The sequence below is a fragment of the Typha angustifolia genome, chromosome 12 (genome assembly GCF_048772165.1).
Source record: "Typha angustifolia cultivar Huaian chromosome 12, ASM4877216v1, whole genome shotgun sequence".
Lineage (NCBI taxonomy): Eukaryota > Viridiplantae > Streptophyta > Magnoliopsida > Poales > Typhaceae > Typha > Typha angustifolia.
The window spans coordinates 7,263,296-7,333,620 of record NC_133250.1 but is presented as its reverse complement, the minus strand read 5'-3'; the positions used below and the strand labels follow the sequence as shown (position 1 = coordinate 7,333,620).

The 70,325-nt window shown below is 36.2% G+C and overlaps 9 protein-coding genes across 17 annotated transcripts in view; 3 read left to right on the top strand and 6 right to left on the bottom strand.

Annotated features, from left to right (window-relative positions):
• LOC140772489 (PTI1-like tyrosine-protein kinase 3) overlaps positions 1-5,728 on the top strand; it is a 10,197-nt gene extending 4,469 nt beyond the window's left edge. For 2 of the 5 annotated variants that reach the window (XM_073114578.1, XM_073114582.1), the window contains exons 3-8: positions 442-695; positions 845-971; positions 1,092-1,365; positions 3,663-3,795; positions 4,994-5,080; positions 5,194-5,473. In XM_073114578.1, coding sequence (XP_072970679.1) covers positions 442-695; positions 845-971; positions 1,092-1,365; positions 3,663-3,795; positions 4,994-5,080; positions 5,194-5,340 — 1,022 coding nt within the window. In that variant the 3' untranslated portion in view covers positions 5,341-5,473. Of the gene's footprint in view, positions 1-441; positions 696-844; positions 972-1,091; positions 1,366-3,662; positions 3,796-4,993; positions 5,081-5,193 lie in introns of all 5 variants that reach the window. The other 3 variants (XM_073114581.1, XM_073114579.1, XM_073114580.1) reach the window with 3 other exon arrangements.
• A 1,467-nt stretch (positions 5,729-7,195) lies between these two features.
• Positions 7,196-9,110, top strand: LOC140771915 (small ribosomal subunit protein bS6c alpha-like). Its single transcript, XM_073113744.1, has 2 exons — positions 7,196-7,565; positions 8,634-9,110. The coding sequence occupies exons 1-2, from the start codon at positions 7,233-7,235 to the stop codon at positions 8,871-8,873; spliced, it is 573 nt and encodes a 190-aa protein (XP_072969845.1). The 5' UTR covers positions 7,196-7,232; the 3' UTR covers positions 8,874-9,110.
• Positions 9,111-16,820: 7,710 nt separating this feature from the next.
• On the bottom strand, positions 16,821-17,645 carry LOC140772046 (uncharacterized). Its single transcript, XM_073113933.1, has 2 exons — positions 17,308-17,645; positions 16,821-17,235 (listed from the first exon to the last, which is right to left on the bottom strand). Exons 1-2 carry the CDS (start codon positions 17,643-17,645, stop codon positions 16,821-16,823), a joined length of 753 nt encoding a protein of 250 aa, XP_072970034.1.
• A 1,771-nt stretch (positions 17,646-19,416) lies between these two features.
• LOC140772045 (uncharacterized) lies at positions 19,417-20,114 on the bottom strand. Its single transcript, XM_073113932.1, has 2 exons — positions 20,099-20,114; positions 19,417-20,009 (listed from the first exon to the last, which is right to left on the bottom strand). Exons 1-2 carry the CDS (start codon positions 20,112-20,114, stop codon positions 19,417-19,419), a joined length of 609 nt encoding a protein of 202 aa, XP_072970033.1.
• A 208-nt stretch (positions 20,115-20,322) lies between these two features.
• LOC140772086 (uncharacterized) lies at positions 20,323-21,184 on the top strand. Its single transcript, XM_073113974.1, has one exon. The coding sequence runs from the start codon at positions 20,407-20,409 to the stop codon at positions 20,884-20,886; it is 480 nt and encodes a 159-aa protein (XP_072970075.1). The 5' UTR covers positions 20,323-20,406; the 3' UTR covers positions 20,887-21,184.
• A 3,658-nt stretch (positions 21,185-24,842) lies between these two features.
• Positions 24,843-29,953, bottom strand: LOC140772087 (uncharacterized). 3 transcript variants are annotated; one of them, XM_073113977.1, is made up of 8 exons: positions 29,805-29,953; positions 29,469-29,633; positions 28,308-28,417; positions 27,398-27,547; positions 27,049-27,305; positions 26,580-26,690; positions 26,449-26,493; positions 24,843-25,913 (listed from the first exon to the last, which is right to left on the bottom strand). In XM_073113977.1, exons 2-8 carry the CDS (start codon positions 29,578-29,580, stop codon positions 25,748-25,750), a joined length of 951 nt encoding a protein of 316 aa, XP_072970078.1. In that variant the 5' UTR covers positions 29,581-29,633; positions 29,805-29,953; the 3' UTR covers positions 24,843-25,747. The 3 variants fall into 3 exon arrangements, with proteins under 3 accessions (XP_072970078.1, XP_072970079.1, XP_072970080.1); XM_073113978.1 differs by having other exon boundaries at positions 29,469-29,664; positions 29,805-29,907; XM_073113979.1 differs by having other exon boundaries at positions 29,715-29,809.
• A 3,512-nt stretch (positions 29,954-33,465) lies between these two features.
• On the bottom strand, positions 33,466-42,168 carry LOC140772683 (uncharacterized). Its single transcript, XM_073114865.1, has 7 exons — positions 41,787-42,168; positions 40,065-40,136; positions 38,099-38,166; positions 35,713-35,860; positions 35,545-35,628; positions 34,724-34,810; positions 33,466-33,803 (listed from the first exon to the last, which is right to left on the bottom strand). The coding sequence occupies exons 1-7, from the start codon at positions 42,042-42,044 to the stop codon at positions 33,798-33,800; spliced, it is 723 nt and encodes a 240-aa protein (XP_072970966.1). The 5' UTR covers positions 42,045-42,168; the 3' UTR covers positions 33,466-33,797.
• A 2,561-nt stretch (positions 42,169-44,729) lies between these two features.
• On the bottom strand, positions 44,730-54,181 carry LOC140772557 (membrane-associated protein VIPP1, chloroplastic). Its single transcript, XM_073114682.1, has 11 exons — positions 53,920-54,181; positions 52,462-52,571; positions 52,240-52,350; positions 50,324-50,388; positions 50,163-50,244; positions 48,117-48,191; positions 45,881-45,951; positions 45,709-45,791; positions 45,497-45,561; positions 45,337-45,411; positions 44,730-45,189 (listed from the first exon to the last, which is right to left on the bottom strand). The coding sequence occupies exons 1-11, from the start codon at positions 54,044-54,046 to the stop codon at positions 45,070-45,072; spliced, it is 984 nt and encodes a 327-aa protein (XP_072970783.1). The 5' UTR covers positions 54,047-54,181; the 3' UTR covers positions 44,730-45,069.
• A 1,778-nt stretch (positions 54,182-55,959) lies between these two features.
• LOC140771650 (GTPase-activating protein gyp1) lies at positions 55,960-67,639 on the bottom strand. Of its 3 annotated transcripts, none has more exons than XM_073113223.1 (10): positions 67,412-67,639; positions 66,265-66,421; positions 65,998-66,181; positions 63,592-63,662; positions 61,887-62,024; positions 61,695-61,786; positions 59,794-60,065; positions 58,044-58,129; positions 57,875-57,976; positions 55,960-56,374 (listed from the first exon to the last, which is right to left on the bottom strand). In XM_073113223.1, the coding sequence occupies exons 1-10, from the start codon at positions 67,543-67,545 to the stop codon at positions 56,213-56,215; spliced, it is 1,398 nt and encodes a 465-aa protein (XP_072969324.1). In that variant the 5' UTR covers positions 67,546-67,639; the 3' UTR covers positions 55,960-56,212. The 3 variants fall into 3 exon arrangements, with proteins under 3 accessions (XP_072969324.1, XP_072969325.1, XP_072969326.1); XM_073113224.1 differs by having other exon boundaries at positions 65,998-66,196; positions 66,276-66,421; positions 67,412-67,550; XM_073113225.1 differs by having other exon boundaries at positions 66,276-66,421; positions 67,412-67,550.
• Between the last annotated feature and the right edge of the window lie 2,686 nt (positions 67,640-70,325).

Below are 70,325 nucleotides of genomic sequence, written 5' to 3'. Positions count from 1 at the left end.
ACTACCTGGGGCTTTATTTTTTTGCAGTTAAAAGAAAAGTTCCCACTTCAACGGACCTATTAGACTATTTGTTGCTTCAGTATTTACTTTCTGCAAGTGCCTTACAAGCAAGCTGAACCACTGCAGTTCATTGAAAAAGATCTATTGGTTGTTGGGCCTGTGAAGACTTTAGCTTGAAAGACAGATACCTTCTATTTTATGATTTTCTATTATTTGATGTTTTTGACCTTAAATGGCAGCTCTATTTTTCACTGGAGATTAGGGTCAGCCAAGATTATATTCCTAGGCAGGCACCTGAAAGCTTCAATCCATACTAGATTTTCTTCTGAAGTGATTCCATTTGATTTATGGCTACACTCTTGCTCCTTTACCTGTTATTTGTTTTTTGGTGTTTCTTCTTCTGTTGATGCTTCTACAGACTAATCATTGTTTATTTTGCAGGAACTCAAAAGAGTTCAAAGCTTTCTTCTGCTCCCACAAATGAACCCCAAAAGGCACCTCCTCCCATTGAAGTGCCTTCATTATCTTTGGATGAACTAAAAGAAAAGACTGAGAATTTTGGGTCAAAGGCTTTGGTTGGTGAAGGATCGTATGGAAGAGTATATTTTGCAGTTTTTAATAATGGGAAAAAAGCAGCAGTTAAAAAACTGGATGCTTCACTGGAGCCAGAGTCCAACATTGAGTTTTTGACTCAGGTATGACTGTTTATATTATATCAGTTGTTCTTGTTCTGTTTAAACATTCCCTATTTAACTTTATAGGGGAGTATAATTTCAGTTAAACTTGGACACTGTTTGCTTCTTTATTCCTTAAGAATTCATGGTTGGTTACTTTCTGACATTAGGTCTCAGTGGCATCAAAATTGAAGCATGAAAATGTTGTTGAGATGTTAGGCTATTGCATGGAAGAAAATCTCCGTTTTGTGGCCTATGAATTTGCAACCATGGGATCTCTGCATGATATTTTGCATGGTATGACATTGGCGTGCCATATAATTTAATAATACAGTATTTAGTATTCATAACTATTTGCAGATTTTAGTCTTTGGTCTTAAATGTAAAACTGACAGTAATCCATATCTGGAAAAACAGGAAGAAAAGGAGTTCAGGGTGCACAACCTGGCCCTCTACTTGACTGGATGCAACGGGTGAGAATTGCTATTGATGCAGCAAAAGGATTAGAATATCTCCATGAGAAGGTTCAGCCTTCTATAATTCATCGAGACATCAGATCAAGCAATGTCCTTTTATTTGAGGACATAAAAGCAAAAATAGCCGACTTCAATCTCTCAAATCAGGCTCCAGATATGGCCGCTCGCCTTCATTCAACTCGTGTCTTGGGAACCTTTGGATATCATGCACCAGAGTAACAACTCAACTAGTATATTGAATTATTTACATATGGCCACATAATAAGTTCAACTACTAGGTTACTCCACAATTTTTGGTTTCTGCCTTACAGTTCAATTAAGCTTCTGTTCTTCATTATGGAAAAAAAAGCGTTGTCAGGTTATACAAAATTACTCATAATTAACCTATCACAGATTAAGTCTTAGAAGTTTAGCCTTCATCTTGATGGTTATAAATTATTTGTGTGTGATATTTGGAGGATAGAATAGTAAAATACAATAATAGAAATAAGGTAATGCAAGTCTTTTGGTGTATGAAGAAATAAAAATGTCAAAATAATGATGTATTAGGTGCATTTTTTTATTCTCTTTTACTGTTTATACTTTCAATATAGAATTTCTGCTTTTCTACTTTTGTTTTTGAACTTGCTTTTTTATATTCTAGATAATTTCTGAATCTTCAGAAGTAAGAAAAGAATCATTTTGTGACTTTTTGGGGCCCTTTTGCTGTATGGATTGTAGTATTGGCCGATCTCAAGATGGATCAGCCGATATGGATTGGGATTGGCCAAAGTTGATCCTAACCCAAGACATAGCATGATAGAGAGCTTCTCTCTTTCACTTCTTTCCCTCCCAAGCCATTTGATGCAGATCCAGCCTCGGTTGACATCCAACGAGCTCCTCTGAGGAGGATATAGCTCCCTCAACCTTCAACAAGTTCGAATATTTTTTTTTTCTTTCTATTTTCTATTTTTTCCTTTCTTCTCTCTTTTTTATCTAGCTCCTCGATCCCCTCCCTTTCTCTCTCTCTAGCCTCTCCTCTCTCTTTCTTCCCCTCTCTTTCTCCTGTTCTCATCCTTCCTCTCTCTCACTCTAAGTCTATTATTGCAGTAATCTTTTTGCTACAGTAACAAAGAGGGATAGAGGGGAGGAAGAGAGAGAGAGAGAGAGAGAGAGAGAGAGAGAGAGGATGGGGAAGGCTAGAGGAGAATAGAGAGAGGGTGTGATTGAGAGAGAAAAAAGAAAATATGGGAGAGAGACGTGGAAGTAGGGAGTGTGGGAGAAAGAATTATTTTATTTGTGATAGGGAAAGAGTGAGTGAGAGAGATGGAGAGATTAGTATTTTTAATTTTTAGATCTTATATGAAAGTTATTTATATTTATCTATTATTATTTTCTAAAATTTAAAAATTTTATATTTTACAATAATTTTTAGAATTTTTATGTAATTAAAAAAATAGTTTAGCGGCCGATACAATCAATATGGTCAATATGTATCGTTTTATAATCCAGATCTCAATATTTTGAACTATGTTTTACTGCCACACCTCTTCTCTCTTAAATTATATTGCTCATCACATTATGATGGCACCCTTCACACCAAACATGTTTCTTAAATATATATTTATTGTGATGAAAGTAGATAAAAAAAAGGGTTTAATATATTTAACTCTGTATTTATACTCAAAATCACTTTATCCTTATTCTTCAAAAAGTCTCAAATCAGTCCATATACTTATGATTAAAGTGAAACCATAAATTTTTTGTTAAAGTTAATCAAGCGTGCTCAAATGATCAAAATACCCCATCGTATTTATTAGGCAAAATATATGAGTTTTTAATCTGATTTTCTTTTAACTTATATTTGTCTTGTTCCTAGATATGATATAACTATTAAATTTCATATTGAAATTTTAGTAACATGGATATTTTCCGTTTTGATTGATTTGATTTATCTATATTTTCATACCCAAATTGATGGAGGACAAAGAAGAAACATCCTCCAATGTGCCAATGTGCCTAAAAGGCTTAAGAAATGTAGGGTTTAGAGAATGATAAGAAAGAAAGCTTCGTAGAGTTTGTCGTTACAACTGGAGAGAGGAAAGGAATAGAACACTGTAAGAAGGGAGCATAGAGAAAAATAATGAGTAAGAGACTTCAAGCCTTTTTTCCTCAAATAATGATTGTATATACCTAGGTACTGGCTAATTCAGCCCTTTATACAGAGAAAACAACCCCTAAGTGTAGACCTGTAGATTTTTATATGAACTGTTCTTCATAGCAATCCTTGTTGAGAAGTTTTAAAGACTATAGAGTTGAACTCTGGGTGATCTTTTAATCACTGAATGAATACAGAAAGATAACTTTCATCCTTTATATCATAGCTGTGATTCTAGATACTGCAGTCAAATGCAAGGTGCCTCTATCTTTCTGTTGCCTATACAAATGTTTGCATTTTTGTGTAAATTTAATGCAGAATGCTGTTTTTGTCTTCTTAGAAATTAGAATGGTCATGATACGCAACTTCGTGCAGGTATGCTATGACTGGCCAGCTGACCCAGAAAAGTGATGTGTATAGTTTTGGAGTGGTACTTTTGGAGCTTCTTACAGGAAGGAAACCGGTGGATCATACCATGCCTAGGGGGCAGCAGAGTCTAGTTACTTGGGTAAGCTTTTGATTTGAATAATTACAATCCTCAATTGATTGTTGATTGTTGATTGTTGATTGTTGTTGATTTGAATAATTACAATCCTCAATTGACATCTGATGATACTATACAAATCAAAGATTAGCGGTTCATATAGTAAGAAACTAAGAATCATTCGTCTAACCATCAAATAAAGAAAAATGTGAAGTGTAGACAATAAGAAGGATAAAAGAAAATCAAGAATCAGTTTAGTGTAAATTAGAAAAGAATTATCATCCTTTCTCTCTTGATGCATACATTAAAATGATGCCGCTAAATCCTTCTCTTAGGAGTTGGTTGGCTGACATAAGTTTGGCTTCCAGAAGCTGTAATTATCTCAATGTGTTTTTCAATAGTCAATAAGTTTGTGGATGACATTTAAGATCTTCCGGATTGTTAGAAGCTCCACAAGAAAATTCATGCATATGTGTTTTCTTGTGGCATGTGAAATCTTCCCTCATACTCAATTGGACATATTACCATTTCTCTAATCTTGAATTGTTTGATGATAGGCTATGATTGTGCAGATAGTTGATTCTCGTGAAAGGTCTATGACTCTCACAAGAATATTTTGCAGACCCTTTAGCCATCTGACAACACTATTCCCCTTGCATAGTAACTGATAAGACTCTGATACTGTACAAGTGATGTTGTTATTGCTTCTCTAACATCTGAAGGAAGAATCAATGTTCATGTAATTGTACATATAACTTGATTCATATTTCTCCTAGATCAACTAAAATAGTGCGTCTGGTTTTTGCATATTATGCAATAGTTCAGAAATTCTGAAACTCTGAAATTTACAGGAACCCGTATTGTTGGGTGATACCTACTAAAGAAGTATTTGCATGTGGTTTATGCAAAAAGAGCCTCTAAAATGAATAAAAATATCATGTTGGAATACAATTCTTATAATATCTCTAGGTGTTCTTTTGGTTTGTCCTAAGCCTTGAATTTAGATAATAAAACTTTACATGCTTTCTGTTTCTTTACTGTAATTTTATGTATTTTCTTACATCTAGAATATCATATTGTAAGAAACACTAAATCATAGTTTGTCCATTATATGTTTGGTAGATACATGGCAAAGTCAAAGAATTTAATATTTAGCTACATATCCTTCAGTCCTTGCTTAACCTGCATTGGGATGATACTGCTTTTTTCACCCCTCATGCAGGCAACTCCAAGATTGAGCGAGGACAAGGTAAATCAATGTGTAGATCCAAGGTTGAAGGGGGAATATCCACCAAAAGGAGTTGCTAAGGTCTCTCTCTCTCTCTCTAAATCATCTCATTTGACATAGAAAATGATAAACAGTATCTAAAATGTCACTGCATTCTCTAAAGATTGACCATTAGGTTCTTTCTATGGCTGCAGCTTGCTGCAGTGGCAGCTCTATGCGTTCAATATGAAGCTGAGTTCAGACCCAATATGACCATAGTAGTGAAGGCACTTTCTCCCCTTCTCATAAACAGGCAGGCTCTGCTAACTGCCACCGCTCCAGCCATGACTCCACTTACTTGAAATCTGTGGTTAATATGTAAGAAACAACATTCTTCATTGGTATGGATATGTTTTACAATCAACTTTCTGTTTACTCTGATATTCTCTTACTTCAGAACACGAGCATACATCTATTGAAATATTGAAATCCACTCTGCAGATTGCAAATTTATTTTGTTGCTTGAGGTGATTCATTTTCGGCAAGAGGCTTTGTTTTTCATCAACAGAATCCATATCATGAGGAGAAATGTATATTGATAGTAGTCTGCTATTACTAATGTCTCAGCTCTGCCATATGAGATAGTATGTGCTGATGAATGTCCTTAAATTGTTTAATAACTCTAATTCCTTGTACCCTCCAATTAATAAATGTTGGTTTGATGCATGGTTTCATTCTATAATTCTCTTGTTCGGAGACTTTTTGGTGTTTTAGCAAAGATTATATGCAAAAATAGAATACATAGAACCTTTCTTTTTCTTTTTCTTTTCTTCTTTATTCCTTTTATATTTGAATGTAATATTTGATCTAATCAGGATCTGGTTATCAAAATTAATCATGCCAACTCGTGCTGGGCTTGAACATAATTTCAAGCTAAGCTTTACCATGAACTCACTCCATCAAATAGGCTCAACAAGACTCGAGAAATTATATTATATTATATTATATTATATATATATATATATATATGAGTAATATTTTGATGTGATCCAAGCCTGGTCAGATTACCTCATAAAAGAGATTGGATTCGCTGGGACGAAACTAGTTATCATCGGAATTTTCTTTTCAGTAGTAGCAGTCTCAGGCTATGGCATTCGAATGCCACAACCTCGTCAAAGATTAAGGCTCTCAATTTTGGCATTCAAACAACCATAGCTCGGCATTTGAATGCTATAGTCACTATCTACACTCAGGTTTTGGCATTCAAACGCCGTTAGCTCAGCATTCAAACACCATAGTTGCTAACCGCTCTCGGTTTTGGCTTTCAAACACTGTCTAGTGGCATTCAAACTCTTGAACCCGGGTGTAGCTCATCCAACAACATTTGAACGTCGTCATGAGGTCATTGTGGTAGGGTTAGTTTGATTTATTTTAAATTTTGGTTAGCATCTAAATATATAGAAGACAGCCATTTAAGATTAGATAAGAATATTGACATTTCTATCATCTCCTACCTCATCTTTCTCAACCTTCTCCTTTGATCCAAAGTTAACGTTATTTCCTTCCTTCTCGACTATTGATTCTCCTAGTCTAGTAAGATTGGCCATTTTCTCCCTCCTCCCTCAAATTCTAGTCGTCAATTTGCTCCCTCCTCATCCTTCAATCCCCCTTCTTCTTCTTCAGGACCAACCATCTTTTCATCCTTCCTTTCTAAATCACAAATCTATCCTTTGTCATCATCATCACTATTATATCTTTCACTCCCATCCTATATATCTCACAATCTCTATTAAATCCACTGCCTAATTGCTATCACTATATCTATAAATAAACTAACCTTAGCTTGGTTCACAACATAATATCATATTATAATTTAGTTATGTTCTAAGATTTACTTAAGTGAATTATTATATAATTTGATCTTATTGAGTTTAGTTCTAAATTTTAATCATATCATCTCTTTTCTAAATACAGAAATACTTTTTATAAAGCTTGATTCAAATCTAAATTAAGCTTAATTTATTAGCTTGAATTGATGAAGTAAGGCTTAAATTTGTTCTATTAATTTGCTCGTTTAGGCTAAAAAGCTTGAGCTCGAAATTAGCTCCAATTAAAATAATTTCAATTTAAGCTTAGATCAGATATAGGCTCAAAAGTCAAAGTCATCTCGGTCAACTCGTCTCGGTTACACCCCTACTTCTGCCTCCTTATCCGATTTAAAAGCCCACTCCCTTTCTCTTAGACGACGAGAGCCATGGCTTTGTTCCTCCCGTCCTCGTCTTCTACGCTCTTCCTCTCGCTTCCTCCCCATCGACCGCTACCCAAATCGACGTACGCCTTCTCCCACTCCTCCTCCGCCGCCGCCGCCGCCGCCGCCGCATCCTCATCCTCCCGTCCTCTCTACGTCCAAGCCCTTCCCTTGAATTTTGCGGGCTCCGTCGTCGAGTCGGGCGCCGGGGCGGGCGCCGTCGAGGAGAAGAAGGAGCCGCATTGCCCAGCGGGGCTCCGCCAGTACGAGACGATGGCCGTGCTCCGGCCCGACATATCCGAGGACGAGCGCCTCGCCCTCGTCCAGAGATACGAGGAGGTGATGTCCATTGTTTTTCCTCCATGCTCTTCTCATCCCTCTCTATCTCTTCTGAATTCGCCCTAATTACGAGAAAGGGCTCTTCTTTGTTTATGATATGCTGCTTAGGTTGGATCCGGAATTGGAGCCTATTAGGTTGGCCAGAACATAGGATTAAAGAAAACCGAGAATTTGGATCTTGAACGTTAGTAATGCACAACATATGCATGATGTGGTTCATCAATTTATTATAAGCAGTTGGAAGAGAGATGCCTGTTAGTCTCAGTTATGCCACCCACCCCTTTCACCAAGTTAGAAGCACTAGACGCCTGTTTGTATTTCTAGTTTTGCTTCCAAATTCTTATCACTTATGCACTGTTATTAATGTTACATTGGTGTGACTGAGGCTTTGTTGTTGCTCCCAAATTCACTTACTCTTTGGTAGCACAGCCATCCTTAATAAAAGAACCTTGCCCACATATCATTTGTTTAGACATTTGAGTTTAGACATTATTGGTCAGAAGATATAACATCGAAAATTAAAGAAGATATTGGCTAACTTAGTATGATAATCCAAAATGTGCTAATTTATATCTGAACTTATACTTTTCTTAATTGTATTATTGTCATATTTGTACATAGTTTTCTCAAAATGCAAGAGGAAAAAGTAACACAATTCCATTTCTTCTTTGAAGCACGCATATTTATCCAAGCATATTTTGAAGAAACTCAAGTGTAGATTTACAATTTTGATTGTTTGTGGCTACAGTATCTCTTGTTAGTTGAGCTGCAAAAGTGGTGAAATTGTTCATCCTATTTTAAAAACAATAACTGAGTCATAAGTTTTTTTCTGTTGTAGCCTAGCATGTTTGGCTTCAAAGTAGATATAAAGATATATCAGTGGATATTATATAGGTGTAATTTGTAGAGAAAGGAAAAAGCCTTGGAGTATTGAGAGAGTGCCATGTAGAGGAAACTTAGCTTACCAGGATATCCATTGCACCTTCTTTCGCCGTTTTCAAAGTTTATTGAAGATTTAGATTTCATCAGCTCTTTTGTCATGTCAGTTAATTCTGCTGCTTGTTGCAGTTGCTCGTTGCCGGGGGCGGGATGTACATTGAAGTGTTCAACCGAGGAGTCATCCCGCTAGCATATAGCATCAAGAAAAAGAACAAGGCAGGAGAAACCAACACATACTTAGATGGAATATACCTCCTCTTTACATACTTCACCAGACCAGAATCTATTGATGTCCTTGAATCCAGGCTCAGTGCTGATGATGATGTTGTCCGGTCATCCAGTCTGAAGATTCGAAAGCGGAAATACTAGAATCTTTTCGCATGCATGCAAACTCTTTTTCTTTTTCCTTAAATTGCAAATTTTTATTATTATGAAGTTGTAAGAACATAGTCTTGAGGTTATGCAGAATCTGTTCATTAAAATAGTCTTGGAGGCAGCTTTACGAGTTCCTGTTTGTTATGCTTTTGTAAGTATGTATAATATCTGTAATAAACATAGGAAGTGAGCCTGTACCTATATTGTGTATATATAAAGTTCCATGATCAATTGACCATGCTATTTGCTTCTTTTGATATTATGAAAGAGCAAATTAATACTCTATTTATATGGAGAGAAGAGGAGAAAATAAGATAAGAAAAATATTTTCTCTCATTTGGAGAGAAATTTTAGGAGAGAAACAGAGCTCTCCATAAGTGGAGAAAAATAAAGAAAGGAATAGAAAAACAAAATTTTTGTATCCCTTTTAACTGTTCTCTTTGTATATCCGAATAAGATGAAAGAAAATTATTTTCTCTTATCTTCTCTATCTTACCTTCTTTTTTTCTCCTATTTTGGTCATAAAAGAACGAAAAAGAAATATAAAAAAGCAAGAGTTATGCATTAAGCTTATGATTTAGCATTTACCTCATGAAACCATCACTTTGTTTTTATGGCATATTTGCAAATTGATATATATATATATATATATATTTTTTTTTTTTTGTTACTTTTGTAATAGTACATCTTGTTAATTCATAAAACTCTTAGTTTTCTTCAATAAATTCACTTGGTCTCATCTCCCATAAGCTTCTCTTAGACTTGCTTGTATGGCTTAAACCTCACAGTAATAGCTAAATCCCCTATTGTTAGTTTAGCTGCCACTTAAAGAAGGTGATCATTCTCATCTTGAATGTTGAATCTAGCTCCGCCTGGTAGTCTCCTTCCTTGAAGGACCCATCAACATTAATTTTAACCTACCTAGATGGCTGTTTTCAACTCACTTTTATAGTAAAATTCTCATGTCGCACCAAATCCACATGGTCCTTCATATAATCTCAAGCTAACATAACTACCTTCCTAGCCATAGCTTTTGTTGTCGAGTGTTTGCTATGAAATATTCTTAAATTTCATTCCTTCCAAATCCCGCAAATCATGGCCGTTATAGTTAATTTAATCGTGGTGTTAGTCCACTGGTTAGAATCTCACTTTTGAGTCAATCGATCTGGTTCAACCAAAATACTTTGGCCCCTAATTGTCTTGATCAGCTCTATAGGAGCAAGCCCAAATATCTAATATAAACTGGCAAACATAAAAGAGATGCACACTCTTTTTGCAAAAAGCCCATGTATTTTGCAATTGTCATTTAGCCCACAATTCAGTCCAAAGAGGTGTGTGGTCATGTCATGACCTAGTTTCAGAAAAGCTTTCACACAAATGCTTTAATGCGAGGCGCAATAGTCATTTTTAGAGCTTAGCTCATCCAGCCTAAGCCTAGGTTTTGTTTTCTTTTAAGAGTTTTGTAGATGGACTTTGTTGTTGCCTCGCCATTTAACTCTAAGGCCCACACCCACAGATCTTTTCTAATTGTGGTGATATTTTTATGTTCTTTTTGAAGCCTGTGCACCGCATTTCAAGGTTCCATGTGCCATTTGTTAGAAGAGTTGCAACTAGGGAGCATTTCGTGAAGTTATTCATATTCATCATGCATGGATGGCAACTAAATGGGATTGCTAACACCTTAGCCTCCTCTAACACCCATGTTCCACATATGTCAATGCTCTTACAAAACCCTCCCTCAAGTTGGTGGCGACTTGGCAAAGAACCCTCCAAAGCCAAGAAGACTTTGACGCATGCTTGGCATCCCATAGGTTGAGATATCTATATTTTTTTCCTTACAATGCTTCCCCACAGTATTGCTTGACCATGTAAAATATTGAGAATGTGTTTACCTAGGAGAGCTCTCTTTGCTGTCTAGAGGTAACAAAAATCCATCTCTTTTTCCTTTTTGGGTCTAACTAAAGTTTCCTAGCTAAGAAAGTGTATTCCTTATCGGTTCTCACCCTTCTCCCAGATGAATGACTATACAACCTGCATGACGTCGTCGATGATTGAGTCCATCCAGTAATATGGGATGACAGTAAGCATGAATTGAACTAGGGTGATTCTCCCAGCTAAAGATGGAGTATTACGCTTCCAACCGGCAAGTTTTTGATGTACTATGTCCAGTAGCTTGTGCTGTCCAACCATCGATATGCGATGTTTCGAGATCTTCACTCTAAGGTACATAAAAAGCATTGTGACTTGCTTAAGATGTAATTGATCATAGAGCTCTTTCTTGTCATCTTCATACAGTCATGGTAGGAGAAAAAGATTCAACTTCTCAATGTTTACTTTCTACTTTATCAGCTTAGAATATTAGTTCAAGGCTTCGACAACACCTCTACATTCTCCCTAGTAGTCCTTACCACTAGTAGTAGATTGTTGGTGTAAAGAAGATGGACAATTGACTCCATATTTTTTTGATAGCCCTCTAGCACTCTAGCTTCTACCTTGGAATTCAAGATGGAAGTTAAAACTTGAGAGCATCGTATAAACAAGTAAGGTGACAATATGTCACCTTACTGAAGGCCTTGGTATGACAAAATCAATCCGTCGGTGTGACGTTGATGATGATCCTAAATTGAGGTGATTCAATATATGCACAGATCTAGCTGATTGAATCAGCTGAGAGGTTCAAAGCTTCAAACATCCGCATCACCGCCTCCCAAGAGAGGCGATCATATGCCTTCTTTATGTCCATCTTAGCCAACATCATTGAGGCAGCGGTCCAATCGTTCATTAGCGAGTGTGCAAGCTCTTAAGCAATGAAGGTGTTATCCTGATGGATTTGCCCACCATGAACACTAATTGCTCTTGCTTGATGAGTTTGCTAGGGAGTGGTTTCAACCTTGTTATAAGAACCTTTGCAATCACATTATAAGTCGTGTTACACAGCGTTATAGGTCTAAAATCTTTGATTGCAGTTGGGTTCTCTTTTTGTGATATTAGGGTAATGAAAGTCTCCTACCATGCTAAAAAAATGCAAGCACAATCTTATAGAGATGTGTTCTACTGGACTCCCAATAGATTATGTAGACTTCCACGTACAAGTCGTCTGAGCCTAGAGTCTTCCCACAAGGTAAGCTCCAGACAGCCACACGAACTTCCTCAATTGTGATAGGGATGGTTAGATTAAGAGCTTTACTATCAGTTAACGCCAAGAGTGTAGGAAGAAGGTGCCAATTTCTATGCATCGTGTGTTTAAAATCTAGCAGGCCCCACAGCTCTTGGTTATGTTTTTGGAAGCAGCTTCTTATCACCTCATGGTCAGCCACCCAGTATCCTTCCGCGCTCATCACGCTAGTAATATTTCTATGTCTTCTTATAGTCGCTATCGGGTGGTAGAATTTGTTGTTCATATCATTTTCTTTGACCCATTAAATCTAAGACTAATGTAAGCATTTTAAATTTATCAGCCTACTCAAGGCATGCTTCTTATTCTAAAGGCTACAGAGGAGAATCTCATCTTCTCAGCTTAACCCAGCCACCACATCTTTCTTCTTCGAGACCTCAACTACCTAATGCATCACCTTCAGCTTCCTTTTCACCGACCCAACATAATTTTTGCTCCACTCCCGTAATGCCTTTCTGCATTACCTTAACCTTGTGTGTAAAGGCAGCCATTGGTCCTGTGACTGCCTACACTCCAAATTTGCTTTAAAATTTTTTTGCACTGTTCATAATCTATCCACAACCATTTGAAGTAGAATGTAGCTCACCTAGCCGTAACTGCACCAAACAATGGTAATGGTACATGATCTGAGTTGGAGCGATCCAAATATATTACCCTGTTGTGGTAATAGGTGCTGAGCACCGAGTGTTCGCCAAATCTCTATCTAACCTAACCTAGATGTGATCTTCGTCCGACCTATTATTGCACCACGTGAAGAGAATTTGGTTAAACCCTAAATCACAAAGGTCAATCTGCTCCAAAAAATCTCGAAGGGCTTTGGCCTTAGGCCCAAGAGTTACCCCACAACATTTCTTGTCGTGGATAGTGAGGTAAGAGTAAAAATTCCCCACCACCAATCATGGAAGATAAGTCAAGGCTATTTTTGTTAACTCCCTCCAGAGTTTGCATTATTCCAAAAGATTGTTACTGGCATAGACTACTGCCATCATCTACTTTGGCACATCTGGTGGATAGATGAACATATAAATTGCATATATGGATCTAGCAACAACATCCACCCAACCTACTTTGGCACACCACATAAGCAAGACACCTCCCAAGCTCTAATAGCAGGAATACAAAATTAGGGCAACTAGCATCCCATAGTATTAGCCATCATGTAACCTCTATCCTAGATTGCATATATAGATTGTTACTGGCATAGACTACTGCCATCATCTACTTTGGCACATCTGGTGGATAGATGAACATATAAATTGCATATATGGATCTAGCAACAACATCCACCCAACCTACTTTGGCACACCACATAAGCAAGACACCTCCCAAGCTCTAATAGCAGGAATACAAAATTAGGGCAACTAGCATCCCATAGTATTAGCCATCATGTAACCTCTATCCTAGATTGCATATATAGATTGTTACTGGCATAGACTACTGCCATCATCTACTTTGGCACATCTGGTGGATAGATGAACATATAAATTACATATATGGATCTAGCAACAACATCCACCCAACCTACTTTGGCACACCACATAAGCAAGACACCTCCCAAGCTCTAATAGCAGGAATACAAAATTAGGGCAACTAGCATCTCATAGTATTAGCCATCATGTAACCTCTATCCTAGTCCATGTGGGTCTCTACTAGAAGATCTAGCTTGTGTTTTTTTGTGAAGGTCATGACAACGGTTTAGATTCTCTTTCTTCAAAGCTCCTTGACAATTCCATATGACGCTCTTGATCATTAATAATATGTAGATGGAAATGGAGGACTTTGCTATTCCTTCCCCCCCCCCCCCTCTTCAGGGATGGCTAGTCTTTTTCTTAGATAACATCCTCCTCCATCTTCTCTAGCTCTGATGTCAGTATTATAACCGCTAGAGTGAGGTCCTTAGATTAGTCGTGCACCAACTGCTCCACACGACTCCTTTGTGTCTCTATTTGGATATTGCATTTAAGTAATACCATGTTTGAGTGTGTTCCTTCATAGGCTCTAGCTATACCCTAGAAGGAGGGCCAATCCTGATGGATGCAAAACCTTCAATGACCATTTCTTTTAGGTAAACTTTTGTAATGGAAAGGGTCATCATTTTAAAGTTTTTTTTATAGCTTTAGCATAAGCTCAGTTCCCTCCTCAACTACTTCCTTCCCTGTAGTGAAAGGTGAATCCACTTATCGAGGTAGTCGTCGTCTAGGAGGTTGACACATTGCCTCTTAGGCCTAGAATGGCCTTTTCCCCATCTTGTCGGGCATATTATTCATTTTTGTCATTCCTAACATTAGTGTTAGCCATAGAATTTAATGCTGCTCGTAAAGAGTTTTGGTCTTGGTCAACTTCTTTACCCTTTGTTTGGTTACCTTTCTAGTGTAAAGGAATGTTACAATTACCCTCGAGAAAAATGATTTTGATCCGAGTTGTAGCACTCGATAAAAATTATCGTGAAACTTTTAAAAACAATAGAAATCGATTTAACCGTTGCAATGATATGAGATTCATATATGTTATTCCTCTGAAAATTATAAATCCAACGCCTTTAGAATCTTATCGATTGAATTGGTATATCAAAATATATAATAGAAATACTGACCAAAGGGTCAGAGGTGGCGGAATGGACGTAGATGATGAAAATTGGTGATGTGTGTAAGGTTAGAGTTATAAAAGTGGAAGATGGCTATGATGGATGAGTTGGTATCTTGAACAAGTTGAAGGGGTAGAAGAGGGCTTTCAAGTGGACTTGGTCATCGGAGTGAGGTGGGAGAAGCAACGGAGGTATAAACTTGACTGTGAGTTGAATCTCAGAATGGGTATCAAGGGCGAGATAAGAGGAATGAGAAAGTTGGCTCAAGCCTAGATGTAAAACAAATGCCAAATATTCAATAATTCCAAAGTGATACAAACTTGGTCGGATTGGATCCATTCATGGCATATTGGACTCAATAGATTGAGTCTATTTATCTTATTTGCTTTTATAGTGTAGCGAGAGCACAAATAGATTAAAAATTATTAGTTAGCTAAATCTATTCTGCACAGTTATGAAAAAATATTCACAGAATATTCATTAGATATCCAAATAATATAAAACCACCAGGATAGAATCAAACGTCCTAATCTAGAATTTTCATATTCAGAGCTTTCTTAGGTTCGAACTCTACGACAAAATGAAGAACTGTTTCGAGCTAGATAAGGAAAACTAATTTAACTAAGTTATATTTATCTTTAATGTAAGCCCTTAAAGTCAAATCCTAGTTTATAAGTTTGCACTGTGGTATAATATAGGGTTATAAGCCTGCATTGTTGTATAATATGAGGTTATAAGCCATTATTGTGGAAAAAAAAATATGGGCTTAATATATTTTTTTATTTTTACAGTATTTACTAGTTCGAAAAAAAATAAAATCTCTAACAGTAGGTGAGATAACTACTATTTAAAAGAAGTGAGATGAGGAAAAAAAAAAACTAAACTATAGCTGAGACGATCGATATTTAATAGAAGAGATAGTGGAGATAGAGAATCTCAACGAAATAATGTATAATTAAATATTGTCCAATCTAAGGGTAAAATAATAATGGTAGATTGTTATTAAGTTATTTTTAAAAGTTGTATGGAATAAGATGAAAGAGAATGATGAATTACTATACTAGAATAATGTAAGATGTTGTTTAATTATTACACCAAAATAAAGAGGCTTATTCTAGAATAAGCTTACTCTTATTAATTTTTCTTTTATCATTCATGATCCCGAAGGTTAGATATGGGCTGGATAAAAGGCCAATCATTCCTAGTTACAGAGATACTTAGGCCCCATCGAGTTTTTAGCTACCTAATCTAGACTTCAAACCATATGTGTCACCGAACAATTGTTCTGAACCAAATGCTGCCGAGACCTGCTCTAAGCCGTTGTGCTGCCGAGCTATTCCTCCAGGTTAACCGTACTGTCAAGCCATCAATCGAATCGAGCCAAGACACTAAATAATTTCTCCATAATATTATATAGGGTTGGAGAGTTGAACCTATGACCTCATCGGTTATGGGGAAGTACTTATCAACTCTACTAAAATTAGTTTAATAGTTTATAGATTAAAAGAGGAGCAACAAAGCTGCTGCTTGGATGAGTATATATGGGAGGATGTCAACTGTGTAAGATGGGTAGCAAAACCTCCCTGCCGGATTATTTTGAAATTAATCTCCGACAGCATTGGGATATTTATATCAGAAAAAGGAAACATATGTGACGATTTTTTTTTTTTTGATGTCAAGGAGCTGTTTCCAGCTATGTATTATTATGCTACCGACCCATTAGCTGCGTCGGAAGCAATGAGATTACGGAACTCTTGGGGGGCAAGTCCTAATCGGTTGTAACAACTAGAACCGGAGGACACACTGGCCCTAGCCGCTGCCCAGTCAGCAACAACATTACATTCTCTCCCTACGTGTACAAACCTAGCTTCCAAACATTCCTTTCCTAGCCTAAGGCATTCATGCACCATGTTCTTGATGCGCCAAGGACTGTTCTCCACGCTTTGCAGGCATTTGATAGCCTCCTGGCAGTCTGACTCTATGACCACTCTCCATTCTCTACAGGCCACCCTCAAACCCAGCCGTATCGCCCATTATCTGTTTCCAGCACCGAGCTGCCCGGGCACGGTTCCAACACTGCCTGAATAAAGTCACCATTATCGTCTCGGAAGATCGTCGCTGCACCACCTTGGCTCGCTCCCGTCGAAAACGCCCCATCTGTGTTAACTTTTATCCACCCTTGCTAAGGTGGTTCCCACCTCTTACTGCTTCTTTTCCTCTTCAGCTGCCCTTCCTTTCTGGTCTGACTGTGCTCTTTAGCTAAAGCTACTGCTCTTCTCACCACTACTTGCTCTGGCATCTTCTTCTCTCCGAAAGCAGCCGCATTCCTCTGTCTCCAAATTGACCACAGGGTGCAAGCAATCAGTCCTTTAATCTTCAAGTCTTCCTCCTTGTTCATATCCCATCCTCTCACTATCCAGTCCTGGTCCATCAAAGCGCTCTCGATCCCTTCGCTGTCACTTAGTAACTGCCACACCTCCAGGCTGTATCTGCATGCAAATAATAGATGGACTGCTGTCTCTCGAAACAGCCTGCACATGACACATCTATTGTCGTTTCCAACGTGGATGTACTGGAGGTAGGCTTTCATTGGAAGCCTGCCTCAGAGCAATTTCCAGCAGAAGATTCTGATTCTCGGGGCCACCGGTAGCTGCCAGAGAGTCTTCCACCCTTCCCATTGGTGCTCTCGCTTAGGCTGCATGGAGGTGTAGATAGCCTTAACTGAAGGTATACCCCTTGGGTGCGGCCACCAGATCCACCTATCCTCAATGGTGGCTACACCCATGGGGAAGGTAGATATCTCATAGGCCATGTTCGAACCCACCTCCCTGTAGAGTCTCTCTGTGGTCCAGTGATGATTGCCAATGATGTCCGCCACCATCAGATTGTCCACCAGTAGGGACTCGGCTATCTCCCTGGGCTGTCTACTCCACGGGACCTCATGAGTCCAGGGGTCATAGGCAGCTCTCGTGTTTCTGCCATAACCAACCAACACCCGACATCCCATCTTTAGTTGGTTAGCTGTGCGATTTAGAGCCTTCCACACCCAAGATGTATTGGAAGAGGCCTTAGTCTCCCACGGGTGTAGGCTTCCGTATTTAGCATGCATGAGTTTAACCCAGGGCACCTGTTCCTTGTTGAGAACCTTGAAGACCAGCTTACCGAGATGTGCTATTCTTGTATCTGTAAGCCTTCTAACCCCAAGTCCCCCCTGCCACTTAGTAGTTGTGACCTGATCCCAGTTTATCAGGTGCTACCCGCGGCCGTTGCTGTTTTTCCAAAGGAAGGCACGTGCTTTTTTGTTCATCTCCTCCAGAACAGCGTCCGGTAGCCAGGTACTACCCATCCAATATGCCGGTATCGCCATTAACATTGCATTGATCAAGGTTAGCTTGCCGGCTTGGGAGAGTAGTTTCCTTTTCCAGCCTGCTAGTCTCTTGTCGATGCGCTCCACCATGGTTTGGTGCTCCTTCACCTTCAACCTCTTACTCGAGATTAGTACTCCGAGGTATTTGAATGGCATGGCAGCCACCTTCAATCCAAGCCTATCGCTGAGTTGTTTGCTGGCGTCTACTCCACATCTGGGTGGCAGGTAAATCTCCGACTTGCCAAAGTTAACTCTTTGGTTGGTGATCTTCCCATATTGGTTTAGGCTTTCCGGGATGCTCTGGGCGTTACCAACGGAGGCCTTGGTCATCAGAAGTAGATCATCTACGTACAGCAGGTGAGACAACTGGACATCTCCCACCCTGTATCCCTACAGCTGCCCTGTGTCCACTTTCTCGTTTAGTATCCTCGATAGTATTTGGGTGACTATAATGAAGAGGTAGGGTGATAGTGGATCCCCTTGTCGAAGTCCACTATATGGTGTAATCCAGTTTGTTAGGTTCCCGTTGATGAGCAGCGCAAAGCGAGGAGACGAGATGCACACATACACCCATCTGCACCACTTCGGCGGGAAACTCATCCGTTGGAGCGACCCTACGACCGCCGACCAACTGACTCAATCGTATGCCTTTTCGATGTCCATCTTGATCATCATGGTAGCCTGCCCACCTTTTTCAGAAGCCATGGAATGAGCCACTTATTGCGTCGCTAGGGTGTTGTCGGCGATGCTTCTCCCGGCGACAAACGTCGCTTGTTCTGGGCCTATGAGTTTGGGAAGCACTGCTTTGAGTCGGCTAACCATGACCTTGGCAAGGATCTTATACACCACATTGCACAATGCAATGGGTCTATAGTCAGCCACCATGGTAGGGTGCTCCTTCTTTGGTATAAGCGTTATGAAAGTTTCTCCCCAAGATCTCGTCATGGTCGTAGAGGTAAAGAAATGGCTAATGGCCTGTCATAGGCTCTCCCCTATAGTTTCCCAATACTTGATGTATACTTCCGCCTGCATCCCATCCAAGCTAGGCGCCTTGCCCCTCGATAGTTTCCACACAGCCTCTTTGATTTCCTCCGGCGTGACTGGCCTAACCAGCTCTTCAGCTTCTGCAGCTGTGATGCATGGTAGCATGGGCCACTCTTGACTATTATGGCTATGCTCGTCCTCCGTGCCCCATAGCTTTTGGTAAAAGGCAGTAAATGCTTGACAGACTTTCTACTGGGTCCTGCATCCATCTTTCACCCTCACCCATTATTCCCGGTATCTAGTTGCGCTGCCTTCTAATGGTTGCAGATATGTGGAAAAATTTTATGTTACAATCCCCTTCAATCGCCCACCTGAGGCGAGATCGCTGCAACCACTTGATGTTGAGCTGCCGGTTGAGAGCAGCTTGTTAGTTGTAAGCGCTTCTCAGCATCTGTAGTCCTTCCTCTGACAGTTGCCCATTAGCGTCTAGTTCTTCCAAGTCAGCCAGCTGTGCGTTGGTATCCTTCAGTCTTCTTTCCACACACCCTACAGCCGTACGGCTCCACCTCCGCAGGCTTCGCCGCATATCACTGATGTGGTGCATGAAGGCGTGCATAGGGTTGCCACCTGCCCACCTCTTCCATATGTCTTCAACAATTTTTTGACATTCCACGTACTCCATCCAGTAGAGTTCAAACCTGAAAGGCCTTCTCACTTTTGCTTCGGTTAGCGGCACGTTGAGGAGCGGCGCATGATCCGAAGCAGCTCTATCCAAGTGCTGGACTTTGCAAGCCGGGTTAGCGCTTACCCACTCCGTGTTCCCCAGGGCCCTGTCAAGGCGTATCCACATTCGGCGTTCGCCCGTTTGGTTGTTGCACCAGGTGTAGGGGATTCCTTCATAGCCCAAGTCGCACAACCCCGCGTCATCCACGAACTTCACAAAAGCTTTGCACTTAGGCCCTAGCTCCACCCCACCACTGCATCTCTTCTCTTGTGGAAAAAGAAATGCATTGAAGTCTCCTGTCAGCACCCACGGCGTTTATCGTAGCCATGGATAGTAGCTCCTCCCACAGCTCCTTCTGTGTGTCGAGGTGGGTACTGGCATATACCATTGTCCGGATCCATGTTTGCCCGGTCTGTAGGGTGACGGTGAGATGCACCGCGTATCTAGAAATATGTGGCGAAGGAACAGAAAAATATGTGACGAAGAGCTGATCTGGAAATATGTAACAGACTTTCCTCACGCAGGATTGTATGCCGTACCGAAAGCAGGAATTCATTACTACCTCTACTCGGCAAATAGTGATACGTTAATCCTTTTCACATTCCAATATCCCAATTTTCTGTTCTAACCTCCTCTCTCCTTTTTCCCCCCTTCCCCAATCTCCAAGGACCTCGACCCCCCGAAACCCTAGCAATGGCGGTCGCGTCTCTCCGTCGAATCCCCCTTCTCCGATCTCATCCTTCCCTTTCCCTGCTCTCCAAGCATTTCTCCACCTCCTCTTCCCCTTCCCCCGCCACTTCCTCCTCCAAGAAGGTCGCCGATCGCATCGTCAAGTTCTCCGCCATCGACTTCGACGGAAAGCTGCACGAAGTCGTCGGCCTCTCTGGTCAAACCCTTCTCCGAGCTCTCGCCAACACTGGCCTCATCGATCCGGCCTCTCACCGCTTGGAGGAGATCGACGCCTGCTCCGCCACGTGCGAGGTACATATCGCGCAGGAGTGGCTCGACAAGCTTCCACCTCCGTCCTACGACGAGCAGTACATGCTCACGCGCAGCTCACGGAATCGGATTCTCAATAAGCACGCGAGGCTCGGGTGCCAGGTCGTGCTCGAGCAGGATCACCAAGGTATGGTTGTTGCACTTCCAGAGCCCAAGCCCTGGGATACCCCGTGAGATTTGCGGGGTTGGTAGTATGGATCTGTGATCTCGAGGAAAACGGGATCTTGTTAAGGGGAAAGTTGGGATTTTTACGTGTTTTGAAACTGAGAATAATGATGGATAATACTTGATTAAATTATCCTCTCTTTTCTTTCTTTTTTGTTCTGGTACATGCTTTCTATTGACTAGAATTTATGGAAATGACAATTTGCGATTCAAGTTGTGTATAAGCTCCCTTTGGTGGGATTGATTAGACTAGACGAGTTGTTTCTCGTGATAATGGGAAGAGATATGTGATCTTGATGCTTGTTTACTTGAGAATTGCGTTATTATCTTATGCTTATTAGATCTTGGGAAAAGAAAGTTTGGCGTGAGCTTATTACTTTATACTGTGGCTCTCTGGGATGACATTTCCTCTTTGTTCATATCTCAATATGTCATTGTGAGATCTTGTAGTTGCAAATATTATAGGTTAAGCCTGCGGGGCTGCATTCTAATTTTAACATAGTATATAGTTTTATTTCTAATTAGCTTTCTAGCAGGTATCTATATAGATGATCTTTTCTTGGTGTTGATGGTCATCCAATCTGTAAACATGTGTTTGTTTGTAGACTAGTTAGAGATTTAATGTTTTTCTGGGCATAATCAAGCAAAACAGTATATATATATATATATATATATATATTGTGAAGCTTGAAATGGTCAAGCATATGAAGAATAAATTTAGGAATGGTGAATGGTCAGCCAATCGGATCTCTAGATTTTTAATTTTAGTAAATGATTAACTTGGAGAAGCGGCTGTGATTCGTCAGTAATGCAATGGGAACAGCTGCTGATGTTGAGGAGGTTTATATTAAAAGAGATCAAGGGAAAAAGCATGACACATTGTGTGATCTCGCAAGAAGGGCTTCCTATCGATTGAAGTGATGATGATGTACAGATTGACATGATTGCTTGCTTCATAGGATTTCATATTTGTGTGTATTTATAGACATGCGGATGCTTATAACTAGATTATATACTGTTAGAGATCAATGGATCAATATATGTGTAGGTCCAAGAACTAAGGTGAGAGTACTTCACTACTTTTAATCTGAGATAGGAAAGTTTCACATGCACATAAAATTACTAGTTACAAGCATCTTTTATTCATAGTTATTTTATATAAGACTTAGGGAAAAAGCTTTTACAAATCCTAAGAAACAAACCAACTGAAGGTAGCATTTTGAGTATTTGACACATCATGCTAGGAATTAGAAGAAAAGGTATCGGAAAGAAAATCTAGAAAGAGGGAAACAACATAATTGCCCCTAAGTTTTGGGTTTCCTTTTCCATCTGTAGGCAGTGATATTTCTTTAAAAGATCCTGTAGTGTTAAACATTCCCACGAATCACTTTCCTCCCCATCTTTGAGGATTTGATGGAGTGCCAACTGCCTTATTCAAAAGTAGAGCAGATTTGGGGACCTAATGTAACTAGGAATCTTTGGGATCACCTTTTTCTTGCTTTAATGGTGAAAATAGATTTACTTAGTGATGTAGGAATATAAACAGTGACCGAGCTTTTTCAAATTTTTAGTCTGATTATTTCTGTGGGGAACTTTGGGAGTTGTCTAGATTATTGGAAAATTTTCAGTAGTGTTATAAACTTGAAGTTGGAATATTTTAAGTGAAATATTAGGATTGTAAACTTGCTTTAGTTTTTGAGCAATTTTATTAGGAAGTTGTTTCAAGCTAGGTTTCTGAGATTCTGAAAACTGGCTTCTCAGGATTGAGTTGACAGTCACTTACCTAGTTACCTATCTTGTCAGCCTCCTTGTGTTTTGGTAGTTGTAAGGATCTCCAGTACTAATGGAATATTCATTGATACAATTCGGTGTTTTTAATGTCTCTGTTGCATATCTTCTTTATTATTGCTGATTTATAAGGCTAACTACAAATTAATGGTCGAGTGTACATGTAAATTGTGACTTTAGGCACTTATTTAATTCTTAATGTATATGGATCTGTAGTTAATAATAGTTGTATCCATTGTGGTGCAGATGTGCTTAATACATGCTTTACGTATAATGAGAAGTAAATAACCCTTCATGAAGATTATGTTTTCTTTTTTGGGAGGCAAATGAACTGACTATCCAAGGTAGTTATGCTGAATGTGACCTGTAACAAATCATGCAACATAATATATGAAGATTTTGTGATGATGCATTCTATGCTCTATCCTTTTCATTCTTTTCCTCGTCAGTAAGTGGGTTGGCCAACCTTCTAATTTGGCATAGCTAAGATGTTGGTGTTCTTGACATTGAATAATTTAGCCATTAGCTTAGTTATTTTGTGGTATTTGTGTTATGGATTTATATTACCACTGTTCTAGTAGTCAGCCAATATTTCCTTCCCGACAGGGTTTGAGAGGCTTCAATTCAAAGTCTTTAAGTCATAGGAGTCCAACCTTCCTGTAGTAGTATATCACTGTGACTCTTGCAAGTGATCCTTGAGTAGACAACAATAATGGCTAGGATTACTTTTGCATCCAAATGTGGAAAAGAAATCTATGATTATTGAATACTTGTGAGACTAATATGCTGAAATAGGATTTTTCTGTATTGTTGGATCAATTTTGGACAGGGAACAAGAATGCAATATATAATGGAAGCAGATGTTCAGATGAGTTGTTCTAAATATTAGTTGGGTTCAGATTGTGTTTGAGTTCTTGTATAAATTATAATTTCAAAAAGGATAGTATAGTTCCAGAGAGTTGGAATTCTGGCTGATGATATCTTTGAGGTTTAAAGGATAGCATAGTAATGGTGAATTTCTTAGAAGCATATGAATGTTGACATGCTTGATTCTCTTCATGTATTGTCCCCTTGGATTTAGATGTGCATATGCTTATAAATGTGGCTTCTTATGGCTTTATTGTTTAGCATTTACCTTTGATATTCATGGACATATTTTAAATACGACATGTTCCGTATTTGCAATTTTACTACAAGATTTCAGAGTAGCACTTTCCCATTTCTATGTATCTATGTAGGGGGTTTATTTATCATTTCTCTACACCAAGTCTTGTTATACTACTATTTTCTTGTGGAGTTGATTGATTTTTTCAGTGAATATGATGTGATTCAAGATTTTAAGTTTCAGAATTGGTGCTTCTTTTGTTTCCATTCGCATTTTTTACGAGATTATTACTTGCGAATGATTTGCTTAATTGTTGATATCAAAGGTGATCTCATCTCCGAGTCTGATCTCTCTTCTCTTATGCATTATGATGCTTGGTTGTAGATGTGTTAAGTGGTACTTTCATACCAGACGGTTGTAAACATTTCCCTGTTTTCTAAACATGGAAGAGCCGAGGAGGTGATCTTTTTCTGCATGTATACAGTTCTAAAATTTTCTTATTTTCATGCATACCCAACTAAGGCTGATATTGTCATTTTCTTTTCCTTTAAAAACATTAAATCATAGATACTCATCAAAATTCTTGTTCTTTTTTGCATGTATGTACCTCAGATATATTAAGATTTCATTCATCCAGTTAACTGTAGAAAAGAACCCAAAAAAAAAAGTTTATTATTACTTATTCTAAATCTAATTGCGTTCGCACTCAAATCATATTAGTTAGTTATTTGCTCCACGTTATTTGGGATTTGGATGTAAAGAAAGCATTTCTATAGTCTATATAATTTTAAGAAGTTAGTTCTGGAGTGATTTATTAATACATGAAGTTTCTCAGCAAAAGCGAGCGTGTAGGCTCGCAGTAATCTTCGAATTGCCTTCTGTTCTCGTCGGACGGCGGCGTTTGGGTAGAAGCTGTTGAAGGGCAACACCTCATTTGTTCATAGAACCAAGATTTTTTTTTTTTTTTTAAAGACAAAAGGAGGCCTCAACCCCCTTAATTGAAACATAAAAAACTCTGTTAACCTAATTTCTATCACTGAGATTAATATAAAGACATCCACCAACAGCATCTATAATTTCTAAAACAGCATAATTGTCCCCTAACCAAAGACTATCAGGAAGGCCAGAACCAACAAATAACGTCCCAAACAACACCACTCAACATCTACCACAACATCACAAATACAAAGTTTTGAGCAATTATACAAGCCAGCAGATAAGCAGACAGAGAATGAAATCAACAAAAAACAGAACCCAGCTGCATTGATGAAAACCAAACGCCTCCATCAATCTTTCAAAGTCACAGGTCATCCAGAGCTGCTCCTTGAGTCGGCCTTCGAGCCTGCTTAGCAGCGATCAAGATTCTTATTCGTCTATATAAATTTATGACAGAAATTTCCACAAGTATACAAAAATAAGATGGCAAATGAACTAATCATTTATTGAAATAAGAGTGTAAAGCCTATGATATCCTAATATTGGGACTCCCACTTTTTAGCAAAAGAAAAAATAAGAGGGAAAATGGATGAAAAAGAAAAGAAAAAAAGAGATGTCTGAGGGATCAAGTGCTTCATGTTAATCTGATACCCAGCTTGCTAGATATGGTGATGGATTGCAGGATTAAAGAAACTGAGGTAAATCCTCAGGTTCGAGAATTCATCCAGTCCAATAACGGTAACAATCCCCTCTGCCAACTGACGCAGAAACCATTATGTTGCTGAATAAGGCAGACGAGCATCTTAAGATTCCTACAGTTAGGTGCACTTGCATTTCCCTTTCATGAAGTTTGCAGTATTTTGATCTGAATCAACAGAGGGACCCTAATAGATGATCCTAACACTTGTTTTTGCCTTTAAAATCTGGTTGGAGGTTCACAAGTTCTGGCCCGTGTTTCCCTTCTATTTTGTGTCACAAGCTTCATCTGCTTCCATAGATTCTCATGAGAACCATATGCAGTCAATCCCTTCAGAGTGAGAGCTACAATACAATGGCTTGGCAATGGCTATCAGTGGTTGTGATCTCCATCCGCATTGATGCCCAGACATGGTCGAACCTCTTGAGCTTCATTGTTATGCGAGTGCGAAACACGTCAGCCCATGGCTCTTTATCTTGCCTCAGGCTCATATCACAAGGAACTGTGAAACTGACCCAGCATGTACAAGCACAAAATTTGTATTAGATGATTGAATAATTTAGACAAACTTTGTAGAACATCAGAATGTTTTCCTTTAAGATTAATATGTTCAATATAAGTACAAAGTACAAACAATGTTTTGGTAGATGAAGAAATAGAGGAGCTGCTAATTGAGTATCTGATGATTTTAGATAACTTACAGTAGTACATTTACTTGTACACAGAGTAGCATTGATAATTTTAGATAACTTACTGTGTCAACCACGATTTGCATCCCTACAGTACTTGGAGACTCAACTTAGATGCTTGTTTTTTATGTTTTAGGAGTTGAAGTAATGTCATGCAAAGAGAAGTATAACTGCAACTAAATGGGACTGCAAGTGTGAAGTTTAATGTTAAAAGGCAACAACAACATTCTTTCACTTAGTTTTGCTTCATAACCCCTGGCAATTTTATTAGAAGAAGCAGATTATATGTCTGTAAGCAAATCTGAAGTTCTTATTCGCCAAAGAAAGAATTTATTGTGAAAAAAAAGATAGCTCACCTCATAAGTTCATCTTCAAAATTTCTTGAGTCAGACTTCCGATTTCTGCAAGAGTCGCATATTATGGCAATTGTTTAAGAAGACCCTTCAGACATAAAAGTCCTCTGAATAAGAAACCGGAAATGTCAAACCTGGAAACAAAAACTTTGAAGATACGGAGAGATTGGGTTGAGAGATTTCGCATTGCTTGCTCAGCATTCTTCTTGCTAAACAAATATGTTACTGGATAACCTAGAAGCCACCTACAGAAAATAGAGCACTAAGTGCCTCGTAGGTACTTGATTAAATAAAAGATGCATGCTTGTCAATGCTGTTGCTTCATTAGCATCATAAGCAATAGGATATCCATATTAGTCAGACACCAAAGAGTAAAGAGAAAACAGATGACCCTCACACTTAAATATGATAACATCAAACAGGCATTTTCAGTGACTCAGTTAGCACTCCATGTGTAATATTATGGAGTTTGGTGACACTAATAATATTCTTAGCACACTTCTTGTTTTTCATCAGAGAAGTTTCCAGCCGATCCGATTCATATAATGCATATTGCAAAACTAAAAGCCAATAAAGTAGTGGTTATTAGGTGGCAGAAATTACCCATTTAATGATGCGAGAGTGATCTGAGTATCCTGTAGGAAATCAAGAAGATCAATAGCCTCAGAGGCTCGCTCAAGCTCACCACTGCAACTTACATCAACAGTCTTACATTTTGATGGTTTCTTGTTAAGAGTTGCCATGGGAGGTTGCACCGACGATAGATCTTTGCTGGCCTCAAAAGGAAATGTTGATGAAAATAAATTTTGCATCTTGGCAAATTCTGATGCAATTTCCTTTTCTTCTACACATGACAGCATCTGTCAAATTAATCTGTCAGTGATATAAAACTAAAAAGAGATAGTCTTTCTCTCTTTTCCCCTAGCTGCTTTAAAGGAAAGATGAGAAGCACCTTTGGAGGGTTTTGCTCAAGATCCACCAAAAGGAGTTGTTGCTGCGAGCTAAGACTTGATGATACATGCTCAGCAAGTGTTTTTACATGAGTTATGTAAGCAGTGTCTTCTATGACCATTACTCTTAGTGGATGTAAAATGACAGATTCCTGCAAATAACTCATCATCTTAATAAAAATGATTTCCAAACCCAAAAAGAAATCCCGATGATAATTTCAAAATTTACATGCACAAATTTCTCAAGCAATTTCCTGATGATATACATATACATTTAGAAACAGGCGATATCTGACTAAAAAGTTGATACGTCCCCTGCTGTTGGTGAAAATTAATTTGAGATTGGTTCTCATTTCCTAATCTGCAATAACTCCTCTGTCTAGATTGCATTAGTTGCAATCATCACTAATGGGAATATCAACTTGCTCTTATTCTGCAATATAATCCTAACTATGATCAGCATTTGATTTATAGAGAGCTGTCAGTTTCACCAAATTGAGCTCCTAAATTTCTGTAGAGCTTGCTCCAAGACTAGCATGGAAAGGACATATGTAAGTACTAAATACCTTTGGAAAATCGCCAAATAAAACAATAACTGAATATGATAATCATGAGAACCAACATGTAGGTTATATATTTAATTGTTGGTATCAGGGTCCAGACTTTCTGGTCTCATTAGCTTAGATCACCAGGATCATAGAAACTATGTTCACAACTTCACATGTGAGATAACCAAGATATTAAATGCTGATTACGTTCAAAGTCTGTAACCCGTCCTCATTTTTGCAGTAATAACCATCCAAGGGAGACATATATCAACCAGAAAAGGACAAGATTACCTAAAAGCACGAGATCACAAGCGGAAGTTCTTGACGAGAATATTAAGCTAAAAAAGAAACAAAAAACAAAGACCTTTTGAGCAATACAAAGTAGCGCGCAGAGATTCTCTTGAAGTTGGGGCATTGTTCCATCATAATCCACTAGCACTACAGGCCTTAGTCCGGTGCAAAGAAAAAGAATATCTGCCCAGTCAGAGAATATGTTAAAATTAGTTCTTCAAGTTAAATGGATGTTTAGATTACGCATAATATCAACTTAAAAAAGAAACTTCATCATCATCATTTTTTTAGGTAAACAAAATGACATGGTAAATTTTAACTTATATAAAGCAATAGAGTAGAAGATCACAAAAAAGGTGCAAAGCAACAGATTTATCATGTGTGGGAAGCCGAGAACCAGCATATAGACATGATATAAATAGACCCAATTGCGCATATCTTAGTATTCCATATCAAAGAAAAAAAAGCATGAACACGTCAACTGACTAGTACAAAGTGACGCCAGAATTCTAGGCCGCCAGAATTCTAGGCTAAGTACTCGGAGATCTTATGTGAACAAACTCCAATATTGAATTAAGGGCAGCACATTGTGGAACACATTTATAAGATTGAAATTAGTGTCACAGAAGTCTGAATAAGTCCCTAAAAAATATTCAATCAAGAAATGAAAACATTCAAGATAAAATAAAACTAAATAAATACAACAAAAATGATAGGCCGTAGGTGAAATTACAGTGTTGAGACTTCCCGTTGTCCCTGCAAATGTATCTGGAAACCATCCTAACACATCTAAATCAAGAAGCTCCTTGTAGCCACTAGCATAATTTCTAGGTGGCTATCGAGCTGTTACAATCCTTTCGGAATTGGTCGCAAATGCTCACCCAGGCAACTTCACCAAGAGATTCCACACAAAACTTTCGAATTTAGATGTCTGATTAGCTGGTAGGGGGACCTACTTAGTTTCTAATAAACCAAGGAGCAACCTTTACAAACGATTTCTACTCGGAACAAATTCCAAGAAAAATAGAAGATAGCAAAGGGAAAATTAGGAGCTGAAAGCATAACACCTAAACCTCTGTGTCCGCAATGGTCATAAACTGCTCGCTGAAATGACCAAATGAAAAATCAAATCATCAAGAAAAGCCATCGCCAGAATGCAACAGAATTTATCCCAAAACCACACATAAAACACCACGAAAAGAAATAGAAAACGAGACAGGGAAGAGGAGAGAACCGTTGAGGAGACGACGCTTGGAGGAAGGCTTGAGACGCCATCGTATGCGGGAGATGCAGGAGTCGACCACCCGAAGCATCTCCTCGTATGCGCTCGTCTCCTTCTCCTCCATCTCGCGATCTTTTCGATATGGACAACGGAAATGCGAGCACTTTCGCTCACTTCCTTTAAAATTGATTGAGCGAATTGAGTATTACTAGGTGGCAGGATAAAAATCGTAATAAATTAAGAGATAGAGGGAACTACTTGAGTAAATTGCAAAAGAAAAAAAAAAGATTTAAACTCTAATCAAATAACGCTTTTCATCGTGATTTTGCTCGACTTGATGTCTCTCACCTCCCTCCGATCACATCTAATTATGCTCTCTTTGCTAGAAGCTCCAATCTAAGTGTTTCTTCCCCTCCCTCTTGCTTAATTATAATCCGTGGCTTATTCAACACGAACTTATTAGCTAGAACCGTAACTGTTTGGGGTTGCTTAGAAGTGCAATTAGATAGAGTTAAAAACAATATTACTCTTCTCGAATCTAAAGAGCAAAACAACACATTATCTATGGATGACAACACTAGACTTGGTTGCCTCAATCGTAGATGCGTAGCTCTGGTTAGGCAGATTAACCTCAAGCGGCATAGCAAATCTAGAGCCACGTGGATAAAGGAGAGAGATAAGAATTCTCGTTTTTTCTATATCTAAAATTTATAGTAATAGAAACCTCATAACTAGCATTCACAATAATAGAAGGAAACTGTAACTAACCGTACTAAAGTGGAGAAAAAATTCATAAATTTTTATAAGGGGCTGTGGTGCGAGGAAGTCGAGGGGAACTTCCCTTTGGATCACTAGCCACCGATCCCTAGAATGGATAGGCTTAGCAACGATGATTTCATCAAGGGCATTGCTAAGACTGAGGTGAGAGAGGCTCTTAGATTGATGCCTAACAGAAAGGCCCTAGGCGTTAATGGTTGTCATGCTGAGTTTTACAAGAACTATTGGGACACTGTTGGCCACACTACGGTGGATGCTATGGTCTATTTTTAAATGATCGGTGATATTCAATGGACCTAATGTCAAACATTTATTACCCTTATTCTTAAGAATGACCACCCTATTAAGGTTGGCGACTTTAGGCCTATCTCACTTTGTAACGTGAATTATAGGATTTTGGTTAAGATTCTTGGAAACAAAATCAAGCCTCACTTACAATCCTTGGTGGGTTTTGAGTAAACAGTTTTTGTAGTTGGTAGGCATATCCATGATAATGTAGTCATCGCCTAGAAAATTTGGCACTCTATCAATTCCTCTAGGTCTGATGGTAGATATATTATGATTAAAGTGGACTTTGAGAAAGCCTATGATTATATTAAAAGGGAGGTAATCAAAAGTGTTATAACTAAGATAGGTTTTCCCAATATTTTTGTTAACTAGATTGTGGTTTGTTCGCAATTTTTCTACTTTCGCAATTCTGATTAATGGTTCTGCTTTCAAGTGGTTTGCGGGAAAAAGGGTTATCCGCCAAGGAGACGCCCCTTACCCTATCTTTTTATTATGGTCTCGAAAATTTTTACGATCCTTATAAAAGATGCTATTCTTAGTAATGATCTGAAGCCTTTTTACATTGGTGATCGTTTTGTTATTAGCCATTTAATGTATGTCGACGATTTGCTAATTGTGATGGATGGTTCTATTATGTCCTGCTCTTCGTTAATAAATTTTTTTTAAAATCTATGAAAGCATTACTAATTTGCGCATCAATAAGCAAAAATTTTAAATTTATTTTTTAAACAATTTTTCAGCTTCTATTAAGGAAGACGTCCTGCGCATCCTTAATATGCCAGCAGGGTCCTTTCATTTTAAATACCTACGAGTTAAAGTCTCCCCTAAACAGTTGGTAATCAAGGGATATAAGGATTTTCTCGCTCGAGTTAAAACCAAGTTAGTAGGTTGGAAGTATGCCTCACTTACTCAAGTAGGGTGTGTTACACTTATTAACTTAATACTCAACTCCATGCCGATTCACCTTCTATCCTCGACTTGGACCTCAATAGTTGTATTAAACCACATTACTAAACTGTTGTGAAAATTTCTCTAGGAAAAAGGCAAGCATAACGATAGCCTCCAACTTGTGGGTTGGGACAAAACTACCCTCCTACAACAGAAGGACGACCTAACTATTTGTGATCTGCGCAATATTTATTTGGCCCTTATGGCTAAGAAGGTTCTTTTTATCTTAAATCAATACTTTGAGCCTTGGGTGGATCTAATTTAGACAAAGTATATAACATTGCACCCTTGGAAAGGGTCTAGGTCAAGGCACCATGATTGGAACTAGAGTTTTTGGGAGTCAACTGAACAAATCAAATCAGGCCTTTACAAGTTGATTAAGAATAGGCGGGATACTAATCTATGATATAATCCTTAGCTTACCTCTTTACCCTTCAATTAGTGGCCTACTTATATAAATATGGATGTAATGGGCTATTTTAGATAAGTTTCTAATGTTATCACTCATAATACCTAGAATGAGGACATGATCCTAAACCTTTTTTGTCCCTCTCTTGGATAAAAAGTATTCGCCATTAACATCCCCATGGGAGAGGGTTTTGATCAATGGGTTCGGCCTCCTCATCCCCACAAGTTGGCTTTTGGCAAGTCTGTCTATTCCTTTATGCAGACCAACATATAGACTCTTTACCTATTTAGCATGGCTGAAAAAACAGCTACGGACGATGCACATCCCACCTAAGATCAAGGTGTTTCTTTGGGAGGTATATTTGGGATAGGTTGCCTACTTTTGATTATTTATCGACCATTAATCTTGGGCAACCTAATCTATACACTAACTGCAATCTCTTACCTGAAAATATCAATCACCTCTTCTATGACTATCGATTTTCTACTCCTCTTTGGGCCTTCGCTGAGGAGGCTTTTGCTACTTGCTTCAATCGTCAAAATTAAGTTATTAAGGATTGGTTAAACAAGGATAAAGGGTTAGCGCATAAGAGTAAAAATCTGCTTCGAGCAACGCTAACAATCCTTCACTAACAGATCGAGAAAAGGAGAAACGAGGTCGTGTTTAATATTGCCTTAATCCCCAACCTAAAGGTCTGAAACTCATCTATTAGCCTAGCTCTTGAATTCTCTAAACATGAAATTGGCCTCAGACCACTCTCTACAAGCTAGCCCAACAATCCGTTGGGAGCTCCCTCCTCCTGGGTGAGTGAAACTCAACATAGATGGGTCCTTCACAGGGCCTCTTGAGCGAGCAGATATAAGCTTTGTGATCTGCCACCCTAATGGGGTGCCTATCCTTGTAGGTGCTTGAAGCATAGTGGCGCACTCAACTCTTGGTACAAAAGTAGTTGCGGTCTAAAAAGGTCTAAAGGCACTAAAGAATTATTACTTTATTAATACCTGGATAAATACTTACTCCATAGTCCTAAAAAATATCCTGTGCAGAATCTACCAACCTTCATAGGCACTGGACAAACACTTTTTTCTTTTTAATGCTTATCAAAATGTAAAAGTCACCCATGTGTAAAAAGAAGCCAATAGAAGTACTGCTTGGCTTACCAACACAGAGAGGACTTCCAAGTTTGGTTGCACTCGGGTTGGGGAGATCTCCAGCCCCTTGCTCCAGTTTTTGCACTCCCACCTCAATGACTGCCTTCTGTAATCGCAACACTTGATTTATAAACATCTTTCCCTTTTTTTAAAAAAAAAATTGATGTGGGCTGATCTTGTTGTACAAAGAACGGTTTAAGCAGGCTGTCAAATACCCATGAGCAGAAGATTACGTACACCATAATTTGATGGCTCCACTGATAGTTTGAACCATAGCGAGATAAAATGATAAAAGTTAAAAGTTTGATCAGATAATTTGATTTCGAGAATAACCAGAGGGGATAATTTGTTATCTATCTTAGATTAGACTAGTAATATTATAAGCATAACAACAAGAAACATCATCAAACAGATCAGATCAGATCAGATCAGATCATCATGAAAGAGGGCAATCATCTTAAAACTTGGTATCTTGAACAAAGGCATAACTCTCAGCTCACTCCTTCGATAGAAGAGGAATTACATTGCACCAGATAAAAAAAGAGAGGAGCTACTACTACTCCCTTATTTACATCTTTTCTTAGAACCAAACACTGGAAGCTACCATGACTTCTCAGGAGCTCAATTCACATTCACTTCCAATGGGGTTGACGGGAAGTGACTGAATACTAGTGCAGGTTGGAATGACAAGAGTTAAAAGGCCCAAGAGCTTTGCAGTCCGGTAAACAAAAGCTCTCAGAAGTTTAGTAGAAGGGGACGTGATGGTCTTCATATCTGCAAAGAAGTGAAAGATGGGAAGTTTTAATTAATTATATATATGCAAAGTTAGTATCATATGTATATTTTAAGTAGCTTTATATGCATGTAAATTGACTGTGTCCAAAAGCTCAAAACTACAAACACCTAGGTTGCTTACTGCAATGAGATACTTTTTGAACAACTGACCACATAAATGAATCCTACAATCTCAAACGTAATCTTTCTATTCCATATTTTTTTTCTGGACCACAGACAAGACTGATGAGCATGTAAAACGTTGACTCACTTGGTACATTGTTATGAACCTGTGTTTCCTTAAGAAAGTAATACGTTGAATCACTTGTTATGAGGAGATGCATGTAGAATTTGAAACAACTGTTATCCCCTTAGAAGAGAAATCAGTGATTTGCATATGGCATAAAAAGTTTCCAAAGACCAAAACATTCATACTAACTAGCCATTTAGATAAACCATATTAAAATATCATGCCCATGTTCAATTTCCCGTATGGCTTTCTGTTGCGACACAGAGTAAAATATACTCTCTGTAGAACATGATTAACAGATGCCATTTAACATGTTATCAACTAAAACGTATCTTTTACAATTATATCTTCAAATGCAGAAAAAGTAAGTGAAATATGAATGAACTTATTCAAGAAAGTAAAGGAAAACTTAAAGAGTCTGAAAAGAACATAGTGCCAAGTTTTTGAGGATGTATATTCAATACTGCTTAAATAGACTATAAACTGTGTGCTAATGACCAATAAAACTAGCAAAGCCATCCAGAAAAAGTGTGTAAATAAATACTAGAGTTAAACTAATTTGCAACATGTTGTTGTATGTTGAACTAAAAATAGCTTTAAAAAAAGTACGACATTCTGCAAGAACTGAAATCTATCCAAACCAAGCAAAAAATCATTATTAAAGGTTCACCTGTCGCCGTCTTCGGCTTTGTATGAGGTAGCATGAACGTACCACAACGTAACATGGAAGAAGAAAACCCACAAACTGGAGAGTTACCTGAAGAATAAAGGAAATTCTCAATACATTTCAAGGAGAATTTTTTTTCTCAAAAGGCAAAAGCAAGAGTAGGTCAGATAAGGAAGCAATGGAAAACTTAAAAGTTTTATCCAATATAAAGAACAAAACTAACAACTTATAATTAATTAGTTTCAAACTAAAAAAATTGACATGTTAGACCTTCGTAAGATCCTTTCTTCATCCTTTAAAAGGGGAAAAAGGATCCTTTCTTCAAGGTTTTCTTTAATGCTAAAGTTCATCGAGAACTAGATCAGGAATTAAAATTCCAGAAAGATTGAGCAACAACCAGTCAGCAAACAAGATTACCTGTTTTCACCTTTTAGAAAAATGTATTTAGTAAAAGATGAACAGAATTCAATTACGATAAATATCCTTATACAGGTTCTAAAATTTCTTGCCCTTGAAGTTCAAATGAAATTTAATCTGGTGCAGAGATTGTAAATCTACTTGCATATAGTTTAACTGCATAAATGGTTGACAAAGAATGTGACTGCATCTTAATTAATATAGAACATATCCACCATGGAAAATAATAACTTTAAGAAGTTATTTATATCCATTCGTGCAGCAAAGCTTGGTTAGGCATCCTACTCCTAACTAATCTTATGCAAGATAATCAGCATAAACAATTAATACCCGCAACTATTGTTATACCAGTGCTTAACTTTCTGACATGAATGTCTCAAAATCCGGAAAAGGTATAATAATCTTACATTAAAGAGAGCTGATATATCCTGCAGCATACCAATATCCCTTGTGACCATAAGCATATGGTGTACAAGCAAAAGCAGCATTGACTGTAAAAACCAATAGATAATATTCAGGCTTCCATACAAGATGAGTGTGTATAAATGTAAGATAAGAATGATATTTTAGCATACAACGAGAGCAACAGAGCGGCAACAAGCAACACCACTTGAACTTGCAGCTGCATAATCTTCATACTCAGCTTGTAGAAACTCCTGCTCTGCAACAGCGATGGCTAGAAAATGGGAATCACGAAGATCAATCCGTGTCCCCCAGCTTTGTCTATTAAGAATAAACAATAATTAGGGCCACTTGGAAACAGAATCTTGAAAAAAAAATTTAAAGGTAGGAAACAAAATCAATTTCAGTTGGATGGCAAACTGATGTCACAGCAAGTATGAGAAATTAGTTGAAAATTGAAATGATTAAACTTGAAAAGGTAAAAATCATCTCTTCCCTAAGGGGATATTAAATAACTATTACATAAGATTACAGAATAGAGCAAAAAACTTGTGAAAACGAAATAGATTGATGCAACAAAAGAATCCTTATTCAGAGTTATCTTGATTCTAAATAACAAGAGAAAAAAAGTCAAAGATAGTGCAAAATTTGGAAAAGAGAACATTCATTTATACCTTAAAACTTCACCATTCTTTCCTAATTCCTAGCATAACTAAAGCAAATATGCAAAGCAAGAACGAAGAAGATATGTCTACCCACTTAAAAGGGATAAAAAGAAGGGAGTCCAAAGCATGATGCTCCTACAGTCCTACTTACTCGTGCAAGATTGTAACCTACATTTATGAAAAAGATACTTGACACAATTCCACTAAAATTTCTGACAATCCTTTATTATCCTCCAAAAAACATACATTGAAGAATCTCCACGAGTGAGAATTTTATCAGTTAACACTACAAAATAAATTTGGCGAACACCAGGTGTAATCAGTTTACTTGACGAATCACAATCAACATAAAAGTATTAAGATCTGATGTATCACGTAAGCCTGTGAGTGGTTGGACCAGCTTGTGACCTAAACCAAGCTAGAATAAATTCTCAGTCAACAGATTAGGCATGTTTCTACCTTCCGGAAATTTCCAAAAACTTAGTAAAATTTTGGAAGTTGTATAATTAAATAAAACCCAGACATGGTGTGGGTCAAACATCTGGTTCCATAATTCTAGTTACCTAACCTAGTCTCACCCCATCCATAATCAATTAAAACCCAGAAATTGTGGGGGTCAAACACCTGGTTCCATAATTCTAGTTACCTAACCTAGTCCCATCCCATCCAATCTGCAAAACCCATCCCATATAATGCAGACTTCTGTCCTTCCCGGTTCTTCCATAACAAGTTAATATGACTTCTATTCCAGTCCAAAACCAGCAGGATTTATCATTGTATACCTTTTGAGGCCCTTCAATGCAATCACAATGTTTCAAAGGGGCTTTTGCAATTTAATTGCATTTTCAGATCTTCGATTTAGCATGTAAATCTGAGTACATATATTTTATATAATCGATACACATTTTGTTACAATAAGTGCACACAATTTACATATATGATGCACACTAGAGTCTCTTATTACAAATTAAAAAATCAAATATAATTAAATTGCAAAAGTCTTGTATTTCAAGATTTAAAATGCATAAAAATTTGAATAGCCTATGCAATTTTTACAGGATTTCTGTGCACCAAGAAATTTAGCAGCTATTAACCTTTCGAGACCCTTCAGAGGAATCATATTGTTATGGCTTAATATGCAAGTACACTATACAAATTTTTGAGAATTTCTTTCTTATCTAGCCTGCATAGTGCATTATATGTAATTTAACTAGATAGTAGAATGTATATAAACATTCTCCAACAAAAGTAATTTTATAAGCATCATGTGGATGTAAATCAAAGTTTAATCAGCTCTATATATCTGCAGTGGCTCTCCTTACAGGAAAGACATCATTATTAAGCATCATATGGATGTAAAGCAAAGTTTAATCAGCTCTATATATCTGCAGCGGCTCTCCTTACAGGAAAGACATCATTATTAAGAAGAAGAAGAAGAAGCAGAAGAAGAAGAAGATAATAATCCTATACGGACACATATATGAACATACTCAGATATGCAGATAGCAAGTTTTTATTACCCAGACACAGTCATAAGTCTTAGATTTTAACTGAAGATTTACTTGTTCCAATACAAAGTGGCATCATCTGGTCTTCTTTAGGCAATTTGTGGCATTGCATGATAAAGCAGAGAGAACCTCCCCACCTTGAGAATTACATTGAATAGGCGAACAAAAGGAGACATGCTATAAAACATAGAATATGATCATAAAGCTCTAGATATGCTTAATACTCACGGAAGGCTTAAACGCTGAAAATTCTGTATGATACAGAAAGTAATCAGTTGCTTTTGCCTTTACAAATGATTCACATGTAACTAGGGTGTGCAATCAGACGAAAGTTAAACTGTAATGAAAGTTCAGACAAACGAAATTGATGAGATTTCATGGAGTACCTTATATCCATAGCCATAACATCAGAACCAGATCTGATTCGGGGGAGGGAGTAGTTCGGTGCATAGACCTGTTACAGGAGCAAGTTTAATAAATTTCACTATTCATTTAACCGATCAAGCAAGAGACCTCATTCAGAATCTTGATAATTCTCAATTGATAACTAAAAATATGTTAATTACCTTCTACTTAATTAGGAAACTGGACTAACCTTCAATCAATTGATATATTTTGCTTAGCAGGATATTATATTGACATGTATATCAATGAAAAAGTACAAGAAACAAGATATGCACAAGACACATCCAAATATTTAGAAAATGAAGCAGTTCTGATATGGAGACAATTTCAAAAGAAATTTATGGAAATAAAGGCCATGATATCATCTGCATTCCCATATTATGGTATGATGGCCTCTCATCATATCAAGATCAAGTTTCAAATCCAATGAATCTGTTGCTATGTAATGGGGTCATAATAGGGAACCAAGAGGCTAAGCAACTACCTAGTCTTATTGGGACATTACAATCTTACTTTCAATAATGATGCTTTCAAAAATTATGAATATAACCAGAGTTCGCCAGATCAGCCAAACCCGATCCCAATTCAGGCTCGATCCAAACTCTCACTCCTTCTCACTCTCTCTCTCTCTCTCTCCTTATCATATAGCCATTATTTTTCTTACGAAAAGATCTATTTTTTTCTCCTTACCATATAGCCATTGCTTTTCTTACGGAGAGATTTAGCTCTAGTGAACTCCGGTATGTAATTTTTAAATTTTATTTCTTTATTTATCTCTCAGTTTTTTAATTTTTTCTGCTCTCTATCTTTTTTTTTTCTTCTTCTTCACTACACCATAGCTTTTCTTTCTTTCGTTTAGTTTTCTTCCACTCGCTGATCTCTTATTCTTTTCAGTTTTCACTACACAATAGTTTTTCTTTCTTTATTTTCTTATTTTTTTATCATTTTTTCTTACTTTTAAAAAAAAATTGTATTTCTAAATAATATTTAGAATTTACGTAATTAAAAATAGTCCTATCCAATCTGGCCGACCGATACGGCCAATCCTATCATTTTTTTCGAAAGACCGATCCTGATCTTGATCCTGATTTTCTAAACCTTGAGTATAACTGATATTCTTATTATGGATGGTTATGCCAACCAGCATGAGGCGTACCGGTCGGCACTTGTTGTGCCGGCAGCTTACCAGCACGTGACATGAGGGGAGCCGCATAGCACCACTTCTAATAGCTTCACCTCTCGCCATCAACCTCGTCGTCAAACTTGCCATCATCAATTGCCGCTCGCCGTCGCCCGGATCCAAATCCGAAACTTAAGTTTTTAACCAATAACCCACCCCCCTCTCTCTATCTCTCTATCTTTCTTCCTCCCTCTCTCGAGTAGGGCACCTAGTGCGAGCTCAGGCGACAGTGAACACAAGCGGCAATCGGCGACGGTAAAGGTGAGTATCCCGAACCTTTTTCTCTCCTTCTCTTACGGCATGTGTCGTGCCGTGCCGTGCCGGCCGGTGGTTAGCACAATCCGTGTATGTGGCACGGCCATCATTAGTTCTTATTATTATCATCTATTTATTTGTAGTTTCAAGCTATTGATAACTTCAATAACATTCTTTTGCTTAAGATTTGTTGCTTAGTATGAAATGTTTCTTAAAATATGACAATATGTTAAGGCCTACATTAAGCTCAGGTCACCTCTTGTATAATATTAGATCACAGGACCCTTTTCCATTACTATTGAACAAATAGTTGAAGGATAACTAGTGTTTCACATTTTTCACCTAACAAAAAGAATTTCTCTTCTAAACTAAGATCTGTCATACACTATATCAAAAAAAAATTCAGCAAAAGAGCTATAGTAATGTTGTTACAGTGCTTTCATAAGTTTACCAGTTACATAATTATAAGAGGAAAAATTAGGGAATAGAGAGAGGGGCAACATATAGCCAACCTGGTTGCAGATTTCACAAATGATATTCCCTTTTTTGTTGCACCATCTTTGAATACATTTCCGATGGGCAAACTGCAATTCAATGATGTAGTAATCAGTCAACAGGTTATCCACACTACACCTCCCTCTCCATAATATATGGAAGCAAAAGAAAACTAGCATAAAGAACCACAACACACACACACACATATATATACACACGGACCTTAAAAGACAAAAATCAACACAAAAAGCTTATACATAGAACATTGGATTTATAACTATGAAATCCACAAATAAAAGGATTAAGGATCTAACAGTATTGGTTAGACAACGAAGAAAGTAAATAAGGACAGCAGCACGAATAAATACAGGAAGAAAGGATTCTTAATACATTCGAGGAGAAATGACAGACACATTAGCAAAGAGGTTTACATAACACAACATTATTGCACCAAGTCATGCAGAAATAGTTGGCAAATAAGAAATGAGATAATATATTTTCCAAAAAAAGGAGAAGCACAAAAATGAATTGTGTAGTTATCTAGGTTCATATACTCACTTGTAGCCTTTGTACCTAAATAATCAAGATACCATCTCAAAACTCCGTTTTAACACCAGCCATCTAACGCATCGCAGCCATTCTTATTTGCCTCATACACATGTCAACCTTATCATCTTTTTTTTTATAATCCTTTGACTATCCAATGACAATAGAACTAAAAGTCTACAATTCCCCAAATGCATGTTGCGTAATTCGTGTTTCATCTAAATGCCACATCCCATGTTACTGTAAAGATGGAATACATGTTTGATCTTCCCAAACTTCTAAAACTACCTGTCACAACGCAAATGGAATTGAAGCAAAGACCACGGCCAAATGCCAACCTGATAAACTAATTGAACCAAACAGGAAACAGGGGACCTCAAAGAAACAAGTAAATAAATTCAAAAACTTACGGGCAAAGAAAAGAGGAAAAGCGAAAGCATGCATTGTAAATCACAACAAAGTTATCTACTTTTCAAGATCTTACAGCCCAAAGGCATGCATACTAATGTGACAATCCAACCGAGGAATTTATCCAAAATAAGAACAAAATTTACTTATGAACCGATGCTGTGAATCATTAACCACATACAAAAACCACTGAAAGTATTAAATAGAAAGGAAGAAACATTCTGAGAGGCATTATAAAAGCTCATAACCAACTAATCTTAAGTTAGTTTATAATAAGAGGAAAAAGTCAAGTATTCTTATCCAACATAGGAGCGCCATCCCTTTCAAAAATAGAAAAAGGAGGAAAAGATAGGGCTCCAGATAACTGCGATTCATAAAACAAGAACTCCAGATAAAAATAAAAGAAAAAAGAAACACATGCAAACCCAAATTGGCGAAATCCACACCACAACGCGACACCGGAAGTGACTACGAAGCAAATTATATTAAAAATAATTCGAGGAACAACTCATCTGCGAAAACTAAAGCCCACAAATCTTCGAAGAAGGCAAAAGAAAGTTCCATTTCCTTGTACCCAGAAGGATTTATGCCTAAAAACCTCAAATTACATGAAGGACACCAAAGCCCAAAGTGCATTAATCCGAAATTCTTAAAGAAAACGATGAAATCACGCCAATATAAGCAAGACCCAATTCACCAATCCAGAAAAGGAACCATCTTTTCCCCCAAAAAAGTGATCTTTATACTCTAATACATAAAAGAGAGTGCTAGAGAAAGAGCACGACCTTGAGGGTACCATTACAGGCGCAGGGGACCTCCATTTCGCTCTCCTCCCCTTCCTCCTGGCATATCCTGCACTCTATCACATCCCCTCCCTTCTTATTCTTCCTATCCATGCTCTTATTCTTCGCCGAATTGGCCTTCTTCTTGCTCTCCAAGCTCCCCTCCTCGCCTACTCTACTTTCCACCAGCGGCGGAGCACCGCATCCACCGCTCATGGAGTCAAAGCACGACGAGGCGATTATCCTATCGATTCCCACCATGAAACCGCCTCTCTCTCTCTCTCTCTCTCTCTCTCTCTCTCTCTCTCTCTGTGGCGTTGGGACTTGGGACAAATAGAAAACGACAAGGAGGGAGGAGGTTTAGAAAGGTCGAAGAGAGAGGAAAGTTTGGGAATACGACCAAAATGCCCCTACTACGGTTGGTTGATATTTCTGAATTCTCTGGGTCAGATACGGCCTCTTTATATCTATCCGACAAATGGATTCCACCACTGCATAAAATTCTTTTGCATCTTTTTTTTTACATTTTAAACCCTACCTTACACATTTATTTTTTTTGCATTAGTTACATCCCAACTATATTTCATTTTCACCAACTTCCCCTCCTTATTTATTTTTACAATTGACTCCTCAACCATCAATTGTCTTTGGTCATAAAAAATATTAAATAACTCTTCCACTCTATATTCTCTTTCTTTTTCTCTAAAATAAAAATATTATAATAAATTACTCTCAGTAATATTATTTTGATAATTTTAGAAGCATGGTTACCTAATTTCTATTTATGATAGTGACGACAAAGTGCTACGGTGGCATAATTACCTGTAAATCCTTTTTTAAAAAAAGGAAAAGCATAATTTAAAAGAATATGAAGATAGGGTTAGAAAATAAAAAAATCTATAATGTAGGGAGGTTTATGAAAATTTCCCACAAATATTCAACTAGCAGGTGATTAAGGGGCACTTTTAATCAATAATTAACACGGTAAGTGACTGAGAAAAGGGAAAGAAGAGTAATTAATACAGTAAGTGGCAGAAGGTTTATTTATTGATGAGAAAAATTAATAGCTAGGTCTATAATTGGTAGAGAGAAGTCAGCTTAAATGGGACAATATAGAGATTGGAAGGTGAGAGTTGGTTTGAGAATATAGTAGTTACATATTTATGGTTCTTGTTTGTATGTATAGACCCCTCTAAATTAATATATTTATTTTTTGACTGTCCAAATTTTATATTTGTTAGTACCTTTTAAAACCCATGGTTTTTTTTTTTAAATATCATATATTTTTTGCCTTTTTTTTATTAGTTATATTTGAGAAATATTCACGTAGAACAGAAACAAATATCTATGTAAAAATATAAAAATAAACATCAATATATATATAAGAAATTATTTCTCGCTAGCTCGCTCGTTTAAATTACGTGTATTTTATGATAAAAAGATATGTATCCGTTTAGTTTTAGAAGTTCAATTTTACTATTACTAAAATTTAAAAAAGAAATTTAAACAAATAGCAATATATATATATATATAGAGAGAGAGAGAGAGAGATAAATTGTCAACAATGTTAGGAGAGGAAAAGTTCTTACAATATGAATGATGAAGATACCCATTGTTTCTCTATTCTTCCTTCAAGAAAGGTTGCTAGTTTCATTAACAAGGAAGATGCAGGGAAGGTGAGGTTGTGGGCATAATTGTGATATGCTCACATGCATAATTTCTTCATGATTAGTTTAGGAATTCCATGAGAGAAAAAGTCTTTGTTTAGATATATCCAAAGGAACAGGTAGCCCTTGTAATAAACTAATAGGCCTCTTCTAGATCAATAATAAAGTCTTAACTAACTTATAAATCCTACCTCTTAATGCAAAGCTATGACATCTGACATCAGATCTCCACAACTACATGCTTATGTTTTATTATTATTTTTTTAATATTCTTTTCAAATGTAAGAGTTAGTAGGCTAGTGGATCCTTCTCTTTAAGAACAAATTAAAAGGTTAATTGCACGTAGACCCTCGAAAGTTTATATAAAAATAGGCAATAGTCCGAAGAATCTAAATATAATTATCTCTAAATATACCCAACTATCACTATAAACAGCATCCTTATCTTGAGAAACAAGAGTTGGTGCTTTTGAATTCAAGAGAGGAGGCATTGTGCAATGTTTGAAGAAGCAAATGTTTAGTTCAGGAGGAGAATTTTGTGTCCCAGAGAGTTGCTTTGATTAATTGCAGGATGGTACAGGAATTCCACAAGGGCTTCATTCATATATGGTGTTTGAATAATTAGAGAATGGTCTAAGAATATTAGGTGATGTATTATTGGCAGGTAGATGACATGCCCTGATTCTGGTCACCATCTCATAGTTGGACACTTGGAGGGCTAATTAGTTGATTTGGTCCATTCCTGCAATGTAGTCCTCTAAATGTTTAAATGACTGCTCACCATCTATTCAAGACTTAGATTATTTTCATTTATTGGCTGCTTCATAGGAGGGAAAATGAGTAAGTTAACCACTACTTGTCTGTCTACTGAATCAAAATACATAATAATAATAAAATATAGATCTAATACCATTTTAGAAAAGTAAAATTAGTCGCCCTAAAAACTTTGGGTATTAAGTAATAAATCAACAATGTATGTTATCCTAGTAAGATGACGCTTTCGTGGTGCAATAGCTAGGCACTATTGCTTCAAATGTTTCTAGGTTGAATGGATTTATCTAGTTATAGTACCAATGATTTAGGTTCATTAGGTAGGTTATGTAATCAGCTTATATCACCTCCAATCAGATGAACTCATTGATTCATAAGGCAAGGATGCTAATTGGAGTTTATATTTCCAGTGTTGAATTATTAGGACTATTAACTTATGGAACACTTTTGGTATTCTTTGGGCATTATTGTGCAATATATGAAAATGATTTTTCTTTGAAGAAAGAAAAAAGAAAAACAATTATCCAAATCTAACTAGAATTTAAACATTTCAGTCCTTCATACATCTAGTAATGCTCACAAGATATAATATCACATATATCATCGAAATATACCATGTTAATCTGTAGAACAGATACTGGGGAAAAAAAGATTAGTCTATTAAATAGAGCATCAAACTATACAATGTCTCCCTTGACAAAATGCCAAGCAAAAGGAAATCTTCATGCAATAATATACTTTGGAATTTTGATTGCTCATTCCATACTTTATATGTGATCCTTGTACCGGTCCTTAATGAAGGCTTTCCGTTCTAAATGAGAGGAGATCAGCAAGCACATTAGCACAAACCTAATAATCCTGTGCCTTCCTCCGCAGCTCGTTAAGCTCATTCTCGATTTCTCTATCTGTGAAATTATATGATGCTTTTGAGCTGCTAACTGCTGTTCTACCAGCAGGAAGTTCTCCTTTCTGCAGGTGACACGGAAAAATAAGAAAAGAGTGCTGTAACAGTTGACAAAGACAAGAAAACTGATTGAGCATCAATAATTGCTCAGCTTATTAAGACTTGAATGGGGAAATGATTGTTGCATATGATCCAAAAGGAGAAGATTGTACCAATGAGCTTCCTGACAATTCTCTTTTCATTTTTGTAAGATCATCATCGACTGATGAGGTCTCAAGCATTGCGAACTGCAACAGAAAACTATCAATTAAAGTAACATAATTGTTAATAAGCCTAAATACACGCAATACTGCTCCAGAAAAGAAATGCTACCTTTCCTTCTAGATCATCAGTTGTTAACTGATTAAGGGCTTCTGCTTGGGATTCCATTGTCATAACTGTAGTAAAAAAAGGCAACAAATTCTTAGATTTGGTAGGTAACAACCATAAAAGGCCATCAAAATGGACTTCAAACTTTTCTATGATTTTCTTGTAAGAAAGATTAGACTTGTCATGCATGTTCTACTACAGTGAAAAGAGCATACCCTTTTCTTCCATCTTCTCAAATGCTGAAAGAGCACTACTTGTATTCACATTTCCCAACATTTCACTCACTTTTGTTGCCGTCCTAAGGCAAAAGTTATTCCAGCCTTTAGCATGTATATACTTTAGTGATAAACCAGAGGCATTTTCATCAACAAGATAAAAGATACATACTTGGCTGATTGAGCACGGGCTTTCAGGGTATCTTTTTTGGACTTGGCCTCTGCTATTTTGCTCTCCAGAAGCTATAGGAAACAGATATCCACTAATCAAGCAATTCAGTATTATAAGATAGATCAAAATATAAACAGCATAGAAAAGGCATAGCATATAGATCAAAAGGCATAGCATACTATCATAGCAGAATTCCTGAAACTAAATAATAAACATAGTCATAACAAAGTTACAAAGCATATAGCCATGATTATTACAGTTTTTGATTGTTTGACAATAAGGTGGCAAGTAAAGAGTCTGCTACAGCTTGATGAACAAGATACTAATGTCAATGTTACAAAAAGTGGAGGCAATACCTGCATGGCCACCAACCACATAGTGCATGCTAATTTTATGTGCAGGAGCATATGCAGTCTAGCATCTTAATATATTAAGAATATTTTATAAATATAAACTATGATCAACAGGAATCTAGTAAAGAAGTAAAACCCCACTCGTTATTTCAACAAAAATACTACAAAATATGCTCACAACTACTAGTTAGACGGGGCCGCCCGCATTTCTAGGCCACATATGCCTATGTGTGGCGGTCCATACCCCGCCCCCCACACCCCACATCAACAAGGAGGCCGCTAAAGCTACCTTGCACATAGAAAATCTTTAACTTAGTAGTCATTATTCCAAGGAAAAATATGGAAAGGAAGACGGAAGACACTCCATAAAGGTATGAGCATTGATTCTATGATTCTATGGCCCCCCCAGCCCCCGCCCCACACACACTGAAAGGAGGCCGCTAAAACAACCTTGCACATAGAAAATCTTTAACTTAGCAGCCTTTATTCCAAGGAAAAATATGGAAAAGAAGACACTCCATAAAGGCACAAACATTGATTCTATTAGTCTTGTGTTCAATTGTTCACCTAATTTGAGTTAAAGAGTTCAAAGCACTCGATTTTTCTTTCTTTAAATATTTTAGAACAATTTGATAAATCAAAGTAAATGAAAATTGGAAAAAGTAGAAACAAACGAGACCAATCAGAATTGTTTGTACATATATATTTTTGGTTCATAAACCGATTTAAATCAACAATATCAATCTCAATTTAGTGGACCAATAAAATATTGTTTGACCTATGGATTGCCGTACCCATTGACAAAGTTGGCACAGGTTGATACATATCATGATAATTGGCATCAATGAGGGGGTATCTTGGCACTCCCTCATGGTTATCCATGTCAATGCATGCCACTAGGAATTAAGTATCTCTTACTTTAAATAAACCTAACTCAGATCTCTTTCATCTATTTTGACACATTTTTGCATTATGATGCTTGATCTATATAACTTATATCATTATACTTCAAATTATAGAAATCAAAAGGAAATTTTGATTTTTCTTTTTTTTAAGTTATTGGCCCCAACTTGGAAGATTTGAGAAAATTTGGAGAAAATGATGAGATTAGAATATAATTACATATAATATACTAATATCTAGTGTTGAAAGAGACTTTATATATTAGCCCTCATAACCTATTTTAAGGTCCTTGAAAGATTTAAATATTGTTTTTCCGATATGTCAAAATTACTCAGTGAGCCAGCACATTAGCTCAACACGGCACATGCCAGCAATATGTATCATGCCGAGCCAAGGTCGACACACCTCATGCCTTTGGCACGACAATTGGTCTAACCAACATTGTTTCCAACAACTATTGAGTCTGTCAAATGCATAATGCAAAGTTAAAAAGGATTTCTAATTCAATTAAATAAGAGCTTTAGCACTAAAATAAGATAAATGTCTCCATTAAGACCTTCAATATTAAAATAAGATATATGTATCCATTAGTTAGTTGGATATATATTTTTAATCGACCAAAGATAAGTTAGGAAGAAAAAAGTTCAGAATAAAAGTTAAAAATGTTTGATGCGTATGGCAAGTTGAAGGGAACATAACCCCAAGTTAGTAGGATATATTTTTCTAAACAACTGAGGAGAATCTAGGAAGAGTAAAGTCGGAATAGAACTTAAAAATCTTTTATGCGCATAGCAAGTTGAAGTGAACATAACCCCAGGTTATTTCTCGATTAAGAAAACTAATCATGATAAAAAAAAATATGATACTACTATCTATATAACATGAATGATGAGTTCCACAACTTCTGAAGTGAAAACTATGACAAGACATGCGAGAAACACAGAAAAATACAAGAGAAATGTAAGAGGTAGGAAGCTCACCCGGGTATTAGATACAAGATTATCAACTACACTCCTCTGCTGATCAAGTTGAGCCTTTAAGGAGCTCGCATTATCCTAGTTACAACATGTAATGCATATTAGAATTCACACATAATTGATGAAATGTTAGATTTGACCCTTATCAAATTCCAGATATAAACTCATCTCTGTTTTCCTACATATGCAATATATATATTCAGAAAACTATTTGAAGATGACTGACAAATTAAAGTTACAAATGATTACAGATTATTTAACTAAGATCATAATCAACATTCCAGGAAAAAAAGTTATATGAATAAATCTAGCCATATTAATATCTACATGCATACATACACCTCACAACACAGATCTCTGCACCTTCACATGCATATGGACAGTTTAAGATTTCTATGAATGAAAAGAGAAATCAAGATACTGAGACAGAAGTGCAGAAAACAAGATTCAACAAAATTTGTATATCTAAATTATATCATATCAATTTTCTAGCATAAGATCTCTTTTGCTACAAAAATTGATAGATAAATAATTCAACACATTATAACACTTTCTTAAAATGGAACCAGGCTTCATAGCAGTTATTGGAAGGTGAATATTAGAAAAGGCTAGCTTATGCTTACATGAAAAGTAACAACTCGATTCTAGCAGACTGCAGGATGCAAAATAAGAAAATCATTTCTATATTATATATCCTATGGGAAAATGAAGCTACACAAGTCAGAATTATAAACTCTATGTTTCTCAATAAACTACATAGATGACACATAATGCACCGTAGTCCTAGTGGCTAGTTCATAATAGCTATTCACAGAAATTCCAAAAATCATTAACGAATCAAGGAGGATGAATCCAAAGAACAGCAACTAGTATCTTTGTCTTGGTCTAAAGGTAAGAGATAGGAATAAGAGTGAATACAAATGCGGAAATGTTCCAAATCTTTTTAAAAAGCACTAATATTTCATGACTCATAGATGATGAACAATTCGTCCAGTTCATGATAACATTTCACACTAGAGATTTCTTTCCATGTTTTTGGCATGTTGACATAAACAGTTTGAACTTCACATGTAAAAGGACAATATATTCACCTATTGACTTGTAATGGTATAGCTTTTCCTCATCCTACTTATCTCACCAAAGTATTGTCATTTTCTATCTTCAATAAGATTCCACCAGTACAACCAACCTTTGACAAAAGCAAAGAAAGAGTTACCCTATCACTTTATGTGGATAATATTCTTCTTCAAAAAACTTTTCAACAATTTTCTTCACTGCAGATCATCCATTTTCTATCCATTCTCCAATATCCAGATTCAAGCTTATATTCCACCTAAAACTTAAGTTACTATGCCACCTCGTCCATTTCACTCCCTTCAATATTTATTCTCTCAAAAGATACTACATTTTATATGTGCATAACAAAGTAAGAGCAAATTTCAGAACTTCCAATTCTTCAAGGTCTATATCACAAATAATACGAGCACCACCAATATTGAGTTTCCATGTACACATCAATAAAGATATCTGACAACTTTTGGGAATCGTGTTACAGCTTTAACCTCAAGCAAATCATGAAATGGAAGAGAATGGCGAAGCTACGCTGAGCATTTTTCTCTCAAAGTTACCTTTCAGAGAAACAAAAGACAGAAAGGAAATTACCGCTATTTCAGATGGATATGATGTCTCTCATTAACAGAAAGTAGATTAATTGTAGCAATCGACCTCTAAGGAAATAGATCTAAAATTTGCAAACTATGAATTATGAAAACTAACTGGAATCTAGAAAAACTGATTCTATATTACAACTGTTTAAACTAGTAAAGCAATGGCTGATCTCTACCTTTTATACTTCAGTACAACGATTTAGTGAGCAACGTACCATTTACAAGCAATTCAGTCAGAAAATTTTAATACCAATAATTTCTGATAAGAATCCAATTTGTTCTGTTAGAAATATCAAAGTTATCAACATTTACTTTACTTCAAAACTCATGTATAAATGAAAAACTTTAGTCCAATGATTTTATACTTTTATAGGATACCTACAGCATAAGATTTACGCCTTTTGAGGGCCTCACGAGCAAGATCCTCATCTCCTTTTTCCAGAGCAAGTTGTGCCCTGCGATACCTGCAAGTAGAAAGATGTTTATTATTAAAGTTCACAGTTACATGCTCGTTGTCGAATAGCACTTCAATGATGACATCACCAATCATTAGAAGCTTGTTCTGCGGCTTTGTATTTGTTCTCCATGCGCTTTTGAGATGCCAATACCTTCAAGACAGGAAATCCAAACCAAATAATTTATTAAACACAGTACATGATCAAGATCTACAGATCGTTATGGGTAATGACAATACTCGCAAGAAGAAAATTGAACTTGTTATAAAAGTAACTGTTCTTTCTATTTATAAGTTATAATGAAGTATGATAGATCTGTCCTTCACTGAATCACACAATGGCATCGAATAAGTTGCGCATAGCTTGATGCCTAGCTCCCTTAAACCTTTTGAGCACAATATGGCAAAAGGAAGGAAAATCCATGGACAAACCTCTAAATTGTACTTTTACTTAATGCAGCTGATTCTTTTTTACATTCAAGAAAGTGAAGTGGCATTGTCAACAGAAATTATGTACAAAGACACTCAAGGGCCAATTTAATCAAGGTTTGTCTGCTAGTCAGCATACATTGGCAATAACTAAACATACAAATATCCAAGTTTAGAGATCCATCTCTTGTACATTGGACAGTGGAGTCAATATGAAACTAAATTGATATGAAAGGTTTGAGCACACTGTGGACAGCATTGCCAATATGAGTATAATACAAGACCACACAAAGTAAAGTTGATATCTTACAAAATATTATATCTCATCTGATTTCTCATCATGGACACCGTGCGAATCTGTTTCGCAATACAATCAAAGGCTGAAATTTTTTATATATAAAACCAAGAAAAGTGAAAGTTTCCCAATGCAATGTTCTCATTGTTTGTTAGAATTTTTTGGTTAGCATAACATTCTGTGGTACCATTCACAAATCACAAAGCTCCTTTCACATTTAGTGCATCTACAGATGTGATGAATTAAATTTTCTATAACTGATGTAAGCCATAGGCAGAAGCTTGGTCACGGCATATGCACCAATGTGGTTTATCAAAACTCATATATACACATGATCCCTTAAAAATACCAAAATAAGGTTAGCTGAATTCCTAATGTAGATGGGCCGTACTGTATGAATAAGAGAGCAGTTAGATGCTTTTTAATGATATACTTGAAATTCTAGGTGATCTTGGTCAGGTGATAAACATAATAACATATCTTCTCTAATTTTATGTAGCTTCTTCTTCCTTGTGACTGTTTAGCTTTCTGTTCTATTTGTTACTCAGCATCTTACACAACATCGGTATCCTTTTAGTAGATCACCCTTTGGTTCTTAGAAGGCTAAGGGATGAAAGTTGAAATACCAATACATCCTCTAATCTCCTATCATCTAGTATGGTGACTGTTTCAAATTTCTATAGGGCATGCCTAGTTTTTAGCACCCAACATGATGATGTAATGCTCACTGCTATACTGTACCAAAATAATTCAACTAACAGCTTTTATTCAAAATAGAAACTGAACATGCCATGCATACCAATCATACACAACTCAATTGGTCCAACTTCAGTATGACAACAGAAAAAAAGGGAGGCACACATAAGAAAAGAGGGAAAAAAAGAGGACAAAGCAAAAGTTTCCAGAAGGGGATTTTTTAACATTGACTAGCTCCTCTCCTTAGACCTGACACAGGTTATTATTGAAGAGGTTCTAACCTTCTAGGTATATTTTTGCTTAAAGTTGAATTAAATGGGGAGTATGTTTTAAAGGTTTCAACAATGGCTAGTTCCCATAAATAGTGATTGGCGGGAACAAAAAGTGGACAGGATGGTTAGACCCACAGTACCAGCAATGAGTATTGCTGACACCAAAATTACATAACAAATGTTAGGCCAAGTTGCAAAACTGGAAGAAACATGTTATATCAACAAAAAGGTCGCCCTCTGTTTCCCACAAGCTTGAATAAAAAATTAAATGAGGAATATAAAACAGAATTATATTGCCTGAAAGAGGACATACCTGTGCTGTAGCTTGACGCATCTTTACCAAGTCATCATTCATCTCTAGTACAGCTTGTTCCAAGATCTTCTCTGGATCCTCGAAAGAACTAAGGACGGCATTTGCATAGGACTAACATGCCATATATGTAATAAATTTTACTTTAGCCACAAGAAAACATGAAGAATATATAAGAAACAAGCATCGCAAAATAACACTGAGAACATAAATCAGGTTTCCCACCTTAACTACCCTAGCCAGCCGATCAAATAGGTTCATCCGAGCACCAAGAGCACCACATCTTAATGTGTTAATTTTTGGTGGTTGAACTTGTACTGCTTTTAAAGAACCCACTATAAAAGAAAAACATTGAGAGGAGAAAATTCAGAGGCCGACGACAAGCTGTTAAGTCCATGACACCACATCAGTCTATAAATTCTCTGTCCTGTGTAAATCCTTAAAATTAGAGATACTTGTTCATGTATCATGCACAATGGTTGAGTACACACCATAGTGTACAAGCACAGAAATAATCACATCAATGATAGAAAAACCTCTCATTTGCAAGTTGCAACAGACATTATGATTAACACGTAAACATGACAACACCTATGCACTCAAACACATTCATAACTGCATGCCAATTAAAAGAGAACTTGATTTTGAAACTAACTTAGTGGGGATAGAAATGGTGTATCATTAGAGATTATTATATATTAAATTAACCTTATTCTTAGTCAGAAAGGAGTAGGTTTTAATGTGATACCATATAGTCTAATGACTCTAGTACACCAACAAAAGTGTCTGCAAGTAAGACAATTCAGGGCAAAGTTTCTAAATCAAGCATTTCATACCCTTCTGCTAAATCTGAGTATGCAGTAAGAAGGCTAAGACGTTACAAAAAAATCAAATCAGACAAAACTTGAAATATTTAAAAACAAAAGAATTAGGTAAATAATCATAAATTGAACCAAGAAAATAATTAAACAAATTTTATCTCTGAAAGAAGAAAACAATGACAAGTGAAGAACCATAAATGAGTTACATATGCAGGCTATGGTTCAGGAAAATCGAGCTTTGCTCTTTCAAAATACTTCTTTCTGTATCAGCTTTGCTCATCCTTCTCTCCCTGTCTCTCAATAAACATTATACTTTAATGAATAGCTCTCTTTTATATATGTACCAGGTAGGTTCAAGTAATCTCATCAATTCTCAAGAAGGAAAGATGAAATCAATTTATTTCTAGCATCTAATAGGCTTAAACAGATGAAGCAACTCATGTGATAATTTAACATTGGACAAATTTGACCGAAGTAATAACAGCACCAGTTTTCCCAAAATTTTAGGCCTAAGGCCGCACTTCCCCACCACAATATTTTCACAGCAGCTGCATTATTCTTACTTACCAACATCTGAACAACAACATTCAAACGTACAACCAAGTGAAACAAGCAAAAGCGACCTCACAATGGCAACAACTCAATCACAAATTACCCTTCCAAAGAAACCGTCATGTATTCACAAATTTCAATACATCATAACCCAATTCTAAGAATTTGTAAGTTTACCCTTCCATTAAATTACCCTCATCATCACCCATTTACACCAAGTTTTAGTACTATCAATGCAACCATAGCTTAAAAGACATCAGCAAACACCAAAAAAAAAAAGGAAAAAAAAAAAGAAAAGAAAACATCATACCCCCGCCATTAAAGAAAGAAGTCTTAAGAAGCGGGCAAGCGAATGAAGCCCTCCTCGAATACGGCACCAAAGCGGCCGACGACGGCGGTGCGAGGCTTAGATTGGTGGTTGGGGCCTTCAACGCCATGGCAGATAGAAACCCAATCTCGCGAAATGCAAAATTTAGGAGGAAAAGAAAAAAATTAAGAAGGTGGGATTTTTTTTGTTCTCCCCTTCAATTTTTCGGTCGGAGATTTGATGAGTGACTTCGTGTGGAGAGGAGGAGGTGAGAGGCTCCGGTGCCGGGTTCGTAGTTTTATCGTCATCCGACTCGGTTGGGCCGGTCCGGTTTGCCAATCTCCGGTCCGAGTTACCAGGTGGCAATGCAAGCGAGACTAGTTCGGCTCGCATGAACCGTCTACAAATTGTGAACCGGGCGGTTCAATTATTTCTTCTCTTACAAGTAGGGGTGGAAACGGGTCCGATCCGGCTCCGTATCTACTTTTGCCGTAATGCGGGTTGAGGTTTTTCTACCCGTTTAGTGTCTGAATTCGTATATATATCTAGATAATTTTTGTGGAGATGGGTATGATTTGAAGAATAATAGTTTTATATGACTTTTGTATACTATTATATGAACATCAAATCTTCTCTTCTTCTTTTTTTTTTGTACATATATCTACTAATTATCTATAATCTTAATAATTATATCACAAGGTTTTATGTACTCGATAAATATTACGAAAACATCATACAAGGAAATTAAGTTCATTATGCGAAGAAAAAAAACATGGTTACACCTATGATTTTATTATTATCTGATCTAAATTCGATTCATCCCTATTTTATAGTGTTTGGATAAAGAAAGTAAGATTAAAAGTATTTCTATTTCCCTGACGTCACACACATCATTTAATTTCCTCTTCTATAGAAAGAGAGTGATGTTTTCTAACTTTTTGTTATATATTGTCTATCATCATTAATTATCATAATTATCCAATTTAATAACACTTCCAATTCATACTAAAAATTAGTAAGTTATAATTACTTGCTAAAAGTGGTTTCCTATAAACTTTCACCGTCTTCTTCTATCCACTTCTTATCAATCAAACATGGATTTATGCGGATTAAGAAGAGTTTTTGATCAAATAAGTCTTTTTTCCACTTATTTTTAGTTAAACACTGATGTATGGTGGAGAGAGCTTGACTCAATCCATATTTAGTGACCAAACAATAGTTTATGTCTAACCAACTTTAAAAGATAAGAAAGAGAAAGAAAAAAAAATCAATGAGTAAATTTAAATTAGTTCTAAAGGTATTTTACAAATTATGTTTTTGATGACTCTATAACCAGACTTTTTATTTTTCTCTATAATTCTAGTTTAACGTTCTAACATTATTTTAATTAACTAATATCGACTAAATTACTAAAATATCGTCACCGTTATTTTTCCTCATCTCTATCCCTCCTTCAAAGAATGCATGAATAATTTAAGCATTAATAAATTATTTTATATAAGTAACTGAATATTTTTTTACTAATACCGTTTAAATTAACGAAGCATATTAAATAAAAATTATAAGAAAAAATAGAGGTCAAATTACAAAACTCTTAAAAGAGTAAATCTAAGGTGTGATGGGTAAACTTTCCTTAGGTTTAATAATGATAAAGGAGTTCTCACGTTATAAATATACCAGTAAAATGGTTTGCTCTTATATTTTCGATGTCTTGTCCATCTTTCTGTCTCACCGTGAACTAGCTCTGTAACCATGGCTGAGAGACGAATAAAAAGGAAGGATTCAATGGCAAACACCATGTTCCCCTTGGTTACCATTCGCCGGTGGCACATCTCCGACCAAGCAAATAGTTTTGAACACTTGCCGCGTCTGATGGATGAGCACCGCCTTCTTTACCAACTGTAGTGTCTCTGAGACCTCCAACTATTGTGAGTGATCACTCTTTCCGAGACATATACCCATTTATCCAAGGAATATGAGGGTAGCTAGATTTAGACCTCAAATTTCAAGTCTTACTGAATTCAAACTAGTGCAAAGACTTGATCTGTGAATCTGGATGAATCTATTCATTTTGGGCAATAGAAATGCTCGAAGATGTACATAATTTTAGAACACCAAATTACAAGCTTGGATGCACATAAAAGAAATCTGTGTTTGTTATCTAGAAAGGATAAACATACATAAAACGTAAAAAACCCTTTTCAAATCAAATACATAGATCACTGGAGAAAATTCATATACTGGCATCTGGAAGAGAGAGAGAGAGAGAGAGAGAGAGAGAGAGAGAGAGAGCAATCTAGCTAGCTAGATGACTTGGTGAGTTGTTGAACATGGTGTGCCACATGTAAGCTCTGGAAAGGACCATCTCAAGCTCGTGGTGGGTCCAATTCTTCGTTGGAAGGTGTTGAAGGAACATGACCATCTCCTGGAAATCAAGCTTCTGGAGCTTATCTGACCACTGAAACATGTACATGCAGTTCTCAGAATTCCGCCTCTGACTATGTAACCATGTAAATATTCACTTCAAAACTAGATGTTCAACTATGGCACTCAGTTGGAACGATATGTACTACATGTGCAAGTATGCAATGATGCAGACAAAGAACTTGGAAACAGAAAAGAAAGATCAATTCTGGACAGTTAACAGAATTGAACATTATCCTATCCCAATAACTAGCATTCTTTCTACTAGATAAAGATGCTAAAAGTTAACTCGACTGCAGCTTCTCACATACTATTCACATAATTTGGTTCTAATCAAAGCTTCATGAGAGCAAATATTCAAATGAAATGTATTTAGACATGTGAGGCAATATCCTCCCAACATTTTATCATTACTCTTTTTCAATAATCTCAACACAAAACCTCTTTTCCACAGTATAAATGTTTCTTTCCTTCCGATAATAGAAAGGTAATGTTGGATAAATTTGCGTCCAACTGACCTGCTAGTCAATAGGTAATGCTTTAAAAGCTGGCAAGTAAGAGTGGGTTTCAAATTTATGTCATTTTGTGCTGGTTTTCCTAAGATGAGGCTACGGCAGAAGTCTTGCATTGGCTTATGATCAAGAGCATGAAGAGAATTTCGGACACGATGAATTTCAAGTTTTAAAAACTGCTGAGGCACACAATTTCAAGGTTGTACTCTCCCAAATTTTCTAACTCATATACCATAATACCACAGTGTTATTTGAAGGCATTAGAAGAATGCAGATGATTATAGGTACCGTATAAGCAGAGATAAATTAAATAATCATCTAATCAGTGCATATCCAACAAATAAAAGTAGGGGTGAAAACAGGTCAGATTTAATTCGACCTGATCCGATATCGTATCCAAGTTTTGCCGGTTATAGATTGACATTTTCTTATCCGTCTTGATATTTGAATTCGTACGCGTATCCGGATAGTTTGTGCGAATACGGGTATGGGTCAAAGAATAATATCCAAATCACCCGCATATTATTTAGTTTAAAATATCATAAAAATAGTGATATAAAAGATTTTTTATACTTTTATATGTATTTCTAATTTAGTTTTTGCATATATTTACTGATTGTCTATAGATTTCAATAATTATATCAGAAGTTCTTATACACTCAGAAAATGAATAGGAATATCTTATATGTAAACTATATCTGTGACTGTAATTAGCTGATATGGTAATTAAGTTCACTATCTGTTCACTATCTTTATCCAAAGAAAATAATATAGATATGGATATAATTTTGCCCCTATCTGATCTATATCCGGTCCATTTTCACCCCTAATTTAAAGGTTAAAAGAAGCTACTTTTACAAAATAAACATCACACCCACCAGAATTGTGCTGGTAAAATTACTTCTCAAAGAAAATGATCTAACAACAAATTAACAACTTAAAAAACTAGGAAATTGAACTCTGAAACAGTGTCAAGCTTTTTATGTTCAATCCTTGCACAATTTAAAGGAAACAGAACTTACAGTTAACAGAAGACTAGCTGCTATGTACACAAGAAACTCTGGTAATGAATCTCCTTCCGCAAGATAAGTATCCCACAAGCGTGTAACAAGGTGGAAAGGGATCTACAAAATTCCAAATAAGTTTAGCTACTGAAAAACAAAAACAATGCCTTAAAGAATGCCCACCAACCTCACGTATCAATAGACAATTGAACCACCGAAAAGCAAACTGAAGGAACTCCAATCCTTGCTCCTCCATATGTCTTGATACAGGCTCTTAAAATGATAAAAAAAGAAAAGGAAATTATCAACCAAAAGAACTATGAATAATCCGAAAGAGAAAATTAATTTTTATTAGAAAAAGGAACAAGCAGAATATGAAACAAAAAATTATGCCGAGAACTAATTAAACTCCATGCAAGAGATAGACACTTCTAGTAATCAGATTAATGGTCACATCTAGGAGGTTCGACTGAAAACCCTATAGAAACAATCAAGTTAGTCTAGAGCTACCTGTATGCTTGAAAATACTATCAAAAAGCTGTTAACAGTACAAAAAAATTTAGGATCAGAAACATGTTTAGAACATTTATTCTTAAGACAAAGTTCAGTACTGTGTAAAGGTCAAAGACAGGTTCCAAAATTCCCAACATGATAACCAGCAAATTAAGAAAACTCACTAATGTTAAGCTGCAGTTCTACATGAAGTACATGTTTTATGATGAAAATGAGTTGACATATATGTTGTAATGAACACAATGTTCTCACTATTAGGGAAACCATATATTAGATCTACTAGGAAGGTCCAAAACAATAATTCATTCTCTCTCGAAAATAAATATGCCTACTGAAAGCGTATTCAATTGTCCAATTACTATAGAAAAACAAAAAAAAAAATTTCCGCTAGGAGACCACATGTGATGCAATTGTTTGAAAATTATATAATTGCTACAAAGAGATAAGTGATGAATAGGAAAGGTTGCACCACACACAAATATGGCATCAGCAGCAAACTTGAGAATCAAAAGAAAAGAAAAAGAAACTACTGAGCAGAAATTACATCAAAAAAATGCAATACACAGGATCATGGATTGTCTTGCTTTCCCATATTGGCATGCCATCATACAATCCAGACTGCTATGGTACAATTTGGCTTGCTACGAGGTTTTGGTTACCTATTTGATCTAAAGGCTAAAGCTATGAAAAAAAACTCATAGATATTTGTAACACAATAATATACCATAAAATGATATTACTGCGTAACAATTTTCATGCATATATTCGATCGGCAAACTAACAATTGGTAAGTCATTTCTCCCAATATTCTGGGTTTAAATAGCATCAATTTCAGTCAATAGTGTTTTTTCATGCTATTCTAATTTTGACAAAACAAACTAGCATAGCTTTCCCAACTTGAATTCCCTTATGGTTTTGCTGAATTTTGAGTAACAAATGAACCTATGACACAACGGAATTAGGCTTCTCTTTACTCAACTGGTCAACCCATATATCAGCGGACACCAAGGATGTCTGTATACCTCTTGAATCTGCATTGGCATGGTGCATAACACCAGAATAAGTTGGAACCGGCTTGGAAACTATGTGAATGAGATGTAGACACTGGTACACAAGCAATAGGAATTCGATAGCGACCTATTAAATGGAACATCTCAAATAAAGAGGAAGGATAAGTGTTTGATAGAGACAATTATACCAATTTTCCTTGTCAAAGACTGTTTTGACTTGTCAACTCTATGAGCTACTTTTATTTCATCTTGCTTACTGACAACTAAACCTATCAGATATTGGCAGCTCAATCGTGAGGCATGTTCATGCATCTAACCACAAAAGTAGACAAATGCAGGTCGAGCTATAACAGCTTATAACAAACATGTTATGAAGAAATAAAATAAAGTGCATAAGAGATGACAATTAAATACCATCTATTCGTCGAACTAGCTCTTTCAGTTTGAAAACAAGGCGCTGAATTCCTGGTTGAGCAAAAGTATAGTGATCCTGCATTCCATCAAGAAGCTTTGACAGACACCAATAGCAGTCAGCTTCTATATCAGAGATTATTTGTTGAGAAAGATCTGACGTTGACCAACTCTCCATGCTTCCATCTAGATATTCTGATAAGAACACTATCAAAAATGGTGTGACGAGGTCATTTATTCCTTGAACATATCCACTTGCTGGGTGACGAATAGCCCTGGAAAGGAAAACAGAGTTCAATTACTCGCTATATTTGTGTGTGTCTGTGTGCATGTGCTTGGGTTTGTGTGATTATATGTATATATGCTAATTTGTTGAACTGAATGAAGAAAAGAAATTTATATAGCCTGCCCCAACAATTGGATGATAACACTTTGTTGTTCATACTTCATAGTTCATATACCATCATTTGTAATAAATAATTATGAAGGCATGTCACTAGGTACTTAAAGATGAACATTGTAAGAGGAAAGATATTCCTATCATTTATATTAGTGGCTTCTACAGCTAATTATAGTTTCAATCAAGGATGGCCGTGTTAGTCAAGACACCCCGTGTCGATCGACATTTGTCGTGCCAGTGGTGATAGTGGCACCTGACATAGGGTATGCCAGTGGCACACCCCCGTGCTGACTTGTGCCAGTTTTTGTGCTGATATAGTCTTTTTTTCAAACTTTTTCTATTTTTATTAATTATCATTAAATAAAGTATTTGATTCAATCGGCACTACTGCATGTTGATCCTCGTGCCAATGTGGAAGTCTTTTTTTTAATTTTTTTAACTTCTATCAATCATCATTAAATAAAATATTTGATTATCCCCGTCATTCTACATTCAACTAGATATTAGTTTTAATTATTGAACTATTATCAATTTATATTATGTGTTCAATTATATTATAAAGTATTCAACCATTAATATTAGTTTTGATGAATGTATTCAATCATATTATGTGTTGAATAATATTTATATTTATCTATTACTTTATCTTTAATAAAATGAGTCATTTACGAAAATAATCTAAAAATAAAATACTGTAATGTAGATTAATATATATATATATATATATAAATTAAAAATCAAAGAATGATATGCCAAAGATCTAAAAACATTTTTAAATATTCTAAAATTTTTATAAAAATATGTTAAATGCGTGCCAGTAGCACGGCTATCGTTGGTTTCAATTGCAAGAGTAGATTGACATATTTTAAAAGAGCCAATATTCAAATTATCTCTAAAGAAATCTGCTATTTAAAGGACATTGTACTGCCTCCCATCAATACTGGGCATGGGGGAGGAGAAGAGATATGCAGCCTTAATTAAGAGGTTGTTTCCACAACTTGAATCAATAATCACTTGTATGCAAAAACACGAGGTTGTAAGCCTTAGCGCCACACTATGTCTACCATTCTGCAGCTTCCAAAGTAGGATCTAGAGTATCAGTATTAAATCTTGATGACATGTAAAAGAGTATCAAACAATTTAAAGAATACTAGATCTTGAACTATAGCTTGAGCTGAAGTACGAAAGTAACTTGAGAAAGGAAGTCGTTTATAACTCTTTACAGTCTTCCAGATCCAAAAGTGTTGATGATGCATTTAAATCCCAAATATTGGAATGCTTGCACATAAGATATTGACAAGAAAATAACAATCATTACGTATAAAGAACTTTTCCTTTAATGTTGACCTGAGATAGCCAAACAGTTACTGTGTACATTAATTAACTACAATACATCATTTACGTCAAAATACGATCCTAAAACACTAATATCAAGTACCAATAAAAAGCATCCGACTCTGCCCCTTTGCTGATTACAACAGCCGAACAAGTCAAGATCTCTTACCATGTGTAGAGAATTCGCTCCAAAGATTTCTGAACTTGTGCATGCTGGAAGAAAGTGACATCAGGTACAGTTCTTGGGCAATCAACAGCAATCTAAGAACACAAAACAAGCAACTTAGGATACTGCAGAATTAGTTAATTTTCTCATGTAGAAATAAAAAGTTTAAAAAAAAAACTAAACCCAGCAAATAACCTGGCGAAGCATGTTAATCTCATCATCTGACCGGTCAGTGTCGGGAATGTCATAATATTGAGAGACACAGTCAACATATTCAAGTCTTTTCCTAGTCAAAACTCCTTTACGTCTATCTGAATTAGGTGGTGCATATCCCTGTTGTCAGCTGATACTTAAATTCAAATATAAGACAGAACACTCAAAATTACACTAGTGCAAATCTTGCAGAGGTACTGAAATACGAGGCATTGTAATGTAATAACAAAAAAAGTCAAATTAGATTATATAATTATAATATAGATATCCATTTAAATGAAGACAACAAGCAGTATTTGACTGAAATACTAGCTTATATTCAGAATTAAATTATTCTCTCTTTGTGCTCAATAAGAGTGACCTGAAAAGTAGCACAAGGCATTCAAAATTTGAAATATTAAATGAATCCTTTTCTTCTTATGTAAACTAGGAAGTTGCTAGGCATCCCAGAATAAGCTCCTCGTAGTAAGAAGATATTTGAGTTTCAGACTTCCAAGTGCAACAGAAAAATCAGCTAAAAGAACATGCTCCATAATGCAATTATTCATCCTTTATATACAAGCAAACAAAATCAATTTAAACAGATGCCTACATCTGAAATACAAGTTTCCCAATCTGTTGCTCTCTTTGATTAAGTCAAGGTAATGGCATGTCAGGTGGAAAAAGGATCAAATCAAGTTTTAAGTGCTGTCCATTCATAAACAAAATATCAGCTCCTTGAGATACAACTCTATCTTACAAATGTAATGATGTGATATTGGGAATAAGAGTTTATACATCAATATTAATATTTAATACATTATAAAAATGAGTATTAGGGATTAAGAATAGAGTGCTAACACAGAATTAAACTATTGAATATGCTATACACAAAATGATCCCTTATTTCCTATAGTCTATGTTCAAATAACAACTCTGTCTCAAACCCAGAACATTTGACTGGCCATAATAATTGATCAAACCCAGAACATTTGTCTGGCTAAATAATAGAAATATAAGCACAGAGGTGTGCACATAAATGAAGTTATGGAGAACCTGACAAGGGAAAAATATTCATGAAAATAAATAAAAAGAAAGTCTATGAGAGTAATACATTATAAAATAAGGAAGAGAATATATGTAGCTAATCAATGGAAACAATTGTGATAGTAGAAACATGCAATTTTTTTATTTAGGGACAAAATAGGTATGAGATTGTTTTACCTATAATAAAATATTGCTACTGAATATTCAAAAGATAAATATTCATAAAATAGTCGACAAACCAGTGTAGTTTATCTATTTAGACTACGGTATTTAGCTGGGTATTCTAGAGACGTCTGGTCAATAATCAATATAGACAAATATGGACCATTCTGTTGAGTTAAACCAAGAGCCATTGTATCATGTCTTACACTCTTACTAATTCCTCTCAAGGAATCTTCTATGCAAGTAAAACACTACCTTCCCTCTAAAAGCATGTCAACATAATTGATAGTTGATACTTGATAGTTCCCTTAAGTACACAGAGTTTCATAACTATGCATACATGGCCACTCTAGAAAGCATCTCAAGGAAATAAAATTGCCAAAGAACAAACAAGTAAAGAAATAGAGGAAAGTTCAACTTAACCTTAGAAAAAGTACTTAGCATAATAAAAATAACTGAACACTAGATTAAAGTAGAAACAACTCAGGACCTCACTTACCAAAAGAAGCCTCCATATGTTAGGGCGCATATAAGGTGGAACACCACTCCAAGATAGTTCACGTAATTTCTCTGCAAGATATAGATATCAGCAAGAATATAAATTAATAAGATCTAAAAAGTACAAGCATAGATTATATTTTCAAACAAAACTAAAAAATAAGTAACATAGTGAGATCAGAGAAATACAGTGGAAAAAGATTGCTTTGTATTAAAAAAAATCAAGACAAGATTAAGAACCAAAATATTCCATAAAAAATGGCTTTACCTCATTATGAAATTCACACGGATAAATGAAGCATCTAAAAGTAAGAATGACAAATGCTTACCAACCAAAAGAGAAAGCAGAACTAACAGCATTGGCGTAAGCAAACTTGATCAATCTCACATTGTAAAGTGATGAATTCTTAACCTCTAAGCAGATACTGAAAGGCAGTTTGAAACGATCACTTTTTCATTCCATTTGATGCCGCTGTTGCATTCAGGCAGATTTCTGGTTCTTCTATTTAATGCCAACCATGTGCCCAACAATACCAACAATCCAGCCCAGAAGACTTATCCAAAGCCCCATTACATACAGTATCCTAATTTATGTGATACCCACTAATCCTAGACTCTACTGGCTTAATAACTAAGGGCCACCCATCCTGGAACACTCATTGGTGTCTATCCTAGTCTCCTCACACACCATCTATCCCTTATTTCTCATCTCACTCATAAACTGACCCTTTTCCTACATGTATTCCTAACCCATCTCCACTTGATTAATTCCCCCCTCCCTCCTTGCTCTCTGTTTTATGGTTGTGAGAAAGAATAAGTGGAAGAATAGAAGATGAAGAAAGAATTCCACAAAATTTACCAAATGGAAACCTTCAACCTTGATAGCTATTTTAATTTTAAAGGAAACAATTAAAATGTAGGAACTATTATTGGTCCTTGTAGTTAGTAAACATTTCTCTTCTATAATCTCCAGAACTTGATATATTGGTTTTCCATCCTATATATGAAAATACTAAGACAAACATAATGCTCTAGCATTTGAAATTTTCTACTTTCTTGGATGTTTCACTTTCATATTGAAGTTTTGGTCTCTAGGACTTGATCTATTATTTTAACCAAAGTCTGTGTGCCAAAGGAAACATGAGGCACCAGATCTTGGTTTTGTATGGTACATATAGTGACACATGATGTGTCCAACCAGTGTGCCACTAACAGATTGGATGGCCTTAACATGCCTATAAAACAATTTGTAAACCTTTTTAGGACCCAAAATAGGTTTCAACAGCTAAATTGTAATATTTCAACATTATATAAGGTATATTAGTCTAAGACATGCAATAAGGTTCTAATTTGATAATTTTCCTCATTTTTTCTCAATTTTTTAAGTTGGGACAAATAGCTCAGGGAAAGTCAAAATTTTCCTTTAATTTCTAAAGTTTGATGTGAATAAATACAGCAACAAAGGACAAAGGGAAATCAAAGGGATGATATAAATCCATTGGATTACTTTAAAGTAAGATATGCTCATTGCTCAATACCTAAGGCATGGGTATAGTGGTTATGACTTATGAGGGAGTATCTCATATCGGTGCCAATAATTTACTAGCACAATACCAATATGTACCAACCAGCATAGCAATCCATGGTTTTTCCCTCAAGTTGTCTATGGAAATACAAGGAAAAATGTGTAGCTCTAGCATTTGAAATTTTTTTATTTTCATAGATGCTTCTTCATATCAAAGTTATGTAATATCTAGTACCTTTTATCCTTCCTAAGTTTAAACGCAAACATTACAACTGAGTATCTTTTATCAGCCTATATCATAGCTGGATGAGTAGGCATATCTAATCGATCAAAACCACATTGTTCTTGATGTGGGTATCTTCTAACATCACAATGATCCATAAAAATATTAGTTATCACACATACAAACTGAATGTTTGTGTACATAATCTAAATGAGTTGTTTTTGACATGGTCCCTCTGGCTGTATATGAATCTTATACATAGAGATGAAAGGCAATGAGTTTGTTTATAATCCACATGCAAATAGTTATTGTTTTAAAGTTTCCAAATAGCTAGAACTACAAAGAAAATAATCTAGGAGAGTGCCAGTTTAAGTTATAATATTGATAAGAGAAAAGAAACGCCTATCATGGAAACATATACTGGTCATGTTAACTAGCGATGGCAGCATCATTTGGAGGGAAGTACTAATCATCTGCAAAAGAATTGAATCTGTAAATAAATAATTGAGAAAAAAAAAACACATATGCAAAGACTAGGCAAGACGGCAACAAGGAAACTGTGACTACCATTAAAATAATGGACTGGGCTACTATTACTGAAAGAGATTATCCTGCAAACTTTACTTTGATAAAAATAAATAAACAAAGAAAATGCATACCTAATATGACAGCTGGTCTTGAAAGCTCCCTTGTGAATTTTGTTATTCTTGCAGAATCAGTGGCTCTAGCACCAGAAACCGATCCTTGAGCATCAGGAGATGATGCCAGGCTACTTGTCGATGATACATTGGACTTGTGAAGACTTGTATTATGTGTCATGCTTCCAGAACTTTGTGCTTCTTCCTGTGGTGAGTGGAACTATTATATGAACATTCTCAGTCATTGTAGATGATAAGAGGCAAACATTAACATTGAACAAAGATTACCACAAACGAACCGTCCAAATGTTCATCTTGATCATGATCAATTTCAGAGTAGCTTCTCTCAAAGTGTTGAGAGTGTTCTGGTGATGCACATTCATTTAAAGGCTCAGATTTGCGGCTTAGCAAAATTTTGCCAGGAAAACTGCGTCCTTTAAGTAACCTGGAGGAAGAACATTAAAAGGCAGCATTGCAATCATTAATTTCCAAATTAATCATCGCTCTACTCAATTAAATCATGAAACAGAAGAAACTCTAACTGTACAACTGTAAGAACTTGCAAATGCCTTTCACAATATGACTGAAAAGATCAAAATTCTGGAACCTATATTTATGAATTTGCATTTTAGATGTTACTTCTGAGACCAAATGATTTGGCCTTAGAAGTTAGGTGGAAAAAAATTTGATCTACAGGCTAGACAAGCTTTCAAGTCAAAGCTGGTTGCATAATATCAAGCCTGACATGTTGCCAAACTGATTCAAGGTATTAAGGAAGAAGAACCTCGATGTAAAGAAAGAAAAAGACTCGGAGAAATCAAAGAGACAATTGCTTAATCCTGATTATACTAGAAACTATAATCCTTTATTGCTGCGACGCGTACTTATAGATGTGGTTATTAATCACTTCTAGGATTCAATAGTAGGAGTTTGCAGATAACCGGTGAAATCAGTGATTTCAATTCCCTATACGAAATTTATAGTAATCTTAAAATAGATCAAGAAACATAACGAACCCATCTGAATTTAAGTTGCGCCCAGATGTAAATGAATGGTAATACTTATAGATCTGCGAGCAAAAATACTCCACGACAGAACAGCAACCTAAGTCAAATCAAGCCAAAAATTCCTACAAAGGAAAACAAATCGACGGATCTAATCCTTTTCAGAAATGTCTTGCAAGCCGGAAGTGTTCATAATGATATAAGCTCAGACCCCGGTTGCCTAATTCTACCATCAGCGCACCAAAAGAACCAATATCCCATCTTTATCGAATTTCCTACATCAAGGAATCAAATTTAAAAAACCCATCTGCGTTTCTCTAGATCCAATCGGAGAGACATCGTAACGTCATTAGCATTCCCATCAAAGATCTGGCTTTTTGCCTCAAACCTTTCACCGAGGATCTACGGAGCTAAAAGAGATCGAATCTTACCCCTGGACATTTCTGAGAGTCTGGTTAAACCTCCACTCGAGATTAGAATTTCCGCCGCCGCCGCCGCCGCCGCTGCTGCTCCCACCACCGCCACTCATCTCCTTACCTCGCTCTTCCTGTCTGCCACTCTTCATGAATTCTTTGCTGTGGACGACACCATGTTTAAGTACCTCGGCTTCCTCTATTCTGTTGCTATTTCTATTATAATCTTTTCCTTCTGTTCATTATTCCAAAAACCCACGAAGGCAACAAAAAGAATATCTAGGAAAGAACAGGATTTCTTCATAAATTTCTATTTGAAACTGTTCTTTTTTTCTCAAATATCATAAAACGAATCGTGCATAAGGACTAGATAATACTTAACCCACGTCCGGATTCATATTTTTAGTTTGAATACAAATATTGAAAAGATAATCAAATTTAAAACCATGTCCAAGCTAAATGATTATAGATAATTTTCAAATAGAGTATCGGATCTTAAATGGATATTGATCAAATTTTAAATAATTTATAATATTTTATTTAGACATAAATTATTTCAAAAATATTAAGAGTTTCACAAAAATTAATTCTTTTGTATGTCAAATAAAATTAAAATTAAAAAAAATAATCTCTACAAATAATATATAACATATTATTAGTGATAATATCAATATTCACTATTTAAATGAGCAAACTAAAAATTATAAATCATTCAAAAGAATATGCGGGTAAACGGATATCCGATATTGGTATCCAAATCCGAAATTTATATCCAAGCCGTATCTGAATTCATGTTCGGGATTTTTTTTCAAAAATTCTATCCGTATCCAAATCAAATAAAAATTCTTATCCAAATTCGACCCAAATCAGGTCAAATAGCAAGTCAGGTCGAAGTTAATCCGACCTGTTTTCAACCCTAGCTATTAGGCCTGGCTCAAGATCATGGCCGGGTTGGTAGCTTAGAAGAGTAGCTTGTTGGCTTGGAATGATGTTTTGGAGTATAGTTTTGGAGCAATAGTTTGCCGATACATATAATTTAAAACTAAGATTAGACAACTTAGTATGTTAGCTATGGACTAAGTGTCTTTGTATCTAGATAGGCTAGTCCATCTAACCCATATTTAACCTTCGTTGTTAAATAATAATAAAAAAGTTTATTTTATCAAAAAAAGAAAGCATTCTATTTTGTCTTTAATATTATTCACACCCTTACTTTTGGATATTTATCAGTATATCCTATAGTTTACTTTTAGAGGTTTTCACATGAATTGCCACTAAAAGTTTTTAATTATCATTGCATTATTTAAATATCATAATTGCTGTTGAAATCTTTTAACTCTTTTAAAACTGTCATTATGATTAGTTTTTGATAAAATAGTCATATAATATTCCTAACAATTATTTATCAAGATGAATAAATATACATAAAAAACTAAAATATTTATGACTGATTTATTTTTTATTACTCATATATCTTGGAAGACTAGCACCTATGCCTATTATATCATTAGCTTGCAAGGTTATAATTAATTAGAAAATATAGGAATTGCTTTGTAAATATGATTCCTTTTTCTTTTTACATTGAATTTTAAAATATTTACTCAAGCGTAGTAAAGTCATTTTACATTCATAGTTAATTTAATTCATTTTATTTCGTTTTAGATGGTTCTTCTTATTTGTACTCTATTTACTATTATAACATGATAATGTCGTACAAGAAGGATTTCAAGAGACAAAAGGAACTAGCTAATCAAGTAGACTGTGAAGTAATAGTTTACTCAATCACTCTATGACATTCATGTCAATATAATTATAATTTATTATTTCATTTATGATAGTGTTCTTAGGTTATCCATGGTGTATGATAATTATGACAATTATATTCTATTAATAGTGATGTCAACCACTACATAATTTGCATGTATCGCTAAGTAATTAAATCACATATCGGCAATGTTATTTTATTTGCTTAGCCCAGGATTAGAAGACAGAGTGTACATTAGTTCTTAATTCTATTGCCCATGCAATTACTCTCTTCTTTTTAAACATTCATTGTGGTGGCTGTTCGGATTTCCCAACTCTCTCAGAATTTCTAGTGCCTTTCGACTGTCCACCTCTCTCTTGTCGTTAATAAGGTTCTTATCATTCTTAACCATGCTCCAAATTCGTGGATTTCTTCGGTCCCAGCATTCGTGGAAGCATGCCCACCCTCACTGCTATGCCTGGAGCTAACCAAAGGTTCTTAGCTCCATGCTTGCCATTAGGGAAGGCTTACTCAAGGCCATCCGCCTGACCCCTGGATGGCCCGGTACTTTTGCAAATGTAGATTGTTGTTCTCTTTATTCCAATGTATTAAGACTTTAATTGAAAACCAGGTTTGGTGTTCGGCCCTGCATTTATGAGATCGTTTCTTTTTATCCCCATTAATCTGCACTTATCAGACCCAGGTGTGCCAATGGGATCAAGGTGACAAACGCTGAAATCAAACCCAAATCCAATGCTTTGATGAGATAAGAACCTTCCCCAGTTGGGTGGATCGAGGGCCCAAGTGAGTTAGCTGGGGTTGGGCCGAAGTTGTAGCAAAGGGTTCAATTCTACAGTTGAACCCAAGGCTTTGGAATGTTGCAATTATTTCAGACGGATAACAACTACTAATCAACGCTTATGGATCAAGACTGGCTTTCCTTCTTCACGGCAATTATATTCAAATTAAGAATTACAAAATGCCTCACCAACATTGGAGGCCAAAACTGCAAACGGAGAATTGGAGAAGATCCTTTAAAAATCTCAACTGCACCTGAAACTTGATAAGCGACTAATATTTACGAGCCAATCCACAGTTTGATTAACTCCTCGAAACACATGGAAAATTTTAGTACATCTTAAGAAAATGTCATCAATCAGGGGTTTCGTCGACCATCTGACATCGTGG

Bases quoted from the DNA above. Each gene is read 5' to 3' on its own strand.
- LOC140772683 (XM_073114865.1), bottom strand. From the start codon at position 42,044: ATGGTGGGAATCGATAGGATAATCGCCTCGTCGTGCTTTGACTCCATG. The intron at 38,167-40,064 runs GTTGGCTATATG...CTCCTGTAACAG, and splicing joins TTTGTGAAATCTGCAACCAG to GTCTATGCACCGAACTACTC. The intron at 35,629-35,712 runs GTATGCTAAAAT...TGGTTTTTACAG, and splicing joins GCCGCTCTGTTGCTCTCGTT to TCAATGCTGCTTTTGCTTGT.
- LOC140772086 (XM_073113974.1), top strand. From the start codon at position 20,407: ATGGCGGTCGCGTCTCTCCGTCGAATCCCCCTTCTCCGATCTCATCCT.
- LOC140771650 (XM_073113223.1), bottom strand. From the start codon at position 67,545: ATGAAGAGTGGCAGACAGGAAGAGCGAGGTAAGGAGATGAGTGGCGGT. The intron at 63,663-65,997 runs GTATGCATTTTC...TATATCTTGCAG, and splicing joins AAGACCAGCTGTCATATTAG to AGAAATTACGTGAACTATCT. The intron at 60,066-61,694 runs GTAAGAGATCTT...TTTCCTTTCCAG, and splicing joins GAGCGAATTCTCTACACATG to GGCTATTCGTCACCCAGCAA.
- LOC140771915 (XM_073113744.1), top strand. From the start codon at position 7,233: ATGGCTTTGTTCCTCCCGTCCTCGTCTTCTACGCTCTTCCTCTCGCTT. The intron at 7,566-8,633 runs GTGATGTCCATT...TGCTTGTTGCAG, and splicing joins TCGTCCAGAGATACGAGGAG to TTGCTCGTTGCCGGGGGCGG.
- LOC140772046 (XM_073113933.1), bottom strand. From the start codon at position 17,645: ATGGGATGTCGGGTGTTGGTTGGTTATGGCAGAAACACGAGAGCTGCC. The intron at 17,236-17,307 runs GTGGAAGACTCT...GCTCTGAGGCAG, and splicing joins CGAGAGCACCAATGGGAAGG to GCTTCCAATGAAAGCCTACC.
- LOC140772087 (XM_073113977.1), bottom strand. From the start codon at position 29,580: ATGGAGGAGAAGGAGACGAGCGCATACGAGGAGATGCTTCGGGTGGTC. The intron at 27,306-27,397 runs GTGCTTCTCATC...TTAATTTGACAG, and splicing joins TTGAGCAAAACCCTCCAAAG to ATGCTGTCATGTGTAGAAGA. The intron at 25,914-26,448 runs GTGAGCTATCTT...ATGCTGGGTCAG, and splicing joins TTTGAAGATGAACTTATGAG to TTTCACAGTTCCTTGTGATA.
- LOC140772557 (XM_073114682.1), bottom strand. From the start codon at position 54,046: ATGGCGTTGAAGGCCCCAACCACCAATCTAAGCCTCGCACCGCCGTCG. The intron at 48,192-50,162 runs GTAGGTATCCTA...TGTTGTAACTAG, and splicing joins AAAGGCGTAAATCTTATGCT to GATAATGCGAGCTCCTTAAA. The intron at 45,792-45,880 runs GTATGTATCTTT...CTTTTGCCTTAG, and splicing joins GCCCGTGCTCAATCAGCCAA to GACGGCAACAAAAGTGAGTG.